A 72,089-nucleotide genomic window follows, 5' to 3' on the forward strand; every position below is an offset into this window, starting at 1 on the left:
TTGGGCAAAACAAAATAGTAAATTAGAAAGGTAATAATGACAATAATGAGTAGGCTGTGGGCTGGTTGGTTCTTTCCACATTGTTTTCCTTCAGTAGTAAAATGAAGGCACTATATTCATAAAGTAAAAGCTAGGAATGTGCAGGCAGTTATGCTCCTTGCACATTCTCTAAAGGTTTCCTGTTATGTAAACTTAATTTGTTGCTTTGGTAAGTGTATGAATTTTAGATATTAGTGCCTTCGGTGGTTAAAGTGAAGGCATTGTGTTTGATTTTAAAATGGATAAAGTTGGCTGAAAATAATAATAATTATAATTTTATTTTATTATCACATTATAAATTAAGTTTTTTTCCCATATATATTGAGATAGATAAATAAATATTGGGTGTGTTGTATTATATGAACACCAATAGATTTATGATATTTGGAGAAGTCGGCGTGTAACTTAGAAAATATGAGGGATGACATATTAATTGGCATCAAGATTTGGAAACTTGATTGTAGATTTGTGTGAGTTTTGGGTCTAGGCTGGACATGGGTGTTGTTAGTTTCAAAAATCTTACTGTGGGTATTTATTTGATTAGATTATACTTATTTGGAGGCCCAACAAAAAGGGAAGGCTCAAGACCCGAAGTAATTGCTTGATTATTTGAGGCAAGTGAATTTCTAAACCTCAGTTTAAGCTTGTAGATGCTTGTATTTCCATGTTATGTGTACTGGGGAGTAATGAAAATTGGACTGGGTTATTGACTGCATGATTGGCCTTAAAAATGGAGATGAGGGGTATGAAATAGTGATTTAATGACATGTATTGATGGAATTAATATATTGTGATTATGGGTTTATTTTAGACATGTGAAATGACTATGTTGATGTGAGATAGGAAAAAAATATTAGTGTTGTCATGTTATTATCGTGCATTATATGAACATGAATTGATTGCATTGGTTCTGACATATTGTGTTGAGACTGAAAATGATATGAAACAAAAGGGGTCAGGCCACACGCTCCGTGGTAGGTATTATAAAATAAAAAGGTCAGGCCACACGCTCCGTGGCAAGATATATATATTGAGGGGATGGGCCACACGTTCCGTGGCAGGTTACATGGACAGAAATGTCCCCCATGGGTTCCGTACTGTGATTCAGCGGATGTGTACCAATAGGACAGACATGCATCATTTCATTGCATTACAATGCATCTTTCTGATATTTGTGAATTTGTGTTTACACCTATATTGCTCTGTATATGCTGACTTGACTTGATATGATTCATTGATGAGACTATTGATGAGTATTCGTGGACTATATTACTGTTGTTATCGTATAATGTAGAGCTGGGCTGGTTTTTTACAGGTTATAGTTACGGAGGTTCGGTTGGGAGGACAGGAGTACTAGTATCTATTAAGCTTTGCTTAGTTTTAGTTATCCACTTGCTGAGTACCGTGTTGTTTGGTACTCACCCCTTGCTTCTACACTTGTGTAGGTTGTGAGCATAGGCTTGCTTGATCTCCTACGGTTTACTACCACTTCTAAGGCTACTATCTCAAGTGTTGAGGTAGATGTTACATCCATCAAGCAGACACCTCTTACTCTTTTATTATGTTTTAGTCCTATTCTAGAGACAAAGACATTGTGACTGTATTTCTTTTCGTACTTCAGTAATACATTAGTGGCTTGTATACATGACAATCATTCTTGGGGATTTTAGTTTATCTTACGTGTTTTCGATTAAGTTAAATTTTGATTTATCTCATTTTCTTTCGCATTTACTTTCTGTTGGGTATTAGGCTGACTTATCTCGGTGGGTTGAGATGAGTGTCATCATACCCGGATTCGAATCGTGACAAAGAGTCTGGCTGGGCTATACCCTTGCCTTTGTCTACTGACTGCTAACCAGTTGGTCTCATGCTGAAAAGAACATTGCATTAGTTAGTTTTAAGTTGTAATCTACTTAATTTATCAGCTAAATCGTTGTCTTTTCCTTTAATGTATTCAAACACAAGATTATTATATATTGATATTATATCCATAAAGTTAAGCCATCTTCTCTTACTAATAGCTTTACTGTTTATTGTCTGATGAAATTTAACGATGGCCTCACAGTCTGTTCTTACTAATACTTCTTCTTTATTTAAGATATATAATTTAAAGCTATTTAGACCATATATTATCGCTAATACTTCGGCGTCTATACTACTCATATTTTCCTTTTCTTTATATTGACCACTTTGGTATGCAAATATTCTTTCTTCATTTTTATTACTATATTTATTAGGTCTGGCTTTTAGAATGGTTCTCCATCCTAACTTATTTCCATTTGTTTCGACTATTAGATAATCTGATTCTAAAGAAATTTTTAAATCTGTGATATTTTTAACTTTTTCTTTAATTTGTTGTACTAATTTAATATTTTCTATATTAAAATATTTTTGACCCTTACTCTCTGTTTTTGCATATAAGGGTCCTACTATTTTTCCAAAGTCTTGGATAAAGTTTCTAGAATAATTTACAAGGCTAAGATTTTTTGTAATTTTTTTGTATTATATAATTTGTCTGGCATATCTAACATCTTTATAGCTATGTGCGATTGTAATTTTATTTTTCCGTCTCTTAAAGTTACTCCTAAGAAGTTTTATAAGTCTTACATAATTCTATTTTCTTTTTACTAATTATTATTCTATATTGTACAAATAGTCTAAAAACTATTTGTAGATGTCCCAAGTGTTCCTGGATATCTTTACTAAATACTAAAATATCATCTACATAAACTAATACAAAATTTTTATAGTCTCCGAATATATCATCCATTTTTCTTTGAAATATGGGTGGTGCTATTTTTAAACCAAAAGGCATGGCTAGCTATTCGAAATGTCCTTTAGGACAAGTAAACGTTAGCCATTCTATGCTTTCCGATGCATTTTAACCTGCCAACAACCTGATTTACAGTCAAATTTATTAAATATCTTTTTACCTTGTATCCTTGTCACGACCCGAATCCAGGTGTGATGGCACTCATCTCAACCCACCGAGATAAGTCAGCCTAAAACTCAAGGAAAATAAATGTAGAAGTAATTGAGATAAAGCAAGGTTTAACTTAGTCAAAAATAAATAAATAATCTCAAAATCCCCAAGACTGGTTGTCACGTATACAAGCCACTAATTTATTATCGAAGTACGAAAAAAAATACAGTCATAATGTCTTTGTCTCTAGAATAGGACTAAAACATATTAAAAGAGTAAGAAGTGTCCGCTAGATGGATATAACAGCTACCTCAACACTCGAAATGATAGCCTCGGATGTGGTGGAAACACTAGGAGATCAAGCAAGTCGGGGCTCACAACCTACATAAGTGTAGAAACAAGGGGTGAGTACCAAACAACACGGTACTCAGCAAGTAGACAACTAAAACTAAGCAAAGCTCAATAGACACAAGTACTCCTGTCCTCCCAACCGACCCTCCTTAATTACAACCTGCATAAAACCAGCCCAACCCTACACTCATACAATAATAATAGTAATACAATTCACGGTACTCAGCAAGTAGACAACTAAAACTAAGCAAAGCTCAATAGACACAAGTACTCCTGTCCTCCCAACCGACCCTCCTTAATTACAACCTGCATAAAACCAGCCCAACCCTACACTCATACAATAATAATAGTAATACAATCCACGAATACTCATCAATAGTCTCATCAATGAATCATATCAAGTCAAGTTCAGCATATACAGAGTAATAAAGGGGTAAACACGAATTCACAAATATCAACAAAATGCGATGCAATACAATGAGATGATGCATGTCTGTCCTATCGGTACACATCCGCTGAATTACAGTCCGGAATCCATGGGGGATATTTCTGTCCATATAACCTACCACGGAATGTGTGGCCCATCCCCTTAACATATATCTTGCCACGGAGCGTGTGGTCCGACCCCTTTATTTCATAATATCTACCACAGAGCGTGTGGCCCGACCCCTTTGTTTCATAATACCTGCCACAGAACGTATGGCCCGACCCCTTTTGTTTCATATCATTTTCAGTCTCATATAATATGTCAGAACCAATGCAATCAATTCATGTTCATATAATTCACGATAATAACATGACAACAATAATAATTTTTCCTATTTCACATCAACATAGTCATTTTACATGTCCAAAATAAACTCATAATCACAGCATATCAATTCCACCAATACATGTCATTAGATCATCATTTTATACCCTTTATCTCTATTTTTAAGGCCAACTATACAGTCAATAACCAGTCCAATTCTCATTACTCCCCTGTACACATAACATGGAAATACAAGCATCTACAAGCTTAAACTGAGGTTTAGAAATTCACTTGTCTTAATTAATCAAGCAATTACTCCGGTACTTAAGCCTTCCCTTTTCGTTGGGCCTCCAAATAAGTATAATCTAATTAAATAAATAACCACAATAAGATTTCAAAACTAACAACACCCATATTATTATATGTCTCGCCTAGACCCAAAACCTACCCAAATCTATAATCAAGTTCCTAATGTTGATGTCAAATAACATGTCAACTCTCATATTTCCAAATTTTAAGTCTAGGGTTAGGTTCTAATGTCCCCAATATCATGAATTTAATGAAATTCATAAAATATAATATATATAATATTTAATTATCTATCTCAATATATCAAAATTCGGAAACTAACTCATTCTATGTCATTGAAGTCAAATCTGAAATTTTCTTTCCGATTATGTTCACTCATGATAAAATAAACTCACATGTCAAATTTCAGCTAAAATGGATCGTTATTCGACCCCCAAATTAAGATTTTTTTATGAAGAACCCTAGGGTCATATTTTCTTATTTCAGCATTGTTTCTCCATCAATATACCCTAAAAATATGTTCATAATCACATGAAAATTTAATGGAAAGGATGAGAATAATTACCTTGACGCTTTGGAATGAAAATCCCTATTTTTCTCTTCTCCTTTATTTTTCTTTTCCCCTTTCTTTTCTTTCTTCCTCCGTATTATTTTTTTTCTCCAGTGTTCATCGCATCATCGCTGTTCTTTCTTGCTTGTTACATCTGATGGCATTAGGCCATCAGATTATATGTATATAATTTGTTTTTTTCTCTTTTCTTTTATTATTTTTTTTCCTTTTTCAAACTAATTATGTATTAAAATTTACAAACCCTACTAACCTATTTTAATAAATATAAGAAAAGTGGTATAGGGTATTAAATAAATTAACACTTTAACCCATTAATTAAATTAATTCTCTAAAATTATCCCTCAACTAATTAACCAAAGTTACCGAAAGGTCCAAAATTTTCAGCTTAAATTTACGAAAAGGGTCTTTTATGAAAGGAAGAGGACTCGTTCTCAAAATTACCTAACGGGTCATTACAATACTATTTATCAATTCACTTTTATCTGGTAATTTATATGCATCTGTTCTAGTATTGTCATTTAGTCTTTTTATAGTTTATTACCATTCTAGCTTTACCTCTTACTTTCTCACTATAGTTTCTTACCATGAATGCGGCTGATCTATTTAGAGGTGGACATTCCTATTACTTCTAATTTTAATAATTCTTTAATTTGTTTACTAAATTCTTCTGTATCTTCATTGTTAGCTTCTATGGTTGTTGTCTTTATAGTGTATTCAGGGTTGATTATGTCTAACTTACACATGATTTTATTGCATCCTCAATGGATTAATGGTTTTTTTCCAATTATTTCCATTTCATCTAATATTGCTATTATATTATCTAGGTCTTTGAGATTTTTTATCATTCCTATCTTATGTATTCCTTTTTAAAAATTATAAAATTTAGTTTCTATATTTATTAGTGTATAATCTTTTTCTATGTCTTCTAGATATGATTCTTCTAAGTAATCATCTTTTTCTTCATATATGTTATTTAAAGAGCAATTACCTTTGTCCCCACAGTCGTCACAACAAGGCGTTGGATTTTTAACCGATCTGGGGTTTTAATGTCTTTAATTTGGGATCTTCCTTTTTTATGAAATTGTATAGTTTGTACTGGAGTATAGATTGTATTTCTAAACAACATTATTCCATCCCTAGAAAATAGACAACTTCCATTATTTTGTATCAGAAATTGTAATCCTATTACTAGATCTGTTTTGATGTCTAAGTCTCGTGCTAGTATTTTGTACATATTATAAGTTGGTCTGTAGAACTCATCATATGTATTGATAAAGATTATTTGTGCTTTTTCAATAAACTGATCATAAATGTTATAAGTTCCATTCATTTGTATTGTTGATACAGGTTTTTTAAAACTTCTAATAGGTCTTGTGGCACTATTTTCTTGTTTATGAGACAACTAGTGCATCATGTGTCTATTATGGCTAGAGTTTCTATTTCTATATCTTTAATTCTAATTCTAGCTAGTACTTTTATGGTTCCAAATTTTTTGTCTTCATTACATATAAGACTAGTATTGTTTTCTTCAATATTCATAAGTTCTGTTTCGTCCCTTAAGTGGTTGTGTCAGCTATTTCTATTTTTTCTTTATCTTTTTCTACAGAAATTAGTCTTTATTCTAATTCGTTTACTTGTGTTTCTAATGTTATTAATCTTAGATTCGTGACTGTGTCTTTTACTTGACTCTGTTCTTGTTGTTTATTGATTTTTATTTTTAATTTATCTTCTATGGAGCTAATACAGGCTTCCATATAACATTTTTGACATTTAGCTCAATTTGTATTACTAGTGTCACGACCCAAGCCTAGGGCCTAGACGTGACATGGCGAATGAGGAACCCAAAAGTACCCCAAACAAGCCTCTTAGCATTCTTTTAGCCTTTCATAAGTAATGATGATAAATAAACAAGGGAAATCATAATAGTAAATCTTAAACTTACATATATCCAACAATACCTCTAACTATTAGATTTAACGGGGCTAAGACAAGTCCCTAACTCACCCTCAATCATAATAGAAGAAATGTCATAGTAAAATATCTTAACATATCATAAGCTAGAAAGATAAAGGATATTGTTTCCGGAACATGGGAACTCACCAAAAGTAGTCTTCAACGAAATCTCAACTAGCCACGTGGAGGAGAACGAGGAGGAGCACTGGTCCCTACATGGTGATATCATGTAGGCAAAAGAGTATGTGTTAGTACTTTGAATGTACTAAGTATGTAAGGATGCATGAACATTGAGGAAACATTATAACATTTATGTAATATGGAACATAATGTAATGCATGCATAATAAATCATATAGATATCCTTTAAAATATTCATTTTATGGGAAAATAACCATAATCGACATTTAAGACCATGCGAGCTATTACATGGAATCCAACATAACCCCCTACGTTGGTCGGGGAGACTACTTGCCAGGTAGAACTCCGTCAACTTCATTCATTTCTTTAACTTTAACTTTAAGGCCTATTTATGGATCCATTAGCCTAAGCCTACAAGGGCTCCTATGTTGGCACATAGTTAATGAGACAAGGGGTTGCTACTAGGATTCCCTTACCGAATCATACCTCAATGACCCATTCGGTGTTAAGTCAATCCCACGGAATAGTTTAATACTTCAAAATATTTATAGCATATAACTTGAGAATTCAAACATCATATTCGGTAGAATAGCTTATTAAAACATTTGATAATTCAAATACGCAAGAATTGTCCTTATTGCATAAATAATCCATCATTCATATCATTTCATCATTCTTTCATTTCATAAGACTCCCTTTTGATCATAGATATTGCTTTCATAAACTTTCATTTGAAGTCAAAGCTTTCAAGTCAAACTTTATTAAAAACATAGTAAAACTAGGTGGGTTCAAATCACTTCAACTTGCAAATGTGTATATAAATAAATATACATAAATACTTTGAAATCCATTAATTAAAAATCATACTTTAAACAACCCACCATGAATTTCAAGAACCTTTAAATAGATAAATAGAGGAATTACTTGCAAACCATCAATTCATACATATAAAATTATGTCGCATCAAAATAGACCAATAATCATTAGTTTAACCATTATTCATACTATTAAGTAAAAATAAGAATTACCATAAGAAAATATTATTTGAAATCAAGAGACTTAATTGAAAGAGTTTTTGGACTACATGGGTGGAAGAACCCATGGATAAATACCACATAACGTAGAGTAGAGCTTAAAGAAAATAAATATAATTTATCATATAATAAAAATAATTTAGACATGAGAGTGGAAGGAATACTCTCATTGAAGCCTTACATACCTGAAATCCGAAGCTTTAGTCAGAACCGAAAGACTTAATGAACACTCTTGAGTGCTAGCTTTTCTCCTCGCCAAAACGTTTTGTGTACTACCCGGAGTATATGAATCACCGAAAAAGTATTTCTTCACTACTAAGAACTAAAACTATATTTGAGAATGTGTAAAGAAGTGTATAGAGAGAAGACTTGCTTGAGAAAGTTTGATGAATAAAATAAGGAAATAAAGCGGGTATTTATAGGTGGGAAAGAGGGACCTAATAATAAATAAAATAATTATAAAAAAATATAAAAATTTAATGGAAAATTATGATGTCATAGATGATGTTAATTGGAGGACAATTTATGTCATGAGTGATGTCAAATGTATCTAGATCTTTCCATGGTAGGTGAAATGAATTATCTTTGACAGAATACTCCTTTTCGGAGCTGCTTTTGAATAAGATAAATTCCTTATTAAGATTTGGTGTCTTCATAAGAATTGTAGATATAGAAGTCTAGTTTCATTTCGTTCAAGAATCAACCAATTTGAAGCATCCTACAGTGAGATATGAATTGTCTTCTACAAATACTCCATTTCGTCACAGCACACTATCTTACAATAATTAATTTATTTGACCTACTTACCTCCGAAACTTAAATTATGGTCTTTAAAAAAGTTGTAGGTAATGATCTTGTGGTTATGCATAAATTTGAATCACCCAAGTTGGACAATACTATAAGAAGTTATGCCCAAAATACAGAGGTTGTATCAGTTTTAGGCGAAAATTGAAACATCGTATACAACGTTTTTAGGGGATGTTACAACTAGGGTACCATTTGCATATGCTACATTGATTACTATCTATTCTTTGTTCTCATTCAAAATTATGATTACATTCTTGAATAATATTCATCATTGTACTTATTTGTAAATTTTATAGGTTTAATTCATTTTTTTGTAATCTTATTTCATTAATTAGATTATCTTCTTATAAATCAGATAATTCTGATTGGGTCTTTTCTTCTACATCAATACTTATAATAGAGTATATGCTTTCAGTGTCTGACATGTATTCATCTACATTTAGTAAGGTTTCTTGAAGTTTTTGAGAATTTCGAGTTCTACTGTTATTTCGTTTGGGACATATATTTGCTAAATGTTCTATACTTCCACAAGTATAACATTCTGATTTATTTTTATAATTTCTATCATTTCTATATTTTCTAACATGTCTGTATTTATTTAAGCAAGGCTTTTTGGCTGAAGATTTAAGTAAGTAGTACTTCTTACACCTGTATGGTTTTTGATTGTAAGAAGATCGTCTTTTATATTTTTTTTTCTTGCGTAGTTCTTTATCAAAACTTTGAGTTGTATATATTATTATTTTACAGAAATTTATTTCATTTTGTTTTAGTTGTTTCTGTATCTGTATGTTGGTACATTTTTTTGTAGGATTTCCATTACATGTTGTATTTTTTGTCCTATAGACCATAAGGTTGTGGGATTTTGAACCACACCCTCTCTTTTGTACCATCTTCTTCTATTTCTCTGCCTAAAGATCCTATTAATTTATGGAATAGCTTTTTTCCTAATTCTTCGTCGAAAGTATTTCCACTAATAGTACAATAGTAAAAATAGTCTTTGAGAAAGTTCTTTATATACATCCAATTTGAAATACTTAATTTTTCTAATTTTATTACAAAACTTCTTTATAGTGCTACTAAACCACTATTTGGATCTTCCCCAGTTAATAGAACATGTTTTTTATTTGTAAAATTATATGAGTTTGGTCCTAAGTCTATTAAGCCTTGAAATTCTTGAGGATATGTCTATTTATAGGCTTCCCATACTGCTTTAGATGATTCTCCTAAGAAGGTTTCTAAGTATTTATACATTGTTTCTGCGTCTGTTTCATGATAATTTTTTATAAAGTCTGCTACTACTATTCCTTTCCATAAGTCAATAACTGTATTCCACATTTGTGGATCATGTGCTGCTATAGTTAGTGTTTTTTCTTTATTTTCTCCTTCTTGTAATCTAATGGGTTCTTCTATTGGCATTCTTCTACCTGTTGGTTTAATATTTTTATTTATTTATGTATCAGGTTTAGACTATGCTTTACGTGGTAGATTTTTTGTACTATAACTAATAGTTTGGGCTGGAGTAATCCTTTGGAAAAGGCTAGCACTATTTGAACCGGTGGCGTCCATTAATTCTGTATGACTAATTATTGATAAGATGTCTTTATTTTCAGAGGTTGTGTATAGGGATTCAGATTCTCTTGTTCTGTATGTTAAATTATCATCTCTACTTTTACATATTCTAAAATGTTCTATTATTTCAATTATATCCATTTTGCCTTTTTTACATCCTCAACATTTAAAAACTATAAATTATTTTCTTTGTACAACCTCTTTGCTTCTTCTATAGCTTTATCTACTTCATAACCTTCCTGTATAAGTTCTATATTCATGAATTCTTCTTGTTCTGTTTCTATAGTGCTTTCTGTTTCATTATCATCTAATTATTTTTGACTTGTATAACTATAATATGTGAATCTGATAGAAGTGTCTCCTCTAGAACTCGTATATATTAGATTAGTCTGCTGCAAATACCTTTAGTTTGCTAAGTTTGTAAAAATTCAATTCTAAAGCTGCATATTCTTCTGGGTTAATTTTTATAGGTTTTATTAATTTTATTCCACTATTAATCCCATGTGCATTAACATTATTCTAGGATTTTTGATTGTCTTTATGAATGTAGGATTTACCAAGTTTAGGGTTGAAAAGTTTTCTCCTATTGCTGAGATCTGTTCTTCTCTGTAATGTCTGTATAATTGATTATCTCCAGAGAAATATTTTACGTAATTGATTATCTCCAGAGAAATATTTTACGTTGTATAATGTTTTTGGATTTAATAATTTCAATTAATTCTGTTAAAAAATTTGTAAGTCTCTGTCTACATCTATTATTTTATTTAATTCATGCTTTTGTTCTTTAGTAGCGGGTCTTCTTGCTAATATTCTAGAGATAAAATTATTTCCAATTCTGTTGTCTGAGAAACTTACTCTTGGCCGGTCTTCTTTGATGGTCCTTCTTGATCTATTTGAAAGACAGTCCATTTTTGCGGTTTTCTAATTACTTTTTGTTTACCGTGTTGTGGGGTTAGCTCAACTTTCTTTAATTGAGTAATTAATTTTTCTATCTCTGTATTTTTGGATGGTTGGACTTCATGTTATTTTTTTTATTAATTTATCTACCTTTATGTTTAATTCTATTAATAATGAGATTATTGTGTTATTTTGTTTTAGTATTACCTTATCTGACTGGCTTGACAGGATATATGCAGAGAAACCTACTAACTCTGGTTGATACTTGGTTATATTTTCTGAGGCTTTTTATAATTTATGTTGTACCCCGCACTTTTGTACCTTGGAAGGTTCCTAAGGTACGTAAGCTTCTTAAGCTTTTTAAGTTTGTTGAAAGGTTCGTAAGCTTCTTAGAAGTTACCGTGTGAGCCGGATAATCTATAACGCTACCAAACAACTCTAAGGAAGGGAGAATGTGACACCCCATAGTAGGGAAGATTGGGAATAGGGCTATAAGAATCCAGAAGAAGTTGGAGGCCAAGTAATGAGTCGTAGGACTCGACTTACTTACGTAAGCTATTAACTTAAAAAATTTATGTACTTAAACTACTTGAATACATACCAAGATTACGTGGCAAGGATTACATAGGTTCGTAAAGCAAGACGAGATTACGAACCAACGAGGAGAAGAAGAGAGCGACACGTGGCAGCAAGAGGGAGTGCCATGTGGCAACAACTGTAGTAAGGGGGTGGGCCCCCACCTGCCACGTGGCTGCCTATGAGGGGTGGTACGATGTGTTGGTAACACGTGTCAACCCTTAAATTAGCCTATATATGTATGTTTATGACTTTTTATTTCCATCCTTATCTCATAAGTCATCTTTATCAAAAGAAAATTCTAGAAAGAAGAAGAGAAGAAGAGAAGAGAGAACTTGAAGCTAGAGAAAGAGAGCTACGGTTTTGGGAGGAAAAAAAAGTGGTAAGTTCTTCGATTTTGTTCTGTGAATTAGTTATTTATGTTATACCATGATGGTATGAAGGTGTTATTAATGTAAATTTATGGTTTGGATCAGCCCCAAATGAACAACAAATAGCCACAAAGTTTTAATCGCGCTAAAGGAACTTCCGAGGTGAGTTTTGACGAGTTTGGTGAGTTTCGGGCAAGGTAAGGTTTTTTCTTTCAAATTGGAGTTTATGATGATGTTATGAGGTATATTACATGTCTTAAATAAGGCTGGAAGTGGAAAAATTGCATAAGGATGCTTGACGTTGGAAACGAACTAAATTGAAGTCGTTATAGTTAAGTCGAAGTCGAGTAGTGTGTTGTGATTGTGGTGCTGCGGTTGTAGCTAGTTGGATGGAGTGTTACAGGGATAGAAATTATTCTAAAAAGGGTGTGGGTACTGCTGGTTGCAGCCACACGACCCTCTGTTCCATATTGTTAAAGGTTTTACGAAATAAAGGTTAAAAACTCTATTTTGGTATCGTAGTTTTGAGCTAGTTGTTTGGAGTTGTATTGAGTAATGTTGAAGTGATTTGATTGAATATATAGCTGCTGGTTGTTGTTGGTAATATGTCTGCTAATATTAGAAGTTGGATAGGGCAAGTTACAGGGGAGATGTTGCCCAATTTCCTGTAACTTCGAAACTAGTAATAAACTAGTCGAGGGAAATGGATAAGGAAACGATTCCTATGGATACTTGGTTGTAGAGTTGGAAGTTGGAAAGTGGAAGGTTATTAATCTTAGTATTGCTTCCACGTTAAATAGTTTCAAAAGACGATGAGGCGAACGTGGCGAAGGGTAATCCATAAGAGGTATGTGAAGCTTACCCTTTCTTCTTTTGGCATGTCTTAGCCTTAAGTGATTGATATACAAAATATGGGGATAATTCCATTCATATAACCCCAAGTATAACTCATAAGTCTTATTCACTTCTCGATGATAGAATTCCTATACTAGTTGAGTTATTGCCTCTCAAGGCTTCTATATGATGGAGAGTAGTAAGTATGTGAAGCTACCTTCTTTCTCTTGGCATGTTTTTGGCATAAGTATGTAAAGCTATCCTTCTTTTCTTTTGGCATGTCTTAGACGTAAGTTATGAACGATATGTATATGAAACTTGGGGTAATTCTATTCATGATCTCGGAACATGATGCATGACTCATAATTCTAGTTTACTTCTGAATGTTAAGGCTCTTAAGGTAGTTGAGTTATCACCCTCGAGTCTCCTATATGATGAATACTAATTGAATGCATAAGCTCTTATTCCTAAGGGTCCCTACGATGATGAACGTCTCCAATTCCATAAGCCGTTTAGCTTTTTCTCGATACATGTCTACAATTCCTGAGACTCCAGCCGATATGATTCCTACGACATTTAGAAGGTACTCAGGACGATTATTACTCCGGTCTTCAAGTGATAGTTCACTTGACTTTTTCATTGAGTCTTGGATGATGTTCTAAGTTGCATATGGTTTCTCACTACTCTACTCGTGCATGTTGTAACCCTTCTTTCTCCGCGTCTCACGATGGCCCAGAAATTATATTAGGCGCAGCTTTACTACTCCTTCACTGAGTCCCGGGCCGGGTATGTATATGTATATATGAAGTATACGATGATGAAATGTCGTATACGATGAAGTTGAAGCATACGATGACGCCGTATGTGATGAAGTTATTCACAGAGTCCCGAGCCAGATATATATATATATATGATGATATGATGAAAATATTGATCAAGCCGTACGTTCCTCGGCATTGTGTTAAATTATGGATCGGGCCGAACGTTCCTCGGTATATTTTATTATATGATAATGGCATCGAGTCCCATAATGGGCTGAATGCGGTATGATATGTATACTACTCTTTCACCAAGTCCCTCACTAAAGGGCCGGATACGATAGATAGGCATGCATATGAAAACATAGTGATGTACTTATAATGTATGAGATGATGCCATATACGATGGTATGATACCATATGCGATGATATGGTAACACCGAGTCCCATATCGGGCCGGGAGTGATATGTGAGAATGATATACATGCCCTCTTTTCATAAGATGCAGGTATAGTAAATTGTTAACTGTTATACTTGTTTCATGCATCCCTATCTCAATTGTTGTTTCAGTTATAATATGTTATGCTTTATATACTCAGTACATATATCGTATCGATCCTCTTTTCTTCGGGGGGAGGGGGGCTGCGTTTCATGCCCGCAGGTAAAGATGTTTATTTCGGAGATCCGTCAGCTTAGGATTTCCGCTTAGCTATGTTGGAAGTGCTCCACTATTTCGAAGCCTAATTTTTTGGTATTGGTCCTCCTATGTGTATATTTGTTTGTTCAGGGGTACGGCGAGGGCCCTGTCCCGCCATATGTTACTGTTACTATTCTTACAGGTCTGTGGACATATGTATGTGGGTTGTATATGTATGCGTGTATAGTTGCCCTTATATGCTATGATAGCTTCGTCGGCTTATATGTAATCTTGCTTGTTGATACATTATAACTCAAATCCGGGACAGGTTTACTTATAGTTTGCAGGGGTATATGTGAATGTCCAATTCGAGCACCCGTCACGGCCTACGGGGTTGGATCGTGATAATTTATGTCTTCTTCGCTCATGAAAGCGAAATCTTTTCCGGTCTTCTAGTTATTTCCTTTAAGTCGCTTATCTCAGTAGTTATTATCTCAAGACCCGTATGAGAATGATAACTCAGGAATGAGTTTGATTCTATAGCCTTACATAATTTGGATACTTGGATACTTAGACCAGAAGATAAAATACCAAATGAGGAGGAAAAGATTACGAAGACAAGAAGATAAGGTCATCAAAGAAGCTAATAAGATAAGAAAATGTGAAAGTAAAATTGCCACTAGCTTTTATGTAAAAAGTAATGTATAGTCGTGTGCCAGGTGGGTATGCCCACCATTGTCTTGTAAGAGTCCTGTCAACTTTATCACTACCCTCCAAAAGAGGAAAAAATTCTTGAAAAGCACGCATCTGTCAATAGGTCAAAAGATATTAATAATGCATGTGATGATGGGACCCACAAAGCACCCGATGCGCATTATTAAGAATCTTATCTTAAGATTGTATAATTCAATGTTTATTTTGTTTAGTTTCTTAACTTCCAAAATCCATTCAATTGCCAACTCTCAGTAATAAACCCATTTTTTTATCGTAATTTGATAAAAGTTCATCGTTGTTAAGGTGGTGGTGGGTGGATTTTCTAGATCTTCATGATTTTTTTCCATGGTTATATGTTATTGATGTAATTTAGTTTGCGATTTTCTTAGGCAAGTGAAGGAGTAACGATTGGGAAAAAACATGGTCAATAATGGAAATTGCTTTTTAATTAATCTATTTTACAGGTTGAATGAAAGTATGCTATTAATTTTAGTGATCCAACAATAGAGGAGAAAGAGGAGATGAAAAGGAAGTCTCTAGCCATAGATGGTTTGGGTGTCTACAGTGAGCTAAAAATCAGAGAAGAAGGAAATATTTCGAATAAATGAATCTAACATTTAAAAGATGAAAGTGCCTATAAGGGTTTGAATGATTTTCAAACTTAGTTTTGGATCTGACCGAATCAGAGGTATTCAGATGTATTAAGTGGCTAGATGTTAATGAAAACAGATGCACTTAACAAATTGAGATCTGAATCGTTTAGATTCAGACTTTCAATAAGTAAAACAACTGAAATATGACTTTGACGTATTCCTTAATTAAAGAATCACAAAAAATAAACCCACATTTTATTCAATTTTCTGATGAAATAATGAGCGGAAAAACAATACAATAAATAATTGCCTCGACGCAATTCACTTGAATCTCCGCTAAAAATAAGAAAAAAAAAGAAAAACTTGACGTAGACCCCCAAACCCATCGCTCGATTCAGTTTAGGTTGTCCCCCTCTTCCTTAATTAAAGAATCACAAAAAATAAACCCACATTTTATTCAATTTTCTGATGAAATAATGAGCAGAAAAACAATACAATAAATAATTGCCTCGACGCAATTCACTTGAATCTCCGCTAAAAATAAGAAAAAAAAAAGGAAAACTTGACGTAGACCCCCAAACCCACCGCTCGATTCAGTTTAGGTTGTCCCCCTCTCTAGTACTGCCCACTGAACAAACAACAAGAGAGAGAAGAAAAGAAAGGCGGAAGCAAAGAGGCGATCCTCTAGTTTCAATTTTTGTTAAGAGAAATCAAGTCCTCTCCCTTGACATTTCTTCTGATTTGTTTGTTTAGTTTTGAGCTTACCTTCGCCTCGGAAGAGAAGGGAAATGACGGAGGTTAAAAAGGAGCTCACGCCGGAGGAAGAGAAGCTCACTATCAGAGATATATCTATTGCTGCCGAAGCCCAAACCAAACAAGGCGATACGTTTTATTTAATCACTCAACGGTAAACACCTTTTTTACTTTTTTTTTTGAAAAATCTATAGCTGCTGCTGCTGCTCTAATTTGACTACTTTGGCGTGTTATTTCTAGGGTTTTCTTTTTCTACTTCTGTTTAATCAAGCAACCCCTTCTCATGCACCATATCGGCCGTATAAGAGAGCATTTTTGAATGCCATTAGGATATCAGAGGTGTCATTCCCCTGACTAATGTTGGGTCGAACTATTTCATCTTAGGCTTTGATCCCAGCCAAAAGAAAATAAAAAGTTCCTGCCTGTTAACATTTGTGTCTTAGAACAATAAGCCCTGTTCTTTTATCCAGACGACTATGCAAACACAAAAATTAACAAGGGATTACAGTCCATGCAGCCTCCCCTTTTCATTTCTACAAAGATGCTTTTCCTTGCATTGACCCCATTTCCTGCCCATCACAAAAGGAGCAACTGTACCGTTATGCAATGGATACTTTGAAAAGCAAAAGACTAGATTTGGGGAAACCATTTTTCAATTCCAATTAGGGTATCAAATAAAACACTATACCATTCCTCCCCCTAAATTTAGGGTTCTTGGGTTCTCCCTATTTTGTTAGAGGCTTCTACCCCTGGAAATCCCCACCCCTTCCCAAAAGAGTAGAGAAAGAATAAATTTAAAAAGGGGAAAGAGTAATCTCTACTGCACCCAAAGGTGTTGTCTAGTAGTCAAGTATTCAGTTAAGTGGGTGAAAACCATGGGATTTGGGTTCAAATACAGCAGAGACAAAAAAAGTAAATCTTCCTATTTACCTAAGCCTTGATGGGCAGAGTCAACAGGTATTGGTGGAATAGTAGAGATTTGCATAATGTGGCACAGACACAACCCTTACAAAGAGAAGGCGTAGGTTGCTATTTGTCTGTAAAAACTAAGTATTACTTCCTCTGTTATCAGTTTCAAAAAAAAGTATTACTCCCTCTGTTTCATTTTTAAGTTGCACTATTTTCCTTTTAGTTTGTTCCAATAAGAATGACACATTTCTATATTTGGAGATAAGCGCCTGATTTTATAGTCATTCAAATATCATGGGTAAGACCACGAGTTGTAAAAATATTCCTCATAAACTTTGTGCCTAGTCAAACACCACATAAAATGAAATGGAAGGAGTAAACCATAAGCCATGTTTCTTTTACTGGTGGGCATTGCAATTGCAAAAACTGACCCTTCTGAAGTATATTGCTATTTCATCTTCTAATTTCTTCTGTAGTATTTTCTGAAAAATGCAACTTTCTGTTCCTTAAGGGACATTGGATAGAAGTTATGCAACTTTCGCATTTAACTTCATTTTAACACTAAGGACAAAATTGCGAATATACTTTTGTTTACTGAAATGGGATCTGTTAAAGAAGAGTGCGGATTTTGAGGAGTTTCTTGCTTCTCAGGAAGCCATTATTGAGTTGTTATGTTCTTCTTGGCATTTTGTTAGTAAAAGGTAAGGTTATGTTATATATAAACAAGCAGTGTTTTTTTTTTTTTTGAGAAGGGAAACAACTAAGCAAGCATGGTAACAGCTGTACAGTAATTACAGAAGCAAAAATCTGCCCCTTCTAATCTAATATTCTAATCCTTTCGGGCTCCTAACATTGTAAGACTGATTTGGCATCATTTACTTTTTCCATTCTACACCATGAACAAACCTAAATAGTACATCTGGAATTTATTCTAATGATAGAACTAGCAGTCTTCAAAGTATCGTTTGTTCCTCTCAGTCCAACTAGTCCACCAAATAAATGCAGGTATCATATTCAACCGAAGTTTTCCCGTGCTTAGTCCCATTTTATTCCAGAAGCTTAGCCAATCAGTTGATGAACTAGGCATGGCCCACTGCATATGAAGTGAGAGGAGAACTCTGAGGTCTTAGTTTCTAATTCCAACGGAGGCAAAAAATAATAGGTGATTCTTCTCATCAGTCTAAGCCTTGGTGGGCAGAGATATCTGGTGGTACCTGTACATGTGGGAAGTAGCAACTACCCAATGGAATAATCGAAGTGTGCGCAGGTTGGCCCGAATACGCCATCATAAAAGCATATGTTTGGGAAAGACTGACGCAGTTAGATGGCAATTTGGCATTGTAAAAACAAACGACAAATGCTCTCTGATTGTTTCCCACATAGAAAGCATTATTGCATAGAGCCAGACCTTTTTTTCTTTTTGTAAATTACTAAATTCTCACAGACACACTACTTTGCTCACTATCAAGGTAAAACAAGCTAACTTGAGAGGGGTTCTCGATCGCAAGTTTCAAAAGTTTCTTTTCTTTAAATTGAACCAGAGGAAGTATCTTTTTGTCGGTTTTCTACTTTTGTATTCTCCTTGTATACTGATGTTTCTGCCCATTTGTGCAATAAAATCTTGTTACTTAATTGGAAAAAAAATGATGCCATCTTCGGATTCAGTAAGCTGTTGGAATGTGCATAAGTGATTGAAAAATATAGCAGTCCTGTAAACCTCCCAGTCATTGGATCTCCTCCTTCTGAAGTTGATATTCCAAGTCCCATTTTCTCTGTTTTGTGATAGAAAAGCTGAAGCATTTTCTGCCAGTTAAAATAGATCTGGACAAGAATTCCATCAATGGCTCATGTCCAATACAGTTATTGTTCCAGAAGGATATATTTGTTTCATTACCCACCTGGAAACTTATTCTAGACTTGAAACAAGGCATGTGAGCTCTAATATTTCTCCAAACTGAGGGTTCATATGCAGTTCTTACTTCTTTGGTGTACCAATGATCCTCAATTCCATATTTGTTCTTAATCACACCAACCCCAAAGGACACATACCTCTGAGTTTTTCTTCTAGCATTGTGGCCGTTGGTTATCCTTGAGAGGTTTCAGCCCTTCAGGAAAACAATTTCTATGAGTTTCAGACCTAAATGTATCTATTGTTTGATTATTTTGTTATAAATGTCAGATTATCACTTGAAATTCTGAGAGGATATGCACCATAAATGTGTATGTAAATGCTTTTCTGCAGAGCAAGACTTTTGGGTAAATGATTATAAATTTTTTAATGTGTTTCTACAGATGGTGGCAAGAATGGTTGGAATATGTGAACCAAAACCAGGCTAATACTGTAAATGATGGATCTGCTTCTGAGCATTGGACAGGTGGTTCTAGTGCTTTAAACAGGCCTTCCAGTATTGATAATTCTGACTTGATATATGAAGCAACCTCAGGGGATTCTAGTGCGGGGATTGAGCTGCTTGATACCCTCGTTGAAGGCACCGATTATATATTACTTCCTCAGGAAGTGTGGAATCAACTATATGAATGGTGAGTTTTTTTAGAAAATGTTCTTGCTTATACCTTTTAATTTACTTTTATATGCTGTGTGTTAGTTTGGAAGTGCATACATTTGTAGAAAACAGTTAATTTATTAGATCATAGAACTCGAAGGTTAGAGAAAATGAAAGATATAAAACAACTGATAAATAGTTCAAAGAAATCATGATATAGCTACTTATAGGACTTTGGATTTATGTAAATGTAGATCCTCTACTGCTGCAATTACGTTTGGAATAAAACAACTCCCTCCATCCCAATTTATGCACACACTTTCTTTTTTAGTTTTTCCCAAAAAGAATGTCACCTTTTGTAACTAGTTAACTTTAAAATTTCTCTTTTACCCTTAATGCAATGATTTATAGCCACACAAATGTATAAGCTTTGTTTTAGATCATAAATTTCAGAAGTAATTTTTTTTTCTTAAACTTTGTGCGAAGTAAAACGGTGCCAAATAAATTGGGGATAGAGGGAGTATAAGGTTATGATGGTTGTGTAAAGAGACTTGGAGGGCAAAAACATTTGTAGGAGCCGATGGACTTTGAAGAGTACCTTTTACTTGGCCCTTCATCAGTGTTGTCAAAGGCTTATTTAAGGCGCGCTTAAGCCTTGAAGCTCAGGGAGGACGCTTTGCCTCGCTTAAGCTGTGCTTCGGGTAGGGAAGGGCTTTAAGATGTGCGCCCCATTGTAATCAGCAAATTAAGTGTACTAGTTGTTAAGAAAAATATTATGATTGAATTTTTTATTTTTTCTTTGGAATTACATAAATATTTTTATTTTTTTCAATCATTGCACATTTTTTACTCAAGCCCTTATTTAAGTTGTGCTTTGTGCTTAAAGCCCTTATAGACCTGGAGTGCTTTTTAGAGCTTTTCACCTTTGACAACACTGCCTTTCACTTGTTGCTTGGTTAGTTTGGGTTGGGTTGGGGTGGCGTTGGAGTAAAATTGTTTTTGGGTGTAATTATAGATGATATCAAATGTCTTGGTTCAAGTGTCTCCTCCTTTATCAGAGAATTGGTTACCTACAACATTCTTAGCTTTAAGAGTAAGCTGGGATTGTAATATCCTAATCATACATATGTAAATTATTTAGTGCAACAGCTCATAAAATAAATGGTCCCCAAGGCTTTGGTCTATTGGTAAAAGCGCAATGCCATGATGTGTGGGTTAGGCATACATTCCGAGCTTGAATTGTTGCAGAAAAAATCGTAGTATTTAAGTGAAGGGTAGAGGGGCGATCTATTGTCCACTGAGTTTTGAAACTTGCGTTGGTCCTGCCCTCGAGGATTTCTCGATTATAAAAAAAAAAGCTTATAAAATAAATGACATGTAAACATGCAGTTTCCTTTTCTTGTATTTTATATGACATGTAAACCTGCAGTGTCCTTTTCTTTAATACAAGTATAGCAAGTATTATTCACAATTGAAATAGCCAAGCACTACACTAGTGCTGGAGGATACAAAAAAATGGAGGATCTTTTACAAAATCAGATCTGCAAAAAAATAATAATAATGTCTTTCATTTTATTCTACTCCTACTCATAAATGTTTTGAAGCTTACACAAAAAGCCAAAAGTCCTAAGCAGTTTTTCTTCAAAAGATGTATTGTTGTTGTCTGGTCTTCGCGTATTCTTCTTCTTCATTCGAAAGGATCAACACTATACAGGTTAGGATAGTTCTCCATGTCCTTTTAATTTTCTTTGCACGTCTATAGCCCCACCCGATAGCTAAAGAGCTCCTTTGGTGTATGTAACATCACCTGGTGAGTCTCGAACACGTTTAAAAAAAAGTTCCCAGCTTTGGATAGCGAAGTTGTGTAGACTTTTCACTTTTGATGCCAGACCCGTGTCGGATTCTCCAAATAAAACTACTTCTAGAGAACCCGACAAGCACCTGCTGACATTTTGAAGAGTCCAAGCAACATAGTTTGCTAGCAATGGTACAATGGATGACTACTATTCTTTTTAATTCCATACATATATGTAGTTTGTGTCTTTGTGAAACTAATAGTGTTCATGCAAGAAAAACTTAGCTCGACTTTCGAGAAAATCCCAAGAGCCAATGACAGCTGCATGGTTTGAAACTCGATGGATAATGGGCCTACCCCTCAAACATTCTTCATTACAATAATAGGATTTTGTCTATGACAGGGTTTGAAGATGTGACATGCGCCAAAAAGATGGTAAAATTTCACTCCCAATTGAGAGTGTCTTGTGAAACTCACCAATTGTCCATTATGTGTCGCTGGACTATACCTTTTCTCACTGCCTTTTTCTTCTTCATTCATTTTAGATTTCTAACAAGGGTATAATAGAATGGATGGTGCTTGTTTCAGGAAATGACAAGTTTCGAGAATACACTAATTTTTTAAATTTGGTCCCTTCTTGAATTATAAGCTCCTATACTAATTTTCTCACTATCCACAGCTATAATTAGATAAGGGCACTTGTAAAATAAAATTAGAAAAATGATATAGAAAAGAAAAATTGAAACTTGATTTGACCATCTCTTATTTTCGCTTCCATTATTGATGTTGACTACTGTCCCCTTCCAAATTGTTGATTCTAAAGGCATGTAAAAATGTTTGGACACCAACAGTTTTGATAAAGCTCACAGGCACATCTCCCAATGAAACTTTTTGAGAGCCCTCTTTGGGCATCCAGTCCGTCTCTCTGGTTGTCTTCCACCAACTGTGATTATTGCTTCAATCTCTAGAGACCCCTTACTTACAACATCATGACGGATAACAAAATATACTTTAACTTTGGGTTCAAATCTTTCGACGTCACCAGATGGAGCTCGGGCAGTTTTGACTGGGTAGAAAGAAGTAGAATAGGATGAGGAGGATTACTCGGAGTAAGAAAGTCATGGATTGGTTATGCTATATTCTCAAGGAGGCATCGAGTGACCAAAACAACTTGGTCAGACAGTGGAGAATAAAAGAGCAAATGGCAGAGTTCTATGGTACAAGGAAATTTAATGAACATAGAAGATACATGAGTATCGTGTCGCTAAAAAGGGAAACCAAAGAAGTCATTATAGTACCTGAACTAGCCATAAATGTAGGTTGGAGAGACAACTTTCAAAATAGAGAGGTTCATTAATGGCACCACTATGAACACAACGAAACCCCTACCAAAAATGATCAAGGATATAACATTTATTAAGGTTGTTGAGGACTGTAAATGGGGCCTAGAGTTTAAGTTGGAGCCCTATGATGAGAAAGGTCTACCAGGCAGATGTTTAACAAGCTCTTTTTAGGATTGCTGAGCCTCCTACTCTTGCAGACATCAGGAGATGGGCTATATCTATGTGGAAGAAAGCTTTTGGAATCAACATCTATGAAATGACTGGACATACTTTCCCATTTGAATTCCCAAATAACTTCATGGCGGAGCAGATTTTACAAAGGGAATGGGTTTGTAAGAATACCCCGGCAATGCTAGAGTGGTGGAGCCCTTTATTCAATTGTTGTCCAAGTCAACAAAAATCTCCATCGACAAGGATCGGAGCAATTGGACTGCCACTTCATTGTGGTCTAAAGAAATATTTCGAGAGATCGACGATAAGTGTGGAGGTTGGAAGAGTACAGTGGAAAAACAATATTGAGAAAGCATCTCAAGTGTGCTCGAATTGAAGTTATGGGGAAGGCTCGAAGTATGCCCAATGAAGTCTTGATCTCCAAAGATGGGTATATCTTCAAAATTTCAATTTGGATTGAAATGCATGCCTCTTTTAAGAAGATTCCGGCCACCGCGCCGACGACGAAATTTCAGGCTGAGATGGTTGTGAAGTCGAGACCAAGAGAAATCTTAAAACATGCTATTGTCCAAAGTGTCATGCATGCCTCTTTTAAGAAGATTCCGGGCCACCGCGCCGACGACGAAATTTCAGGCTGAGATGGTTGTGAAGTCGAGACCAAGAGAAATCTTAAAACATGCTATTGTCCAAAGTGTCATGGAAGGAAGACGGGGGGGGGGGGTTATCCAGAAGTCCAAAGCTTCATTTGAAATTATATTAGAAAGTAATGCATTGACAGTTGCAGAATGGCCAACACATGTGAACTGTCAGAATACATGGGAGGCACATGAAAAGAGAGAGCGGATAGCCTCTCATTAAAAGAACTGGGCCAGCCCAACTCTTTTTCAAAATTAAATCAAAAGAGAACCATGCCCATATCTGAGTGCTCTATAGATGGGATTTTACGAGAAATAGAAAATTTAAGGAATTCAGATGAGAAATCCCCCGAGACAGAAGCGAAAGAGATTTCATGTGTAAAGGAATTTGCCATGGAAGTTTTACCATAAAGAGAAGATAATTTCGACAACAAAGCAAAGGAGTCAGTGGCGATTATTTTAGGGGTGAAGGACAGAGGGGGATAGATACAATTGAAGATCAATAGTACATGACCGATAAATTGATCACTGGTAGGGAGACATGGGAGATAGAAGAAGCAATTACCATTGCAACAGAGAAAGAAAATGCAACAATCGAGCAAGAGAGTTAATTCTGTTTGGGTTCGCCATAACATCATCAAGCTTGGCAAAATGTTCGATGCAGATTTCAAAGAGCATGAGGAGGAAGCTTCGGAGCTACTCATGCAAATAGATGCTTGTAGACAAGTTAGAAGAGTGGAATCATCCACTCATATCAAAAAGGCAAAGTACAAAGGTGGCAATGAACGAAAGAATCTAATTACTTTTGATATCAAATTTAAAGACAGTATTGGGATGAATAAGGGGAAAAGGAATGCACAAGTTGAACTATGAAGCTCAAGCTTGTGTCATGGAATGTAAGGGGATTAAAAGGTGTGGGGAAAAAGGGTGGTGAGGAACTGCATAGACCAATGGAAGGCTGATATCGTATGCCTAAGAACAAAATTACATAGGGATTTACAAGATATCGTTAAACAAATATGGGGAGGAAGATGGATCAAATTTGCATGTCTTGAGGCAAGTGGACCTAGAGGGGGAATCATTATGTTATGGTTGGTGCTTATACTCCATAGAGAATAGTCTAAAAACCCCCAACCTATACCCGAAATCCCAACCACACACTTCAACTACACTGGTGTCCTATCACCCCCCGGAACATTTTTTTTTATCTATTTTATACACCCCTAAATGCTGACTTGTCCACATAAACCAAATATAGTGAATATAGTGTATACACGCGCGGGTTCCACTTAAAATTAGACCCACCCACCCGAATTTTTTTCTTTTCCCTCAATATCTTTTCTATTCCCTCCTAAAAAATCCAACCCAACTCTTTTCTCTTTTCTCATCTCCCTCACCCCATTGATTTCGACCAATAAGTTTGCGAATTCAGCAAAATTTCGTATTTGCATCTCACTTCACCGTTGAGCATTAGGTATGATTCATCCATACAAAATTTATTTAAGTTTTCATTTACCATTTTTAACGAATTTAGAGAAAAGTTAAAATTCAAATTAAAGACCCTAAATAAGAAATTGGAGTTGATTACAAACCCTAACTTCAAGATCTGACGTAGAAATTAACAGTAACGATTAAACCCTAGCTATTTTTGGAAGAAAATCGTGAAAAATTGAAGAAGAAAATCGTGAAAATGGTGGGGAAGAAGCAATGATATTTAATGTTGGGGAAGATGACTCTTGGGAATATTTTTTTCCAAAAATTAGGTGGATATACACGTGTATATAATTTTGGGCAACTTGAAACATTTTTGCCTCCTGTAACGCGCTTAGAGGAGGTGTTCTCATCTCCCATGACAGGTCAACACTCAGGGGTGTATAAAATATATATAAAAAATTTTCAGGGGGGTGATAGGACACCCGTATATTGGAGTGTGTAGTTGGGATTTTGAGTATAGATTGGGGGGTTTTTAGGCTATTTTCTCTGTACTCTAACATGCAATTTTGAGACTTGACTTCAAAATTTTACCTGCCACATCTCAGGAGGCCTATGCACCAAATTGTAAGGTGGAAAGGAGGGAGGTGTGGAATGAATTAGGAGGGGTCAGAGGATTAATGGAGGGGCCTTGGGCAATTTGTGGAGATTTTAATGTGTGCAGGTTATGGTGGACCATTTGGAGAGAAAGGAATGCTAGAAGCTTTGAGGATAGAAGTAGATCCCCACAAATGATCAAAACATATTGTATTCTGTTATTATGTTTTTTGGCTTACAAAGAGTTCCCCTATAGATGCAGAAGCAATCTTGGAAGTATTAGAATCATGCTAGGCTTGCTGTTTTTGTTCTTACATTTTCATACTTTTTTTGCAAATGGGTTTTCAGTACTACCTAAGTACTGGTTTATAATACAAATTGTTACGTTCTCCAAAAAAATAAGGTATGTGTCCTCTGTAAGTCACAATTTCTTTTCATTTTACCAAACACCTGCATCTTCTCTCGTATTTGATATTTTTTAATCCCTCTCTCTTCATTCTTTTGGTTTAGATAAGTGATTTCTTTTGGTAGATTTATATAAAGCATTAAAGGTTCATAGGAGCCATATTGAGGAAGTATTTAGGAAATTTAATAGCCAAACACCTATATCTTCTCTCGTATTTGATATTTTTTAATCCCTCTCTCTTCATTCTTTTGGTTTAGATAAGTGATTTCTTTTGGTAGATTTATATAAAGCATTAAAGGTTCCTAGGAGCCATATTGAGGAAGTACTTAGGAAATTTAATAGCCATTTTTGGTTGAAGCCACTGTTGAGGAAACAGAATAACCATTTCTTGGTTTAGGTACAGAGGAGGTCCTATATTGCCAAGGAAGGTGATCAACTCTGGCCTCTCTCAGACTGAGTTGGCTGTAGAAGTTTATCCTCTGCGCCTTCAGTTACATCTGATGCCAAAAGATGAACGTTCTACCATAAGAATAAGTAAAAAGGCAAGATTCTTAGACCTTTTACTTAACACAACCCAATTTTTGATAAAGCATAAAAACACAACCCCTGTACACTTATTTCTCTTTAATTGTTTTTTCACTGTCTCATTGAAGGAGGGGATGAAAAAGTCCCCTCTTTCAATGGGACGGTGAAAAAATAAAGAGAAATAACTTTACAGGAAAGTTATCCTTATTTGATCATGAAGCCCATAACCTTATGATGTTGTTTAAGATGTCATTTCTTTGTTGTTTTGTTTGAGCAGGAAACAATTAGACAACTTCATAAGAAAGCTTGTGAGATTTTCTCTCTCAGTCCAGAACTAGTAAGAGAATCTGTTTGTATACATTTTCAAGTCTTCTGTGGGTTCTTGAAAGATATTTATCTTTCTTCACTTCTGTAATTTGAACCCTTTCTGTTCTTTTCAGGTATGCATTTGGGATTACTTTAGCCATCAAAAGCATGCTTTGATGAATGACATGGATAAGACGCTCGATGATGCAAATATACAAATGGATCAGGATGTATGTTTCTGTATCGCAGTACTTTGCTATAGTTATTGTTCTTGTCTTGTAAATTTTGCATTGCATTTTATTTTTATTTGTTATTTATTTATTTATTTTCATTATGCTATATATATTGTTTTTCTCTCGTACTTGGAACTGTGACTTTTGAGCCAAGGGTCTTTCGGAAACAACCTCTCTACCTCCATGAGGTAGTGGTAAGGTCTGCGTACATCCTACCTTCCCCAGACCCCACTTGTGGGATTTCACTGGGTATGTTGTTGTTGTAATATCTCTGCCACAGACAAATAAGTCAAAGATCTAGAAATCTGGTGTAACTTCAGTTGGTTTTATCTAGGGGTGGAAAATGACCATTTGGGCTTATTCTAGAAGTAAATATTCACACCTTTTTTATTTCCCACCCGATGTTCGGTTCCTGCATTAAGACCTCAACTTTCGAATTTACATCTGGTAAGACTCATTCTCCCTACCATGATTTTTCCATCTCAAAAATTCAAACCCAAACCCGATCGCTTACCCAAAACTAAAAACAACATGAAAAATACTTATATGTAGAGAATGAGATAATGTTCCATGGGTGAAAACAATATGTCAAGGACCGGGATGTTTTTCACTGTTAGATTATTTATAGAACATTAATAATTTATGTCAATCTTTAGATGATTTATGTTATATATATATATATATATATAGCTTAATTAGCTATTACATCAGGGATACTAGTGTTCCCAAGATTTACTAGACTATTACAAGTTGAAGAGGACACTTGTTTAGTAGTATTGTGTCCTTCCTTGTCTTCTGATAGGTTCTGTACCGCCCAGGAGAGGTGGAGTCCAGAGGGTAACATAGTCTTCAGTAGTACTATTTATCCTTGCATACTTTGCCAAAACGTGTGCCACTTTAGTGCCTTCCCAGAAGTTATGTCGGATTGTCGGATTCCCTAGTTCCTTCAGCTAAAACCTGCATGATGAGATAAGAGTGTTATAAAGTGGATTTGTGTTGTCTGAGAGGATTGTTATTATCTCCATGGAGTCCGTCTCAATATCCAGCGGGGGTAGTTTTGGGTGGAACGCAAGTTCTGCACCCTTCAGAAAGTTGCATTGATTCCTCACTGCTTCTGATAATAGCCTATCTTCCGGTTACCAAGATGATTTTATGTTATGAGTTGCATCAATGCAACTTTGTATCTTACTCGTCCTTTAAATTTGTACCAATCTCTTACTGTTTGTTTTCCTCTACAAAAAGTAAGTAAAATAATATTTCACCACCAATAATAATTATAGTAACCTATATTTATAGCTGTATATGAAAATGAAAAAAAATTAAACAATTATTCATATGCAAAATCTTAATCTAGAGTTGAACCTTAGAACTTAGAAGCTAAATATAAGCATTTCCCTGGGTCAATATTGGGCATCATGATATGTTTATTTCGGCTATTGATTTGGAAGGATCAACTTGGGCTAGCCCAAATCAACCCATCATCAAAATCACTCTAGCCCAAACCCATCAAAACTTGGGCGGCTCATATGGGTTTGGGCTAATTTTTCCACCCCTAGCTTTATCCATCAGTAAAGCTATATTTACATTTGTTTGTTCAGTTTTGCTTGAATGTCAAATATTTCTCTAGCATTTGGCTCCATCTGGGAAAAAGTTAGAAAAAAACTGCTCTTTGGTATCCTTTATATTACTTCTTCTTGGAGATGGAATGGAGCTCCACGCAAACTTTACATATATGGATGCAGTGCTTGAATCTATGCATGGTATTCTCTTTTATGATATATTCAAAGATATTTCATGGCAGTCATTTAAGTTTCATATTTCTTGAGAGAAATAGAAACAGAGCTAATGAATGAATAGATGCGCATGTCCTCTCCATTATACGACTTTGTGAGACAAGTTAGAAGGTAGTTGGGGATTGGTCTGCGGTTGGGTCTATTTTGAACCAGAGTAATTGTCTTTCACTTTCTTTTGGTTTCCTAATTTCTGGCCTCTAAAGTAATCGACCTTGGAATGAAGTGGGTGCAAACGTTGGACATCAAGGTTCACATTCCAGAAGAGAAAAAACACTAGGTGATTTATTCCCATCTACCTAAGCCTTGGTGGACAGAGTTACTCGGCACCTGTGTTGGTGGGAGGTATCATGTACACGGTGGAATGATCGAGGTATGCTCAAGCTGACCCGGTCACCACCATTATCTCCACCCGAAAAAAGTAATGGACCCAAAAAATATGGGCCTATTCATTATTTTTTATTTTTTAAGTAATGTTCTGCCATGCATTTCCAATATGACTGCAAAGACTTTTATAGTTCCATATACGTCTGAATCTAACTGTTACAGTTTATAGCAGAAAGCCCTGAATTGATTTTTTTTTTTTGGAAATGGTGAAGGTTAAGAGCGTAATGATTAGTTTAGTGCCATTTCTAGCTCACAAAATTCTAATTACATGCATTTTCTTTTTCTTCTATGAGTTCATGGTGTCACTGAATGAATGGGTCATTCTTGCATAAACATGAATGATGAGATTAGGGTATCAAATGGGCGGGTTGGGCTGAATTTGGGCTTGTCAAAATGGTTAGTTAATGACCTGCCCAAAAGTTAACTCAGGATGAAATGGGTTGTGCTGAAATGGGCTAAAATTCTGGTCATTACCCAACCCAATCCTTACTAAGTTTTAAATTCCTTGTTTGTTTTCTTATAATTTGTTTGAGTACCTAATAAAACTTTTTCCTTATATTATGCTTATATATAACATATCAAATAAAAAAGAGAGTATATTTTAGAATATTTAAATAAAGTTTTCTCATGGGTCAATCTGGGTTGCATATTAATGCAGTTTTAAATGGGCTGAATTAAGCTGGTCATTAACCCGCCCAAACCTAAACATGTTGGACGGATCATGATTTTATGGGTTGATTTTGCCACCCCTCAATGAGATCATGGAGTTGATAAGATCATTGAGGTCATTGTACTGGTTGACAATGAATTAGAATCTTACATGGGTCGCCAACAACCTGTTTAAAAAATGATAAGAAAAATACTGCCACCTAAGTGATGATTGCTTCTGTTTCTTGTGAAGATATTCTTCACTTTGCTGTTTCCAAACTTTCCCCAGCATTCTGAGACTTCTCCCCCCTATTTTGCAATGTTTACGTTGAAACAGATTTTGGTTGAGGTTGCTAATGGTAATTCAGCTGGTGGTGTAAATTCTTTTCACGAAAATGGAACAGCAGATAATGGAACTGTGGCTCTTGTGAAACCATCTCAGCCGAACTTCTCAAATGCCGAAGGGTTGTCTCTGAGCAAAGGTTCAACTAAAAATGGCACTGCAGAGTTGTCACAGTCACAACAACTTGCTTCTTCAGGAACAGACAAGACCTATGGGAGCAGTGGTGTTAGTACGAGGGGATCTGCTTGTGGTCTTACAGGGTTGTTGAACCTTGGGAATACTTGCTTCATGAATAGTGCCATACAATGTCTTGTTCATACTCCAGAATTTGCTCGGTACTTCCGAGAAGATTACTATCAGGAGATAAATCGGCAGAATCCTCTGGGGATGGTTGTAAGTTTCAAGAAAATCCTATTTGAAAGTAGTTTCTCAAATTTGATCTTGGACAGGTGAAAGGTTTACTAAGAACAGTACCATTTGCTTAGTCACAAAAATTGCTTTATGCTAAAATATATTAGCAAGTGCATACATATTGTCCCTAGAAGTAGCTGGGATACTGAAAAAATTGTCAACTAAATCGGTGGGGTGGAATGGGAACCTTTCTGATTAATAATTTAGTCGGAAAATTTATTGACTTTTGACTTTTAATCTATATGTTCAGGGTGAGCTGGCTTTAGCATTTGGTGATTTACTACGAAAATTGTGGGCACCAGGGCGAACTCCAGTTGCCCCTCGCCCTTTTAAGGCAAAGCTTGCTCGCTTTGCCCCACAATTTAGTGGATACAACCAGCATGACTCTCAGGTGGAGTATATTATCAGAAATTATCACCACTTTGACCTTCTATGAATAGGACTTCCTTTACACTCAAAATTCTTCTCCTCAGGAACTCCTTGCGTTTTTGTTGGATGGACTTCACGAAGACTTAAATCGTGTCAAACACAAGCCTTACATAAAATCAAAAGATGCTGATGGACGACCTGATGAAGAAGTTGCTGATGAGTATTGGGCAAATCACATTGCCCGAAATGATTCCATAATTGTGGATGTATGCCAAGTGAGTAACATATTGTGAGAAAATGTTAATACCTGAGTAATGATGGGTGATACACTTTGCTTCCGGGCTAGACATTTCAATTGACTAGTTGGATGAGACAGAAATTTGACTATTTAGAAGATTGCTTCTTACCGTGAACCTAATTTGCTTGGACTCTTTATTTTTTATGCCGCACCCGTATCGACACAACGTGGGTGTGGAATTCGTACATGATTTGGTCAACCGATTTTGGGTACTTTGACCAAAATCGCTAGAGAAATTCGGTTCAAATACCTATGATTTCTGCAATCAAAACAAAAGTTAAGGTGAAATTGAAGAAAATGAAATAGCTTGTATATAGAAATTTCGATGTTAGTCTTTTCTTTTTATCTTGTAGGATTCTCCTCTTGATCAATGTTTTCTCCAACAGAATACCATGGAAGTTTTTCACAGAATGTCTCATAATTTAGACATATATCTCTATTTTTAGATATTTGAATTATTTTTGGCCGATTTTGGATCATGTAGGATCTGCCCTCTAGATCCACATCCGTATCGGACACCGCACCTGAGTCCAAGCAACTTAGTTGTGAACAACTATTGGGTGTTGACTCTATCAAGTTATTGCTAAGTGAATTATTTGATCTTAAATTTGCTACATATTTCTGCTTCTGTGAAGTTCACTTTCCTTTTAAATGCTAAAATGCAGACCTAAGCTTTACATTTTTTTTCTACTGTACTGTACTTCTCTTATAGTCCAGGTTTTCTTTCTTCAAAAATATCAAGGGCTATTTCATGCCGCAAGCAATCAGTTTCAATTTGGTTTAGTCTTCTAGATCAAAATTTACCCCACCCCCCACCTCCTCTTCAGAGTCTGACATGTAAAAACTGTTAATTGCTTCAGTAATCAGTAATACTAGTATTTACTTATGTAAACTAAAAAGGGAAGAAAGAAAATAAACTATAGAAACTATGAATAGTGTTATTTTCCTTACCCTTCTATGACTATGGAATTTACACGTCCTTTCCATTTTACAGGGCCAATACAAGTCAACTTTAGTGTGTCCTGTGTGTAATAAAGTCTCAGTAACATTTGACCCATTCATGTATCTCTCCTTGCCGCTTCAATCTGCCACAACCCGTAGTATGACAGTAACAATTTTCACTTGTGACGGAAGTGCACTGCCAGCTGCCTGTACCGTTACAGTACCAAAGCAGGGACGTTGCAGGGACTTGATTCAGGCACTTGGTAATTCTTGTTCCTTAAAGCACAATGAGAAACTTTTGCTTGCTGAGGTTAGTCCTCTGATAACTCAAGTTACCATTTAAGCATGATATACTTGATGTCTTATTGGGATTCACTTGTTTCTTGTGCTGCTCGTAGATACGTGGCCATTTGATTCATCGTTTTCTGGAAGATCCTCTAATATCTCTGTCTTCTATAAAAGATGATGATCACCTTGCTGCCTACAAGATTCCAAAATTAACAAAGAACTCGAAGTTTCTTCAACTGATCCATCGTCGGGAAGAACGGTATGCATAGTTTGTAACTTGTTTGCATCACTATGCACTTCCTATTTTCTTCAGTCTCTTTCCAATTCTCCAAGGCACTTGTTGATTTTTGGTATTCAAAATGCTATTTTAGTAAGAGCATAAATGCAATCTTCACTCTTCTAACTAATGCTAACTCTTTCTTTGTAGTGAAATTGGTATCTCTCAAAGTAATGTTGGGTGGAAGCCTTATGGAACACCTCTTGTTTCACCAATCTGTTGTGATGATGTCATCACAAGGGGCGATATACAGTTGATAGTTCACAGAATGCTCTCGCCTATGCTAAGAACAGAAAATCCAGGATTTAACTGTGTTTCTCGCTCTAAGACAGCAGCAGCAGCAGCAGCCAATGCATCCCGTCTTGCCGCTTCTAGTGAAGCCTGTATAGACTCTAGTCTAGCAAATGATGATCCAAGACAGAAGGATGTGCCTCGCTCAAAATTGGTGAACTTAGAGAAACTACCTCTGCAGTTGGTTGATGAGAATAATGCATGCATTGACCTAACTGTAGGGGAAGATAAATCTGTCAAATTGTCTTCATCGTCAATGTCAATACTTGTATTTGCTGATTGGTCTCAGAAGCTTTTGGAAAATTATGATACTCGTTACATAGAGAATTTGCCGGAAGTCACAAAGTATGGACCAGCTACAAAAAAAGCTCGTACTGAACCTCTTTCATTGTACAGTTGCTTAGAAGCATTCTTACGTGAAGAGCCATTGGTCCCTGAAGATATGTGGTTAGTTTCTTCCTATTCTCATTGCTCATGTTGCCAGAATGTTCACAAAAAGGGACAACTATTTGCTCATTATATGCCTGATGTTTACTCATACCATCTCTCATGCTAGCTTTGTTACTTTTTCCTTTTCAAGCGATTGATTATATCAAATATTTATGCTTAAATGTTAAAGGTATTGTCCTACATGCAAAGAGCGAAGACAAGCAAGTAAGAAGTTGGACCTTTGGAGGCTTCCTGAAGTGCTTGTTATCCACCTGAAGAGGTTTTCCTACAGCCGGTCCATGAAGCACAAGCTGGAAACTTTTGTAAATTTTCCTATTCATGATTTTGACTTGACAAAATATGTGGCCAACAAGAACAACTCTCGACGTCAGCTCTATGAACTGTATGCACTAACAAATCACTATGGTGGGATGGGAAGTGGGCACTACACAGCACATATCAAGGTGTGTAATTGTGATATGCAAGTAGTTGTCTCTAACCCTGCCTTTAGTTCATTGAAGTCTCCGGTAGCGCTATCTTATTGCATTACATAGATGTTAGTCTACAATTAGAATGGTATGGAGCAATCAGTAATTAAATCTTCCAAGTGGTCAGGTCATCATGGATACAATCCCATTGAAGGTTGAAATTGGTTAAAATTTCCTTATTAGAGGCTATCTTTCAATTTGTTAAAAAGAAACTCTTTCATTGTTCAATTGTCACAAATCCCTCCAACCCCATTAACAAGCCTCCTGGTACTGCATCTCAAGTGTGATTTGCTCGTGTTGCAATATCTATTAGACCAATATCATCTCTCAAAAATGAAAATCGTCCAATATATCCTCAGAGTTGTACATTCTAATATGCTAGTCTTTCTGTCATGCAGCTTCTTGATGAAAATAGATGGTACAACTTTGATGATAGCCACATATCACCGATTAATGAAGAAGATGTGAAGTCTGCTGCTGCTTATGTGCTTTTCTATCGGAGGGTAAAAACAGATCATCATCATTCTGCAAGTAATGGAACAGTGTCTTCAGCAGGTCAACACAGCATTTCTTCGCAGAAGTAGTCTCTTACCAATGTAATCAGCTCTCTTGTACAAATCAATGTATTAATTTAGAAATACTAGGAAGGAGTGCAAGTTTAGGCAGTTTAGGGTCTCAGTCGTTTCCCAATGGCTTCACAAAGTAAAATATGTGTGCAAGTGATGATCAGCCAAGAATACTCTTGTACCACTCCTAAGAGGGAAGGAAGAACAAACATTAAAGTAACAAAGTGAGGCAGAAAAATGAAGGGAGAGCTGAAATCAGTTCTACCAATTGTTCTTCCCTAACCTTTACCCTTTTCCCCTTTTGTTTAGTTCTGGGTTATTCTCAAGTATGGTCACTTTTATTGCATCAAAATAATTAAATTATAGTGATAGTCACTCAACATTACCTGAGTACTAACTTTGACCGAATATTATAGTACAAAAGAGATGTTTTCAATGATATCTAGGCAAAGTTGAGTGATTCCATTTGTCACCATAAGTAGTGATCGTGATACTTGCATTAAGTTGGACGAGTTTTGTATACACAGAATAATTTAATGGTCCTGGTGTAATAAAGTAAAAATTGAGTGAAATTACTCTTTTTAATTGATATAACTGAAATCATTTTTTTTCCTTTCTGACTTTATATTATAAGTTCACTTGGACGTGCTTTTATACAATCTTTTATCATTGTTTTTAATCACATGAAAGTGTCTATACTGTGTTAAAATTTCAGTACTAATAACAACATTTCCTTTGTAATTCCATAAGGGGGTTTAGGAAGGATTGTGTGTATGCAGTCTTATTTTTCCTTGTGAAGATAGATAAATTGTTTTTGATAGAGTTTTGTTCAAGTAAAACATATGAAGCAGTGTGAAAAGGAAAATAAAATATTTGAAATCAAATTTGATTGTGCAGGGGTAAAATCACACTTTTGAAAAATGAAATTTGGATTTCCTGAGGGGTCTTTGGGTGGTCAAGTCTCTTTCATTTTGTAGTTTTGATATGATGGTGGCAAAATGAAAAAAACGAAGTAGGAAAGTTAGTTGGGGAATGTAGTAAATTTGAGGCCTAGCTAAAGTGAGTAGACAAATTTATGGTAAGGTTGTTGGACCGTCCCTTTTCTGGGAAAGATATGCTTTCTCCATAAAAAGAGACAAGTAAATAAAATTAAAAGAAAAATGCAACTGCAACTATGAATTCTGCTATTATTGGATGATATTTGGTTCAACAATTACCCTTTACATTTTTGTGTAACCTTCCCAATTTAAAGGTCACAAGAGAATTCTTGTAAGTTTCTGTTTTCTTCCTATTACAAACTAATTACAGAAAGAGTGTCTGACTACTATATTGTTATTGGTAGGCCAAATACAATACAGTAAAAGCAGAAATGCAGAATCTCATGTCAATAATCACATCATTTTCTTTTCTTTCTTAAAAAATAAAGTCTCGGTTCCATGTTATTACCAATAAAGGGATAATTGCACGTTTGATTCCTCAATTGTTAGTAATTTATAAGTTTGATCCTTGTAATCCCCAATAAAGTATTAATATGTCAATTTGTAACCCCTCCCTCCACTTATATTACCAAGTGATAAGCCATTTAATTTTGGATATAATAATATATTAAATTCGTAAGGTTGGTATCCAATAATTACCAGAATTAAAAATAAAATAAAAATATGTTGACAATAGAGTAGAATAAATTTCTGAATATTATACTCCAGTACCCACTCCATATAAACAAATCAAAAGGTCAACTACTTGATCATATATCTCTTTCCTTTCACTAAAATCATTAGTGAAGAAAGAGAGATGAAGAGGTGTTGGAAGGTCTTTGCGTTGTGGTTGTGGTTGTGGTTGGTGCAAGTAAATAGTGAAGATTCATGCACCTCCAATCTTAACCTAAAAAACAAACCTCTGTTTGATACTTCTTCTTTTCATTGTGTTTCAGTATGGGATGCACAAGGCTATATCCTCAGAGTAAGTAGTATAATATACTCACCTATCAGAATTAATTGTGGTTTTTGCCCTAATTAGCCTTTATTTATACATACATACTGGTGCAGTATCTGCAGACGGATAGAAAAGTGTGGAGTTTCCTTTTATCAGCACCGAATTCCAATTCATTCATAGGGATGGGTTTTTCAAGAGATGGGAAAATGGTGGGTTCCAGTGCAATCGTTGGATGGGTGAGCAACGATGGATCTTCAACCATGAAGAGGTATTTTCTGGGTGGACAATCACCGGCCGAGGTTGTGCCGGATCAAGGGAATCTTGATCTGATGAATATGACATCCTCCATTATTGCTGAAAACTCAAGGATTTATATGGCTTTCCAATTGAACACGGAAATCACACCCACAAATCGACTAATTTACTCCCTCGGCCCTATCGGACGCCTACCTTCTCCTATCAATTATCAATTGTCACAACATCGGGCACATATCTCCACATTCTTGGATTATAACTCAGGTACTTTTTACCTGAAAAACTCATTACAATTAAGTTTTAATTTTGAAAAATCCTTACCGTAATTGGGTAGTTAATGTGTACTATTACAAAAAGTCTGAGTGGGGTCCACGGCACGCCTTTAGTGTTTCGAGAGAAAGCAGTTTACTACTAGTATTAGTTTATCTCCACCAGTAACTAACTACTTTATCAACTACTACCAACTAATAATACGACCAAAATTTGTTGGTAAATACAATATTTTCATTATAATTAATGAACACTTGGAATGGAACTCTGGACCAATGTTTTAAAGGGCGGGACGTTCTTCTTACTACTAGCCGAGGCGTAAGCTTTATGTATTTTTTATTTTTTAATTTATTATATACGAAAATTATTTACAATACAAAAATTATAAAGAATATATTAATAATTTAAGAAAATTCAAAATATGATTAAAGAAATTCATAAAAAAATATAATTTTATTAGTATTAATAATTCAATGATATAAAAGCTTAATTTTCAAATAATAAAAGAATCACAATTTCCAAAAAGGGTGAATACACCCCTTGAGCTTTGATTTAAAAATCAAATTTCCCCTCAGCTATGAACAATAATCATTCTCCCCTTCATTCTAATTAATTTTTTAAAAATATCTATTTTACTCTTTGTATTATCAATTTTTGTCTTTTTTTTTACTTCTTTAAAATCATGATTTTTTATTTTTTGATATAGGTAACAAATTTTCTATTAAAAAATAAATATTATTTCTCTATTCAAAAAAATTAAAGTAAAAAATTCTAATTGAATATATAAATTAGTGACGTTCTATAATGAAATAAATGAGCAAAGTAAAAAGTTAATATTTTAATAATAATCAAAACTCTAATACGTATTTATACAAATAAAAATAACAGTTAATAATAATAGCTTTTAAATATATTTCAAAGAAGGTAATACAAAAATATTAATAAAAATAAAGGTATATTCTATAAAAAAAAATTAAAATAGTATCTATTTGTATTGTAAGTAATTTTTTATTTTTTTAATTTAAAAAATATTTCATTATTGATAACCAAAAATTGTTTATCAATACAGACATTTGAGAATAACAAGGAATTGAAACATGCATTTATATACATAGACATATTAAATGCATGTAATATTAAAATAATAATCATAAATAATAACATAAAATTTGGTGACAAGCTGATAAAAAATTATTCTACTTATAATGTTAATGTGCTTAAATACTTAGAATACGAAAAATAAATATTATACATAATATAAGAGATATTACATAGATGGAAGATTGAAAATCAAGGGTAAAATAGATATTGCATAGAATAAAGGGGAGAGAACGATTTTTGTTCATAGTTGAGAAGGGATTTTGATTTTTCAATCAAAGTTCAGGGTGGTCAATGTTTTTCACCCTTTCTTTCTAAAAATGTTGTTATCATATTATGCAATTTATCTTCCTAAATAATTTTTTTATTAGCATTGTAATTAAAACATCACTTCTTCACGAATAAAAATAAAATTACTTTTAAATTGTGAAATAATGAAGTATGATAATTTTGATACATAAGACAAAAACATGATGATCAATGACAAGTGAAGATGTAAAATTCGGTTATGCATTTCTAAAAGAAATGTTAAGTGATATTCAACCTCACAGTGTTCTCAAATAATAAATATGTGATACTACAACTTGTTACCATGAGTTACTCTTAATTTTCTTACTTCTATAAATAAATAAAAATTATTAAGCATCATTCATTTAATTAAGAAATTTGATACATATATTGTATAAGAATTTTTAAGCGAGTTTCGAGCATTCGGCGTGTTTTAGGAATACAATCGGATGCTTAAAACATAGCCTCACAAAATAAATCAAAGCTCCACACATGAGCCTCAAAGATATTTTATCAGCCCCTACCTCATAGAAAATCCCAAAATTGCCTTTTAAAACATTGCTCTGGAGTAATAGAGATTTACACTTAGGTTCAAATTTTAATAGAAACGTACAAAATTAAGTAATTCGTCTAAAATATATCTATGGTTATGCTGGTAATCGAGTTACAAATGTGTGGTGGAATAGTTCATGTGTCCAAGCTGACCTGCCATTCATCTATGTTGGCACATGCAAAATCACATTAGTCACATTCATTCATTAGTTTCATGGTCAGAATGAGTTGTACTCCTGTTTATGTCAATATATTTTACTAGTCAACCTTTTAATTTTAGTTCAAGTGGGAGAAGGCATTAATTACTTTTTAATACAATACAAGACAATGGATCTGATTTACAACCAACCCTTGAATACTATTAAAGTAAAATTTAAGCTGCCATGAATTAACGTGCCTAGCAATTATTCAAATTAGGTGTGAAAACTTTTCCCAATTCTTGATGAATTGCATGTAATATATTTTTAAGAGTAATATAATTTTGTATGTAATGCTTTTAAACAGGTGAAAGTAAATCAAAGACCCCTCATGCAAATCTTAGGAGAACTCATGGACTCCTGAACATGTTCAGCTGGGGTATTTTGATACCAATTGGGGTAATGGTTGCTAGATACATGAGGCAATATGATCCAATATGGTTTTATTCTCACACTACTATTCAATCACTTGGCTTTCTCCTTGGATTTGCCGGTATTGTATGTGGTTTTGTTCTTGAAGATGGTCTTAGCGCTCATGTTGATAGACACAAAGCCCTTGGCATCTTCATTCTTGTTCTTGCTTGCTTGCAGGTTTCTTCGTCTATCACCGACTTTAATTTAATTAACCTCTAATTTTACTACCTAGCTATTTGTCTTATGAGTTATAACTTGGTATTTATTTCATATGGTTAGGTCATTGCATTTTTGGTTCGACCAGGGAAGGAATCAAAAGTAAGAAAATACTGGAATTGGTACCATTACACACTGGGAAGGGTTTTGATACTTTTGGCAGCAGGAAATATATTCTATGGAATCCATTTAGGAGATGCAGGGACTTCTTGGAATGTTGGTTTTGCTGTTACTCTCGTTGCATTCTTCAGCATTGCTAGCATTCTAGAACTAAGGATGTGGATGACAAAATAGATTATTTATTTTGCTTTCTATTCTTGTCTTCATATTTCTTCAACAAATTAAACATATATTTATATGTATGTATTCTTTTACGTTTCAACCAAACAAGTGTTTCTAATTGCTGGTAACAGATTTTTTCAACAAAAAGAAGAGATTTTATTTATTAAGATTGTGAGTACAATTTTATCTATATGCTTTGATTCTTTTATCTTATTTTTTTTTTGTGATTCGAGGAATGTTACTGGTGTATCACTCAATCATAGGAGGATATAGACCTCCTTGTGATATATTTGACGGCCAAAAACATCAGGCAACAGTTAGTTTTGAAAAAGAATAAAAAGATTGATTAGTTACATATAATTGTTCACCTTGATTTATACAAATAAAGCTATATTGAATAACAACAAGTCTTTGAATACTACCCCAAATAAATTATATTGAATAACAACAAGTCTTTAAATACTAATATCCTAAAAAAAGATAAAATATAATTATAAACTTAATTTATAAGCATCAATGAGTTAAGATTTAAATAAAGGCATGATAAAATTTTAAAAGACTTAGGATGTTTGTTTCCGTAAAGGGATGATACCGCAATATTATTAATCATGTTCCTTCATCATAGAAATATTTTTTGATTTGAGATCGATGTTAAAGTTTAATATTAATAATATTATTTATTTTAAAAACAAGTGAAAGATCAAAATTTTAAAATATAAATAAATAAACACACACACTCACACACATACATATATAAAACGTCTTTTGAAGGCTTTGAAATGTTGTACTTTCATGTACATGAGCCCGTTTGGATGAGATTAAAAAAAGTAACTTTTATGTATGAAGTGCTTTTAGAACTTTGAAGTGTTGAAAATTATTTTTATAAATAAGCAGTTGAGTGTTTGGATAAAAGTGCTTATGCCGAAGAAATGAGGAAATTTTTGTGAATTTTAGGGTTAAAAGAATAAAAAGGGTAGTTTGGGAATTTAGTTAAAGTATAAGAGATATAGAAGTAATTTCCATGGTAAAAGAAAATGGCTTTAAGCACTTAGAAAAAAAAAGTTAGGAATCCTAACTTTTCCTTTTTGGCTGACTTTAAGAACTTTATGGCTTAAAGTTAACATTAGACAAACAACACAATAAGCTAAAAAGGGCTTATAAGTTGGTTTGACCAACTTATAAGCACATCCAAACGGACTCCATATCTTAGGTTAAAATTGAAGACGAGACTTGTCGGAGTATAGACTTGTCAAAACTCAAAGAAGAGACTTGCAGTATCTATAAAATTGGAGCTTCCATCTTTGCGATTTTGTGACTATAAAATTTGCAATACAAGGGCATCTAACTGATCATACAATCGCCCGAAAGCTATAACTTGGTTTGAAATAGTAAATGAAAGTAAAAATGCAGGGTCTCTATTATTACTCTGAACGCTTAGTAGCTCATCAAAGCTCCCGAGAAAATATCACCTCATACCAAAAATCTACTAGGTCATCCAGTCCTAGGATCTACATAAAAAAGATGCAGTAAGAATAGTATGAGTACAAAATACACGTACTCAATAGACATCATATGTCAACCTAGCAAGATTTAACAACTATGAGCCCGTTTGGATTGGCTTTAAGTTGGTCAAAACCAACTTAAAGCCCATTTTCAGCTTTTGGACGTGTTTGCCTAATGCTAACTTTAAGTCAGAAAGTTCTTAGTTAGGATTCCTAACTTTTTTTTTGTAAGTGCTTAAAGTCATTTTCTTTGACCATGGAAATTACTTTTATATCCCTTATATTTTAATTAAATTTCCAAACTACCCTTTTTATTCTTTTAACCCTAAAATTCACATAATTTTCTTCATTTAAGCACTTTTATCCAAACACTCAACTGCTTATTTATAAAAATAACTTTCAGCACTTTAAAGTTCTAAAAGCACTTCATACATAAAAGTTACTTTTTTTAAGCCCATCCAAACGGGCTCTATATCATAGAAAATGATCTGCTTAACTGTCCAGTAATTCAGAAAATACAAGTATAAACAGCTGATCATAATCATTCAATAAATAACTGCGAACTACAATAATTACATGTATTCAAGAAGTACAAAGTAAAGTAATGATATTAATGCAATGGCTAATGATTCACCAATATATACCTTCTTCATAGTGGCATGCTATGAGACAAGATCCATAGGGGACTCGTGAGGTCCATATACTTTTTCAAAATTATTTTCTTAGGGCTTTTAAACTGATATTTTTCCTCGATATTATCAATAATCAATCATCCTTAACTAATTTCATCGGGTATACATTTCTTATTCTTTCATTTGTATTCTACCAAATCTGTAATCTGTGAAAATGAATATTCATATATGATCATAAAAATAAAAAAAAATTCAAATGCAACAACAATATGAGTATTTCTTTCACAAAATATATTCCGTAAGCTACAAGCCTTTTCAAATAGTGGATTTACTTTTAAAATTGTGTCCTTAGGCCACATTTTCCTTAGTTAAGCAGATTGCTTTCAACACAACGCCCTTAGGCCAATAACCTTCTCAAATAAGTAAATTGATTTCAGAACAGTGCCCTTACGCTAGTAACTTTCTCAAATAAGAAGATTACTTTTAAAACAATGCCTTTGGCTAATAACTTTCTCAAATAAGAAGTGTCACACTCTATTTTCTTGCAAAAAATGGGCCGTGACATCTCTTTTAGAATGTCAAAAGATAAGAGTCACCATCTAACAAATTGATGCGTTAGAACATCATTCTAGACTAAATTACACATAAATTTAATTTATTAGTCTACTCAATTAAAAATTGGATAAGGATTCAAGTGACATAAAAAAAAAGGTGTTAAGCACCTTTCGAGATCCACGAACTGAATTCATTTATTATGTGAGAAAATCAACTGATAAGCAAAAGGCTACTAATATATTAAGATAAAAATGACTGTGATAAAAAAATATTTTTTTATATAGACAAGTGAATTAATTAAGCATAAATTAACTATTAATCAAATAAATAATCTTGGTGATTAAAAAAATTAAAACATGCTTACTTGTTTATTAGTTAAAACGAGTGAGCAAAACTTGGCGTGCAAACTTGATTATGGATACAAGTCTAAACAAATAGGTGATGAATGATGATAACTTATTAAGATCATTTAAGTGAGAAGAAAGAACTTGAAATAAAAAAAGTAAAGATAAATCAATTACTTTCAATAAAAACAATAAAAAGATTGATTAGTTACATATAATTGTTCACGTTGGTTTATACAAATAAAGCTATATTGAATAACAAGATGTCTTTGAATACTACCCCAAATAAATTATATTGAATAACAACAAATTTTCGTAGTTCTGAAAATTAATTGCAATCAAAATAAATAAAAGAAAAAGTTATTTTATTGATGAATCTTTGTAAGTACAATTCTGTTGTTCTCTTGATTCTTCTCTCATAATGTGTTACCCTAATTCGAGGGCCGGCAGTACCGTATTTCTCGAATGTAGGATGATGTAGACTCCCTTGAGATGTGTTTGATCTCCGGAAACATCGAACAACACTTCATCATTTTAATTCGATCTCCGGGAAGAACTCCATTGACCACTCTTTCGAAGAACTATGTAGTTGGTGTTGTAGCTTTTCTAAAATGCTTGTAGAATGTCCTCAGAAAATTATGTAACCCTCCTATTTATAGTTGTAGGAGGGAGGCAGTCCAAATGTGAATGAGCTCTTTTGCCTTCTTCTAATTGGTTCTCGTAAGTCTTCAAGTTTATCACAAATACTATGTGATAAGGTTGGTTTTGATTGACCGTTGGATTTTGACTAGGATCGCCACATCATTTGAACATGTGGCATCTTCTTGTTGGTTTTTAACTTGACTGGAATGCCAAGTCATTTTGACACATGGCATGAGCTTGGGTCTCAAGATGAAATGGACTTTGGACTTGAAGTTAATAAAATGGACTTATGCATTTATGAAACCCAAATTAATTATTCAACCCAAATGAACATGGATTTAATCCAAATTTTGTATGAATTAAATTCAATAAAATTTATGTGTCTACAGATGCTCCCTACTTCAAGGCTTGTCAAGTGTAAATTTATTGAAATGAGACGAGGCTTGAAGTACCCGAAGACAAAGAGACGACACATTTCTTTCTCCCTTCATTTTTTTGTTTGTTTATTCTTTTTTTTGTATATGCGTTCACACTTATTGTGAAGTGTAGCTTGTTCATCATTTCAATTCCAAAAAAGCTTTGATCACTTCCTTTGCAAAAAGTCCATTTTAAAATATAGAGCAGCTATGATTTGTTGTGTATTCAACGTACGTAGGACAATGGGACTTAATTCTTTACACTTACACAAGTGGACATTTAGGCAAAACTTTCATTGCTCCTTCTTGATAAGTATTGGCAATTGAAAACACAATGAACATCTTGTAATTGATTTCCAAGATTTCAGAAAGTACCTGAAGTATTTTTTTCACCAAATTTGTTTACTATGTAAATTCACACCAACCATGTTTTACTTGGACACAACTTCCGAAATCACGATATTCTTGTTCCATTGGAAAGAGGGTTCAAAGAGCTATATTGTATGTAAAAATCAAGGCCGAAGGCTTTTTGAATTGGTACAGATATTGCTTTGAAGGCAGCTCACAGTTCTGTCTTGCTCGTCTCTTCAGCTTCGCGCGTGACAGGGAAAAATTCATATCTTAAGGTAGGAGTATCCAAAAAGTGAACCGTTTGAGGCGTTGGAAATGAAACTTTCAAAGCTAAACATATGTGAAAAATAAATCCTAAATAAAATTGTATTTTGTACAATTTTTTTTTAAGTTGACGTATGAGTAACAAGTGTTTTAAGCTAGGAGATCACGCCTCACAAATCCTTTTCTTTCTTGTTTTTTTTTTCCAGGCTTGCAAGGGAGCTCAATGGGTCTCAATATCAGACAAAGATGATTTACAATATGTGGATGTGCTGTAGTTTTGAGCCATGGTCAACAATCAACACCTTCATGTGAAGGAAAGAGTTGTCATAGTTGATCCCGTCACAAATTTACTCCTTTTCCAAGAATCACACATACTTATTATTCATATTTTCTTGAAGCTCATCATAGACAATTACTAAGGTGATTGGATCCTCTATTTTATTTCAAGGAAGACAACTTCTTTCGTAGAACCTTCAATCAATACTTGCAAAATTAGATAGGGCACTCAAGACAAATTGACAACATGACAGCTTCTGATCATTTTCATGATATAGGATTTTGTAAATGATGATGTATAGTTATCTTCATGTTACTCTTTTTTGTATTCATTGATGCATCAAACTCTTTCAATATTTGAGCAATAAAGTTCTTTTTTTTTAACTTCATCGTAAATTTTATTTTTCTTTCGACTATGGATGCCTTTATATTTCGATATATGAACACATAAACTTGTGATTTGTTTTGAGCCGTACACAGTTTAAACTCATGCGGGCCAGGAGCAACATGCTGTTTAGGCTCGTGCATTAAGGAGCATTTCAACTTGCAGTTTAGGCTCGTGCATCGAGGAGCATTTTGGGGAAGAATTCCATCAATGCAACTGTCCTTCTAACCTTTTGTGATGAAGCATTAATGTACTTCGATTTGGTGTTGGATTTTATGCCTTTGCATATTTGAGGTTGATTAACACTTGATCTTGTGTCGACTTTCGAAAGTAGCAATTTAGAAGTCCTTTGATGCTTTTGTCTTTTGTGTGCGACCAAAGTACAAGTATCATCATTCTTGTCATTAGAGAAGTAATGTACCTTGAGTGTGTTTGTTGTTTTCACCAAGGCAGAAACTTCAACTAGATCAAAATTTCCAAAATGTAGCATGATGACTCCAAGTTTTGGTGATGACACAGGGTGCATAGGTCGTAGAGCTTCTAAAATTGAACATATTTTATGATCAATTTTGGCACTGACATGGTTTGCATTAGCTTCCTCACCATCATCAATGATAATCTTTCCCTCTCGCACTAATGTCATGATCTTTTTCTTCAGAGTGAAGCATTTTGTGGTGTGATGACCGATGATACGGTAAAATTTACAATACTTAGGATTGTCGACTTTGTTAGATTCTTCTGGTCTCTTTAGCTTAGGTAGTAAAATGAATTTATTGGTTAGAAGCTCATCAAGAATCATAGGAATGTCAGAGTCAGGAAAGGGATACACCTTTGCTTGTAACTCTTTCAAGGTTGGTTGATTTTTTACTTCTAGCGCTTGTTGATTTGCAACTGTCTCTCTCAACTTTCGTCTTGTGGATGCCTTTGTAGAAGTCACAGTTATCGTCACAGATTCCTTTTTTGGTATTCGGTGACTCATTGAGTTTTGCAGCTTCTTTTTTCGAATCAAAGACAAATGATGCCTTTTCATAGCTTGCAATGATCAACTCCATGTCATGAGCGCATATAGCTAATTCTTCAAAAGTTTGATTGATGTAATCCATGGCTTATCCTTACTTTGTTTTGTGTTTGTCAACTCCATCATGCTCACTGTGCAACGGATGCTATAAAAATGATTAAGGAATATACTTTGAAGTTGCTCCCAATAGTCAATTGATTGAGGCTCCAAGTCTATGTACCACAAACTTCTTGAAAAGAAGATCACCATGTGTACCAATGCTACTACAAGTCTCAACAAAATGTGTAATGTGTTGCTTGGATTCCCCTTCCCATCAAATTGCTACAACTTTGGTGGTTGAAATCCAATTGGCATCGGTAAGCTTTCAATTCACTTAGAATACGACTTTGAGTATCTTAAAGAACTTTGTGATAGACCACCATATTGAGTTTGATGGTGTTTGCAATCATATCTTGTAGTTGTTGAATCGTTAGAGTAGCTATTGAAGTAGATTGCTCTACACATTGAGATTCAACTAGCTTGGTGGGAGATTCAATATCAACTTTTTCTTGCAGTGCTAGGTTGTGATTTGACTCTCCAAGGCAATAGAGATCTAATTTGCTCATAAGTTTGGTGATTTGAAGATCTTTATCTTCAATAGATTTCTTTAATGCCTCAATAGTTTGCTTCATCACAACATATTATTCGTCGACGTTGACTAAATCAATCATCATGACGTTGACCTTTGTTAAGGTAAATGAATCTGTCGAATCTACAAAATTCTCATAGTTAAAGCCAGTTTGAGAGATTCTATCTTATGGAAATAAATGGATTTCCCCCTCCCCCCAGAAGCTGTAATATGAGATTTACCTTTCTCCAAAGAAATGTAGAACTTTGATTTATTTATGTCGCTAGCTTTGAGATTTGGTGTGCAAAATTTGTTCGCAAAAAATTTCGTAGTTCTGAAAATTAATTGCAATCAAAATAAATAAAAGAAAAAGTTATTTTATTGATGAATCTTTGTGAGTACAATTCTGTTGTTCTCTTGTTTCTTCTCTCATAATATGTTACCCTAATTGAGGGCCGGCAGTACCGTATTTCTCGAATGTAGGATGATGTAGACTCCCTTGAGATGTGTTTGATCTCCGGAAACATCGAACAACACTTCATCATTTCAATTCGATCTCCGGGAAGAACTCCATTGACCGCTCTTTCGAAGAACTATGTAGTTGGTGTTGTAGCTTTTCTAAAATGCTTGTAGAATGTCCTCAGAAAATTATGTAACCCTCCTATTTATAGTTGTAGGAGGGAGGCAGTCCAAATGTGGATGAACTCTTTTGCCTTCTTCTAATTGGTTCTCGTAAGTCTTCAAGTTTATCACAAATACTATGTGATAAGGTTGGTTTTTGATTGACTGTTGGATTTTGACTAGGATCGCCACATCATTTGAACATGTGGCATCCCCTTGTTGGTTTTTAACTTGACTGGAATGTCAAGTCATTTTGACACATGGCATGAGCTTGGGTCTCAAGATGAAATGGACTTTGGACTTGAAGTTAATAAAATGGACTTATGCATTTGTGAAACACAAATTAATTATTCAACCCAAATGAACATGGATTTAATCCAAATTTTGTATGAATTAAATTCAATAAAATTTATGTGTCTACACTGATACCCTAAAAAAACAAAATATAATTATAAACTTAATTTATAAGCATTAATGTGCTTACGATTTAAATAAAGGCATGATAAATTTTAAAAGACTTAAGATGTTTGTTTCTATAAAGAGATGATACTACAATATTATTAATCATGTTCCTTCATTATACAAATATTTTTTGATTTAAGATCGATGTTAAAGTTTAATATTAATAATACTATTTATTTTAAAGACAAGTGAAAGATCAATTTTTTAAAAATATAAATAAACACACACAAATATATATATATATATATATATATATATATATATATATATATATATATATATATATAAAACTTTCAGGTACACATCGACTTAGCTTAAAATTGAAAACTAGACATGTCGAAGTATAGACTTGTCAAAACTCAAAGACGAGACTTGCAGTATCTATAAAATTGGAGCTTCCATCTTTTAGGTACACATCGACTTAGCTTAAAATTGAAGACGAGACTTGTCGGAGTATAGACTTGTCAAAACTCAAAGAAGAGACTTGCAGTATCTATAAAATTGGAGCTTCCATCTTTGCGATTTTGTGACTGTAAAATTTACAATACAAGGGCATCTAACTGATCATACAATCGCCCGAAAGCTATAACTTGGTTTGAAATAGTAAATAAAAGTAAAAATGCAGGGTCTCTATTATTACTCTGAACGCTAAGTAGCTCATCAAAGCTCCCGAGAAAATATCACCTCATACCAAAATTCTACTAGGTCATCCAGTCCTAGGATCTACATAAAAAAGATGCAGTAAGAATAGTATGAGTACAAAATACACGTACTCAATAGACATCATATGTCAACCTAGCAAGATTTAACAACTATATCATAGAAAATGATCTGCTTAACTGTCCAGTAATTCAGAAAAGACAAGTATAAACAGCTGATCAGAATCATTCAATAAATAACTGCGAACTACAATAATTACATGTATTCAAGAAGTACAAAGTAAAGTAATGATATTAATGCAATGGCTAATGATCCACCAATATATACCTTCTTCATAGTGGCATGCTATGAGACAAGATCCATAGGGGACTCGTGAGGTCCATATACTTTTTCAAAATTATTTTCTTAGGGCTTTTAAACTGATATTTTTCCTCGATATTATCAATAATCAATCATCCTTAACTAATTTCATCGGGTATACATTTCTTATTCTTTCATTTGTATTCTACCAAATCTGTAATCTGTGAAAATGAATATTCATATATGATCATAAAAATAAAAAAAAATTCAAATGCAACAACAATATGAGTATTTCTTTCACAAAATATATTCCGTAAGCTACAAGCCTTTTCAAATAGTGGATTTACTTTTAAAATTGTGTCCTTAGGCCACATTTTCCTTAGTTAAGCAGATTGCTTTCAACACAACGACCTTAGGCCAATAACCTTCTCAAATAAGTAAATTGATTTCAGAACAGTGCCCTTACGCTAGTAACTTTCTCAAATAAGAAGATTACTTTTAAAACAATGCCTTTGGCTAATAACTTTCTCAAATAAGAAGTGTCAGACTCTATTTTTCTTGCAAAAAATGGGCAATCCGCGTGACAACTCTTTAACGATGTCAAAAGATAAGAGTCACCATCTAACAAATTGGTGCATTAGAACATCATTCTAGACTAAATTACACATAAATTTAATTTATTAGTCTACGTAATCAGAAATCAGATAAGGATTCAAGTGACGTCAAAAAAAAGGTGTTAAACACCTTTCGAGATCCACAATTGTGGATCCTAGCTAAATTCATTTATTATGTGAGAAAATCAACTGATAAGCAAAAGGCTACTAATATATTAAGCTAAAAATGACTATGTGATACAATTTTTTTTTATATTTTAAGACAAGTGAATAAATTAAGCATAATTTAATTATTAATTAAATAACTAATCTAGGTAATTAAAAAAATTAAAACTTGCTAACTTGTTTATTAGTTAAAACGAGTGAACAAAACTAGGCGTGCGAACTTGATTATTAATACAAGTCTAAATAAATAGGTGATGAATGATGCTAACTTATTAATATCATTTAAGTGAGAAGAAAGAAATTGAACTAATAAAAAAGAGATCTTTGAATACTACCCCAAATAAATTATATTGAATAACAACAAGTCTTTAAATACAAATACCCTAAAATAAGATAAAATATAAATATACATATAAACTTAATTTTTAAGCATTAATGTGCTTATGATTTAAATAAAGGCATGATAAAATTTTAAAAGACTTAAGATGTTTGTTTCTGTAAAGGATGAACCACAATATTATTAATCATTTTCCTTCGTCATAGAAATATTTTTTGATTTAAGATCGCTGTTAAAGTTTAATATTAATAATACTATTTATTTTAAAGACAAGTGAAAGATCATTTTTTTTATAAATATAAATAAATAAACACACACACGTGCGCGCTTAAAATTCAAGAAGAGACTTGTCGGAGTATAGACTTGTCAAAACTCAAAGACAAGACTTGCAATATCTATAAAATTGGAGCTTCCACCTTTGCAATTTTGTGACTACAAATTTTACTGAGCTGATTTGTGAGAGAAGAGATGAAAGACATATTCAATCACATTTGGCATGTCAGATGTCGCGCTCCATTTTTCTCAAAAAATGAATTCAATAATGTGATAACTCTTTTTGAGGAATTAAAAAGAGAAGAGTCGCCACCTAATAAATTAAAGGTACGTTAGGACACCATTCTATAATAAAGGGCATCCCAGTGCACTAAAGCTCCCACTATGCGCAGGGTCCGGGGAAGGGCCCGACCACAAGAGTCTATTATACGCATCCTTACCTTGCATTTCTGCTAAAGGCTGTTTCCAAGGCTTGAACCCGTGACCTCCTGGTCACATGACAATAACTTTACCAATTACTCCATTCTATAATAATTTACAAATAAAAATTAAAAGGGGTCGGATGCAACCGTAGAACGAGTAAGGATTCTAGCAACCTCGAAAGGAAGGACCTTTCGAGGTTCACAAATGCGAATACCAGCCGGATCGTATGAATTATGTGGGGGATTGTGTTTGGCAGTCAGAGATCAATATTTTATTAAATTAAGAAGTGACTAGGTGATAAAACATATAGAACTTTATTTAAGACGAATGAACAAATTAGCATGAATCAATAGAATGACCCTCATGGTCATTTTTGTGTGTTTTGTGTGCTTTTACCATTTTTGTCACAACCCAAAATTTGGGTGTGATGACACTTATCCTTTTCCACCGGACAAGTCAGCCTAACACACTAAATGCAGAAGTAAAATAGAAAATAGTTTAAAATAAGTAAATTAACAACAAAAGCGGATGATCTTAACCAATACAAAATTTCTCCTATAGACTGATTGTCACATTACAAGCCTTATAATACAAGATACTGAAATAAATATAAGTCTCAATCTTTGTCTCTCAAAAGAACAATGTAAAATATAAAGAGGAATAGGAAAGATGGCCGACATTAATAGCTACCTCTTGAATCACCTTAGAAAGCCTCGGGTGGGATATAAGAGAACTGGGTTACTGTCCGAGCTCAAAATCTACACAAGTGTAGATAGCAAGTATGAGTACCCCTGATACGGTACCCAATAAGCGAACGACTAAGAAAAAGCAAAGCTAATAAGAGACACGTACTCCTGTCATACCATCCAACCCCCAGACTACAACCTGCATAAAAATCAGCCTAGTCTAACAGTCCTAACAAGATAGTACAAATATACATATAATTCTCAAAAATAGTGCAACTCAAGTATCAATAGGATCTCATCAGTCAATAATACAGATCAGGGGGATATCAGGGGTAAAACAATCCACAATGGCAAAAGATGTATGATGCAATGTAATGCAATGCAATGTTAAATATAGTGATGCATGTCTTTCCTAAATGATACACATCTGCTGAGTAGCAAGCCTAAACCCACAGAGGTCATTCATGGTCCATGTATCCGCCGGAACCATTTTCCTTCGGTATGGATCATCTCTCGCCGGAACCATTTCCCTTTGGCATTGCCAAAAATATTTCCCTTTAGCATAAACCATTTTCCTTCGGCATAATCCTCGAATCAAATTCCATCTCAAAGTATTAGAACCAATGCAAATAGGCAATGTCCATATAAAATACAATGATGGAATGATAATATTAATCAAGTCAAAACTCATATCACAACAACGTATTAAAGTATCAGTTCATATCGAACACAACATGCTAAATCATCTCATTTGCCATCTATTACCACATTATTCATTATCAAGTACGATTGAACAACAAATAATCCCCAAAATCACTTCTCATTACTTTCAAACATGTAAAACACAAATACATGATCCTACAAGCTTAAGCAAAGGTTTAAAAATTCACTTGCCTTGATTTCAATATAGAACTACTATGAAATCTGAGCTTTACCCTTACAGTGATGTTCCGAATCAAGATAATCTATTCAAGTATGCAATCCCTAAGACAAAACGAGTCTAACGATACCCAAATCAATATTTTTGAAAACTGAGCTAAATCTGACCCGAACAACCCGATTTCGAAAATGAACAGAAAATTCAATTTAAAAATTAGAGTTGAAATCAACCCTTAAACACCAATTTTAAAAACAAAACAAATGTTCTTGGTGAAAACCCCCAAAAATCAAGGTTTAAAATCACGAGTTAGAGGCTAAAATCCAAATATAATCAACGGGTAATGAAAATTATACGTTAAAATAACTTACCCACAAGGTTTCCCATGAGAATCTCCTTGAAATTTCCTTTCCCGAGCTCTCTAAGTCCGCCAATGGAGGAATTGAGTCTTTTCCCATCTTTTTGGAATTAACTATTGCTAGGTCAAAAATGACCCTCCGCGATCGCGGCCAGAGGCCCATGAACGCGTAAGCTTCCCACTTTGCCTATCACGAACATGGTGGAGGGCCCATGAATGTGAAGGCTTCACACTCAGACTTCCGCGATCGTGGTTGACATCTTGCAAATGCAAAGTTCAAGGCACAAGACCCTTCGTGAATGCGGACAAACTCTGCGAATGCTATGCACACGCACCAGACACCAGAATAACAAATTCACACCGAAGCTGAAACACAGATTGGGCCCTCAAAATTCATTCAGAATCCTGATTACACAAACTATATATCCTACTATACTAAGTTCATCGTTCAAGACTCAATGGAACTTTCAAAATTCGAATTCGAGGTCTCCTTGACCCAAAAATCAAAAAGTTACAACTAAACTAACTCAGGCCTCCAAAATACCAAAACAAGCTTGAGACCTCAAAAAATTCAACCAAAGTCGTTACTAGACCTAAAATCATCCCCCGAATCTAACAGAATCATCGGAATTCCATTCCGAATATCGAAACTTTAAAAGTTGATCAAAGTCAAATTTTGGCCTAAAATTTCTCAAATTTTCAACTCAAGACCTCAAATCTCCATTACAACTGGAATTCTGATTCCGTAACCTCTCCTTGAGCAAATTCCATTTTCATAGCTGCTGAAATCGATAAACTTTCATTTCGATACTTGTAGCTTCAATTGGTCCCAAATACCACTTTTGAACAACTTAAGGCTTATGAAAACTCAAAATTTTCAAAACTCAACTTTTTCATAAAATCTTCACAAAACCAATATTTGATACTAATCAGAAATGACTCAGGGCAACTATAGAGTGGGGTAAAATGGTTATTTTGCAAAAAAATCCAAAAAAGATCTTCAAGATCATTACATCATCCACCACTAAAAACCATGTTCGTCCTTGAACATAAAGTAGGAGAAAGAAGGATACTCGATGCTACCAAGAGTACGAGGCATAAACTCCAAGATGGGTATTTGTCTTATCCAAGTGAACTAATCCTTAGACCATATCATCCGAAACCACTACCAAATTAAACTTTCAAATCAAACTTTGGCGGATCTACAAGTCAGGTGTAATTCCAAGTCACGAACTAATCTATGAACTAGTCTAAATCGAACTCCTCAAAATCACAACATAACCATCAGGAAAAATTCTTCATTACATAACGATGAGAAAACTTCTGAACCAATACCCCCTTAAATTAGGGGTGGGCCTGAATTAGCAACTGACCTCTCATAACACACAAACCTTTAAAGATTCTAGTAGAATTCTTTTCTCACAACCAACTCTTTCGACAATCTTAAATTATACAAATCAGATTCATAGACATCGGTTATTCATCACTGGGAAATTGAATCTATATGACCCAAAGAATGAAATGGTCAAGCAACCATCTAGCGAGAGATACCCCCAAGCATACATAACCTCAAACAACACTATCAAACCTGCGAGATCAGTAGCTATGATTGTAAACAACCACTTAGAGCAATAGAACTAGGCCTAATGACCCCTCACATTCAATTATACATAGTCGAAACATGAACTCAATAATCAGGTGTACCATAAGAATGCCATTCACTACAAATATATATGGTAGGTCTTCTATAAGTTCTCACAAGAAAGACGACACTTGTAGAATTTCCAAAAACCTTCAACTGCTCTTAGGAAAAAACAAATCCGCTGTATCAAAACTAATCAAACATGTGCAAGCATCTTAACCTACCAAGAGGGCATGGATCGGTACATACGATCCACCACTAAGAATCTATCCATGGAAGTAAAAGCACGCATGTGCATATACATAACATCATACTCCAAATCATATCTAAAACAAAGTAGGTGTACACATAAGAGTGTACATAACCAAAGTCTAATAACACAAGATATTCCTTCTATAGTGTCCATAGCACGTATTCCCATTCATCTGATTTCATAATAACCCAGCCTGATCTCATAACAGTCGTAGACATACTCAATTTATCAACTTCCACATATTCCTTATAGTACTCCATTGAAGCCAACAGTCTTAATACTATCAGAACATCATGATCACACTGGCCAGTTACTTTACTCTCAGACCGTCACTAGTATCCAGGTCCTTTTAGAGGCACATTGTTGTCTCCAAATTTTAGACTACATACCTCTCTTTTCCCATTTAAGCATCCTATGACAGGTACATGTACAGATCCCACCCAATATTTATAATCCAAATTTCAAATATCATAATACTCTTTCATTGAGATTAAACTATTGAATCACGACTAATATCAATCCTATGCAATCATATACTTACCCAATTTCAACTACTATTTAACCCAACATGTACCTCATGCCAAAACTTAGAGGAATTCTTGTCCCCCAATAATTCATTATACTATGAGCACATAACTTCCAATTACTGTCAAGTATCAATGTAATGCATCACAACAATCTAGGTAGGACCATCAATAGAACTAGCACTATCATGACCCAAGTCTCTTAGCATTAGTTAGCCTTTCATAGGTAATGACAATAAATAATAAGTGAAAATAAAAAGGGAATGGTACTAAGGGAGAACATCATAGAATAAGAGTCATTATCAACCTCAAATCATAATCCATTTGTGTCCAAACATACCTCTACATATAGACTTGGGAGGGGATAAGACATGTCTTTGCTCACTTCAATCAAAATGAAAATACGTACCATGAAAGGTATCCAAAAGTCTTTACATAACATAATCTAGGAAAGTAAAGGAATATTATTCCCAAAACATGGTAACTCACCAAAATGATAGCCTTCAACGAACTCAACTAGCCACATGGAGGTGAATAAGGAGCAACGCCGGTCCCTACATGGTGATATCATATAGGCAAAAGAGTATGCCTTAGTAATTTGAATGTACTAAGTATGTAGGCATGCAATTCAATAAAAATGTTCAAGCATTATAAGGTAAAGTACATGGGTAGATGCATGCATGGGCAATCAATTTGAATAACACTTGAAATGTTCATTTTGTGGGAAGATGACTACAACCAACATCTAAGACCATGCGAGCTATTACATGAAATCCAACATAACCCCCTACATTGTCATGGGGAGAGTACTTGCCGAGTAGAACTCCATAAAACTTCTTTCATTTCTTTACCATTTAGGGCTATTTATGGATCCACTAGCCTAAGTCTACAAGGGCTTCTATGTTGGCACATAGTTAATAAGATAAGGGGTTACTACTAGAATATTTTGGTGCTAAGTCAATCCCACAGAATAGTTTAATATAATATAAGAACATAATCATTTACATAGTTTTAGATCATCAAAACATCATTCGATAGAATAGCTTATTAAAACTCTTCTTTGATTCACATAAGTTAGAATTGACCTTTCATAAGTAGAATCCATCATTTCATAATCATTTCATCATTTTTTTCATTTTGTAAGACTCCTTTGATCATTGAAATTACTTTCATAAACATTTATTTGGAGTCAAAAGCTTTCAATTCAAACTTCATTGAAAATATAGTAAAACTAGGTGGGTTATATTCAATCCAACTTTCAAATCATTAAAATCAATGCTAGCATGCATGAGAGTAATAGAATGCATCAATTAAAACATACTTGAAAACAACCCACCAATTCACTTTAAAACCCTTTTCATGCCTTCATATAAGGGCCTTTGGTAAATCAACCATTCCATGAATCAAGAGTCAATATAAGTTTAGAAAGGTAAATAAACTTCAAATACACAATAATCTAAGTATTTGGAATCACGATGTGAAAACCCATAAAATCCACAATTTAAATTGAACTATTACGTTTAGAAAATACTTGGATTCCATGGGTGGAAGAACCCATGAATAAAGACCCACATACCTTGCGGAATAAATCCCTAATGCAACTTTTGAAATTAGAGACTTGGAGACCTTGGGAATGAAACCCTAGCTTTCCTTGGTGAAGAAGAAGACCTTGAGAGGAGGAAGGGCTTAGGGTCACTTAGATAGGTTAGATTCAGTCCCCAAAATGACCTCACTTAAATGTTAAAATATAGAAAAAGACCAAAATTCCCTCTTAAAAACTGGCCAGAACTGACCCTACGACTGGTCCTTATGACTAGTAGGACCCTCTACGACTCATAGAGAGGACACATCCTACAGGGTATGAGAAATGCCCTGAGAAATGGCCCCCAAGACTTCCTTTATGACTCGTCTCTATGAGTCATAGACACTTCTATGATTCGTAAAAGTATCTCATCCTGTAGTGTCTAAGAAAACCTTGAGGACTGAGTCTCTGAAGTTTCTTAACGAGTCATTTCAATGAATTGTCTAAACTTTTATGAGTCGTAACTTGACTCGTAGACTCACTTCTTCCCTTAGCCAAAATTTCCAACCTCATCATTAAACCTATGAGCCACTGTTATGACTCGTAGGAGCTTCTATGGCTCATAGGTTGAGTCATTGACACTGATACCAGTCCATTTTTCCATGTCTTTCCATCATTTTGACTTTTTGACTTATGGGGTCTTACAATTATTCTAGCTTAAAATCCTCAATAACTATGTTGAACTATATCCCATCATGTAATGTATCCATACGCCACCTACCAAAGGTTTTTTGCAACTAACCCCCACATAAAATAAACAGAATCTTTGATACCTCTCTATTTGTCACCCAAACCAAAGATAAACCTTTATAAAAGTCGTCATTATATCCCTCATCAGTCTGTACCGAACCAGTCCATGTTGTATAGTCATATATGAACTCAATAGCAAAAACACATTCAATCTTCAACTTTGAACCAAAGGATTTACACCTGAGGTCTTATTCCTTCACATTTCTTAGCTTGTATCCATCGCACAATATTACCAGGACATTCAAAACTCTTAACTTATACTCATGACCCAATACCAAATGGTTGAACTCTTTGATGAATTAGACTCGTGTTCTTTTCCTTAACTTATTTATCATGATAATTTCTTGGCCAAACATCCACAACAGATTACCTTTTACCTTAAATCAAACTTGTCAAATGAAGACTTCATCGAACTCTTTTACAATCGAAAGTAATAAACTCCATAACTCGAACCATGCACAAGTTCTCCCAAATGCTCAATAATCGGCACAATCGATTATTCCTTACCTTGCCAATTCGTACCTTGACAAAAACCAGCCAACCCGAATGTAGACTTACGATACAAAACTTGAATTTCAATTCAAATCATGTAACCAATCCCCTTATTAATCAACATTAGCCTATACCTTGAAGATCTCATGCAATCACACACCTTAGTTTATCTTCAAACACTTTTACGTTGATCTTACCTTGTCCGTCATTGGGAACCCAAATCCTGCCACTCGTCAGACTCGAAACCACTATAGAACTTAGCACAATACTAGAGTCGAATGTCCGTAGACTTTACCTCCAAAGCATACTCAATGCGACTGATGAACACCGGGTATTATCTCCATAACACGAGCAAGATGGACAATGACATGTGTTTCTGAATCTAATTCATCAACCTCCAGAAGATAAATCATTGTCCTTTACAACCAAAATGAATATATTTCTCTCGAATCTTCCCAAAGGTCAAACTGCACCCCATTAGACTTTATAAGTTGAAATCTTTTTGATTATACTCGAGCATTTTCCAATACATCATACACTCTCCATACACTATGCTACCTGTCAAGTAGTACCAAACCTCAACCTTAGCTGCAAGTCATCTTTGCCATACTGTGTCTTGTTAACCGGAAGCCTTTATCACGTAGATGCATTTTAATCATAGAATGCCCCAAACTCTTATTACTATGCTTAGTAACCATTGCCATCATCTCGAAGTCACCCTATCATCAACATAATACTTTAAACCAGTTATACTAACCAATCCAAAGTACCAACCCAATTTTAATCATACTTCCTCACTAAAAATCCTTAATTGCCTTCACATAGGTATACTCATTGGGACTCTCTTTACCTATAGCTTATTAGTTTAATATCAGTCTATTCCTTTTGGCTCGTCATGAAGTCATCAGTCCCCAATGTAAACGTGTCAACCTAAGTGTTGTACCTTTCCAAAGAGACAAGATAGGATCGATTCACTCGATCCACCACTATAACTTTCCTTATAATTAATGCCATACTTAAGCATTCATAGTAACAACCACTTGATTTCTCAACAGAGAATGCAACATCAAATCTAATTACACGAACAAGTGAAATGGCTAATAACTTCTTAGATGTCTCGCTTCCATATATCACTAGTACTATATCATGAACACCCTCTAGATCCACGACTAGAACACACCATATCAATTGAGAAGACTGTACTCAAATGACCCGCACATTTATGCACATTAAATACCTGCAACATTACCAAAGCATTTCAATCTATGGTCGAAAATAATATGCACCATTCCATAAGTCAAATCGATAGCAGAAGCAACACAACCCATAACCCTAACTAAGAGAACATAAGTACCGTCGTAGCAGTCATTTCATGACCCTTTCAGATATACGTTCACTCTATAAAACCATAGTAGAAATTTTAACCTCAGTTGGCATAACGTTATCATCATAATACATTATGCAACACATTTCTTTATGATGAACTTCACAGACTATAGTCTCCCAAAGTCACAATGTTCTCAACATAGTCATTCTCTTAATTATACCATTCTTAATTGTCAATCTTCAGATATCGTATAAGCCATACACATGCTATTTTTCGTTGTTGTATTACAAACTAGACAGGGTGATATGTTTATGAATCCTCTCAACCATTGCTCATCTTTTAATACCATAAATTCAAAACACATCACTAGAACACAACCGCACTCACTCATTTCAAATAATAGATTATTCCAAGTCTAACTACACATTCTTTCCATAATTCTATCACCTCCGCCTTAAAACTTGATCTAACACCAAAATCATGCGATGACACCTTTATTGCAGAAATGCAGGGCCAAGCACAAGTCATCATAATAAGAGAAAGGATGAAGTGAAACGATGGAAATTAGGTAGGACCAGAGACGTATGAGAGAGAATCAATAAGTAAAGATCCTTTCCTCAAAGTCACCATAGATTCTCAAAGATAAGTACAGAAGTCTCCGTACCGATCTTCGAGACACTACTTAGAATTGGCTTATACATATGTGACCTATGAACCTGGGGCTCTATTACCTTTCCCACCGGACAAGTCAGCCTAATCCATTAAATGCGAAAGTAAAGCAAGAAAATAAGTAAATTAACAACAATAGAGGAAGATCTTAACCAATACAAAATTTACCTCACAGATTTATTGTCACATGAATAAGCCTTCTAATATATGATACTGAAATAAATACAAGTCTCAATCTTTGTCACTCGAATAGAATAATGTAAAAAAATAAGAAAGATGGCCGACATCAATAGTTACATCTCGAATCACCTTAGAAAGCCTCGGATGGGAGATAAGAGAATCGGGTCACTGTTTGGGCTCAGACCCTACACGTTTAGATAGCAAGGGTGAGTACCTCCAATACGGTACCCAACAAGCAAATGATTAAGATGAAGCTAATTTAATAATATACACGTACTCCTGTCATACCATCCAACCCCTAGACTACAACCTGCATGCAAATCAACCAAGTCTAACAGTTCTAACAACATAGTACAGATATACATATAAGTCTCCACAATAGTGCAACTCAAGTATCAATAGGATCTCACTAGTCAATAATACAGATCAGGGGGATATTAGGGGTAAAATAGTCCACAATAGCAAAAGATGTATGATGCAATATAATGCAATGCAATTTTATATATAGTGATGCATGTTTGTCCCAAATGATACACATCCACTGACTAGTAGGCCGGAACCCATGGGAGCCACATATGGACCATGTATTCGCCGAAACTATTTTACTTTGGCATAAATCATCTCTCCCTAGAACCATTTACCTATGGCATTTCCATAATCATTTCACTTTGGCATAAATCATCTCTCGTTGGAATCATTTCCCTTTAGAATAATCCTTTAATCAAATTCCATCTTAAAGTATCAGAACTAATGAAAATAGGCAATGTATATGTAAAATACAATGATGGAATGATAATACTAATCAAGTCAACTTATATCACAAAAACATATTCAAATATTCACAATAAGCCAAGTATCAATGCATATCGAACACAACATGCTATATCATCTCATTTGCCATCTATTACCCTATTATTCATTATCAAGTCCAATTGAATATCAAATAATCCCCAAAATTACTTCCCATTACTTCCAAACATGTAAGACACAAATACATGATCCTACAAGCTTAAGCAAAGGTTTAGAAATTCACTTGCCTCGATTTCAATCTCGAACTATTTCAGAATCTGAGCTTTACCCTTATGCCGACATTGTGAATCAAGATAATATATTCAAGTATGAAATCCCAATGAGAACATGAGCCTAAAGATGCCCAAATCAACATTTTTGAAAATTGGGTCAAATCTGACCCAAACAATCCAAAATACCTAATTTCAAAAATAAATAGAAAATTCAGAAATTTTTACAAGAAAATGATCTTTAAAGTATTTAGAAACTATTGCTAAAAACCAATTTAAATTTGGAGTTAAAATCAACCCTCAAACACCAATTTAAAGAAACCAAATGTTCTTGGTGAAACCCCCAAAAATCAAGGTTTAATATCATGAGTTAGTGGCCAAATTCTGAAGATAATCAACGGGTAATGAAAAATATACGTTAAAATAACTTATCCACAAGGTTTACCATGAGAATATCCTTGAAATTTCCTTTCCCGAGTTCTCTAAGTCCAATAATGGAGGAATTAGGTCTTTTCCCATCTTTTGGGAATTAACTGCTGCTAGGTCAAAAATGACCCTCCGCAATTGCGGATGCTTCCCATTTTGACAATCATGAACGCAGTGAAGGGCTTGCGAACACGTAGGCTTCACACACAGCCTTCTGTGATAGTGGTTGAGCTCCCGTTAATGCAAAGGTCAAGCTACAAGACCCTTTGTAAACGTAGACAAGCTCCACGAACATGATGCACACGCACCAGACACAAGAACAACAAATTCACACCTTTGCTAAAACATGGATTGTACCCTTGGGATTCATTCTGAATCCTGATTACACAAGCTATATATTCTACTAAACTAAACTCAACATTCCGGACTCAATGGAACTATTAGAATTCAAATTTGAAGTCTCCTTGACCCAAAACTCAAAAAGTCGCAACTAAACTAACTTAGGCCTTTAAAATATCAAAATGAAATCAGGACTCAAAAATTTAACCAAAGCCACTCCTAAACCTAATATCATCCTCCAAATCCAACGGAGTTATCAGAATTCCATTCCAAACATAGGAACTCCAAAATTCGACCAAAGTCAACCCTTGGCCTAAAATTTCTTAAATTTTCAACTTAAGACCTCAAATCTTTGTTACAACTCCAATTCTGATTCCGTAACCTCTCTTAGACAAAATTCCACATTCCATAGCTGTTGGAATTGATAAAATTCTTTTTCGAGACTCATAGCTCCGGTTGGTCCCAAATACCACCTTTGAACAACTTAAGACTTATGAAAACTCAAAATTTTTAAAACCCAACTTTTTCATAGAATATTCCCCTAACCAACACTCGATACTAATAAAAAAAGACTCTAGAAAACTATAGAGAGGGGTAAAATGGTTATTTTGTAAATATTTCGATAAATTACCTTTAGGGTGATTATAATTTTCCCCCATTTCATAGCTTTCTTGTAGCATTTATATGGTGTTGGGATGTGTGGTACATTTATCGAGAAAGTCGAATGAGTTTTGAGTGGGTTTGGCCATTTTTGAGGCTTAATATTTAAAGAGTTGACTTCCGTCAACATCTAGAGATTCTGATGTTGGATAAATATTTTGTTAGTTCCATCAGCTCTGGAAGGGTCATTTTAGTTTGGTGTGATGATTGGTTTGGGTTTCTGGAATTTTATTTTGAGTTTGTGCAATTAGGCATTTTAGCTATGGAGTTTTGGCTAAAGTTTGACTTCGATCAACATTCTTGGTAAACATGCTCAGATTAAAATTTCATCAGTGTAGTTAGCTTTGGAACGCCGAGTTTAGTCTAAAACTACCTTTGGTTTGGTTGCTGAGGCTTTTAGAATTAGGTGTTTTACTTGTAAATTCTTTGTAAGTGTTCATTTGGGTCAATATTTTGACAAATCAACCTCTGTTGGTTCTTTTGATAATTTTGTTGAGTTTAAAATATTGTTTTTGATAGTGTAGCATAGTTTGTTTGCATCGATTGGGTTCTGAACAAATTTTCATCCCCCGTTGTGGTGATTTTCAGTTGGTGAGCTGTTGATGCAACTTAATTTTGTTCTCTATGTTTGCTGGCCCTTGGAAACATTTATGGAGGTTTGGCTGTGGTGTTCTCCATATTTGTAGTGTGGGCTCTGCATTTGTAGAGGTTTAGGGGCCTGGGCACAGTGATCGCAGGATAGCCTCCGCGTTCATGTAGTCCAAATCACCTGGCACTTCAAATTTTAACAAACTCATTTCATCATGCAGTCTCATCTTTTAGACTTGGTGTTTTGGCGATTCAGAGAGTAATTCTTGTCCAACTTGATTGATGCTTATTGGGTTGCATGGGGGACTCACATGGGCATGTTCTAGGGGTGATAATTCTTCCGTTTACCTTTGTAATTCCTGTTAATTTCTCTCTTAAATTCTGATTTTTGATCCTTTGGAGCCTATATAATGGTGGGACTGATTTGGCTTGATTATTGCTCCGATTGTGCCCATTTTGGGGGTACAAGTTTCTTGAGCTTATCGGGACCTTGTGACAGAGTCATTTTTGCAATTTTTTGTGTGGGTCCGAAGTCTAATTTTAGTCCATTTCCTATTCCAAATTTGTTAAATCAATATGATTTGATGTTCTCTTTGCTAATTTTATAGCATAGCACCATTTTAGGGCTGCTTGGAAAGGAAAAACTTCAGAATAGAGGTTCAGTTGCGGTTTTGTCTTTGAGGTAGGTTATGGTTTCTTGTTCTAAAGTTGACCCATTTAGTTATATATATATTTGAGTAGTATAATCATTAGAAAGGTTTTAGGTGGTGATTTTAGGATTTCATGCTCCTTAGAATTTGAATTGGCCATTTTCGGGTGTTTTAGCTAGTAAGCCTTAGCCTAGGTTGATCCTTGATCTTGTATTGCAAGTTTAGCTCCTAAGAAAGCTTGTAGGTGATATGAAAATTAGCTTTTTATGTGTTTATTTTGAAATGTTTATATGCTTTGTGTTGGTTATTGGTTTTTATAATTTTATTGATTGTACTGGTTGGCCTGAGGCCTTGAACTTGGACTGGCTGAAGATCCAGGTTAGTACTACTGCTCTGTAATGAGTGTTTACCTACTTTTTGTGAGATGTGATGTGTTGATATTAACTGGATTTTATGTGAATTGCATATGTGTAATACCCCAAAGAATCCTGGAATAGACCCTTAAAGGAATATAAAGAAAAAGCTAAATGTTTTGCATTAGATGACCTGATGGGTGACACCTACAACCCATAGAAGCTCCTATCGACCGTAGGAGGGGCTTGTAGGTCCTTCCAACACTTGGTAATTTTTTAAAAGTTGTAGGAAACTACTACGAATGGATTCTACGACCCATAGAAGTTTTTATAGATCGTAAGAAAAGTCCATAGGAGTAGCCCCTGAGGCCTAGTTGATAGTCTCCTTCCACGAGCCTACTCTACGACCTGTCAAAAGGGTCTATGACCCATAGATGGGACTCGTAACCCAATGTCACATTCCAGTAGCTTCTAAAATATGTACCCAAGTTACACAATTAGGGTCTACAAACCATAGCAAGGTCTATAAACCGTAGAAGGGTCTGTAGACCCCAACCCTTATGAGAGGTTAATCACAACATTGGACAAAGTTTGTCCTTGTTCCCTACATTTTCATTCAATCAGTATGAGTTAAAGTTTGAGTTTAACCTTCTTAAATTGTGTTTTTGATTTAAGTATGTTACTTCCTATTGAGTTCTCTATATATTTAATTCCATTGATATTTTTCCTGCACTTCGAGTTCATCCATTGTTGTTCATGTTCATAATTCATGTGAACCCTAATTGAGTACCTATAACTACTTCTTATTATTCATTGATTGATTTGAAGCATAATATATTTTCATATCTTAATTGAAAAAATAGTTTGAGCATATTATATTACTTGAGTTCATAAAGTCTTTCATTCACCGATTTTGAGCAAGATCCTTAAAGAGTCTAAATGAGTTTGAGTAATTATGCCTTTATTTATCTTGAGACTAAGTTTGGAAGCAAAAGCTATTATCTTAATGCATATAATGAGTTTGAAAAGTATAAGTATTTTAAATAGAATGTCTTGAGTTTGAGAAAATTTGAGTTAAACTAAGTAAAGTCCAATAAGACTAAATGAGTTATTATTTTAAGTAATTTTACTCACTTGAGTATATGAGAATTACTGCATATTATTTTGACAGTAGTATTGAGCACCGATTTGGGTAAGAGTTTAGATAAATCAAATTCCATAAACTACGTAGCCAACATAGGATAGGATCGTGTCATTGTTCGGTCGATTGCTCACTTCAGTACCTGGTTTGGACTTTATTTGGATCCACAAGTTGAGATTGCGTCCCTTACTCTGGCAAAGTATTGGCCGGCTCTGGCAATGAGAGAAGTTCTTTGTATCATCACGAGGCTCATAGTGATGGTTGTTTTATTAGAGAAACTCCTTAAAGAGTAAACCTGATTTTTATACTAAGTTGCTTTCACTGGTTTATATTTGTAAAGAATTGACTTAATTTTCATATTACATGCTTTGTTGAGTTGAGTATTCAGTGAGTTTTTCCTTTCAGCTATTTTACAAATCGTACATTCCATGTACTGACGCTATTTAATGCTACATCATTTTATAATGCAGATACATGTGTTAGAGATCCTCAATAGGCGCATCGTTAAAGATCATATTCATCCAGCTTGTTATTGAGACCTCCTTGAGTTCGGATGAGCTCCTTTAGTTTCTTAATTCATTCTTTTTTATTAGTCTTTGAGGTAGTTGTGGGTCTTCCCAGTACCTATTTTATGAGTTTTAGAGGCCTCATAATAGAGATAGAATTGAGTCGGTTAGTCTTTCAGAGCATGCTTTAGCAGTTTTTCATTTCTTATGCTTTAAACTATGAGTTATCATATTAACAAACTTATTTTTAGATCTTCTTGAGTTTACTTTTAATATACTTCAAATGCTCACCTATTTTGATATTCTTTTATTGAGTTGAGTCTTCCGCTGAGTAGTTAGCTAGGCCAAGGGTTCGCTTGAAAACCAACAATGGTTTCTGTGTGCCAGCCACGCCTAGGGTGTATACTCAAGGTGTGACAAACTTGATATTAGAGAATGGTTTTCAAGAGTCCTAGGATATGTATGAAGACAAGTATAGTAGAGTCCTCCTTATCGGTGTGATGCAAGCCACATATATAAATGGGAGGATAGAGGACTTTAGGAATTGTCTCACTTCTTTCATACTCCAATTTCATTCGATAAAGTTTAACTCTACAAAATCTCCTTCTAACTAGTGCATTACACATTTTTAGATCATGCCTTTAAAACACACTTTTAGTTAGAGGAATGTTGCCAACAAAGAGATCCCACTTGCTACTATGCCTTAATCATCTGGAATGCAGACAAAGAACAGGGCTCGAGAAGATGAGCCTGAAAATGATAATGAAAATCAAGTGGTTCCATCGACATGTACTGCTCAACCTATAATTACTTCTAAGGTAGAGTTCAGAAGAGTTATTACTATGCTCACTCAGTTGACGGCTGCTTAGTCAGATCATCAGAGTAGTACAGTCCCTATGTCTAGTTCTCAAGAGCCTTCAACTGCTATAAGGATTAAAGACTTCTTGAGGATGAACCCATCAATCTTCGCTGGTCCAAGGTTGAGGAGGATCCTCAAAACTTCAGAGATGAAATATGGAAAATCCTCAAGGCTATACATGCGACAGAGATTGAGAGAGTTGATCTGCTCTCCTATCATGTTAAGGATGTGGCCAATGTTTGGTACAACTAATGAGAGGAGAGTTATGGTGAGGATTTTGAGTTTTCTGTTTGGAATGAGTTCGAGAGTGCATTCTCTAGGACCCCAGAAGTTTGAAGAGTTGGAAAATAAAGTTTAAAGGGTATTTTTCTGAAAATCTTAGCTTTTGCACCAGGTGACCTCCACAGGATCAATTCGCGAGCTTTGAACACGAGTACTGGCCATATTGGCCATTATGGTGGAGACCTGGAACTCAGGTGATCAGGGGAGGGGTTCACAACAGAGACCACGATCTGTGGTAAGCACCACGAGCTGTGGTGCTTTCCGTGGTAGACACCCCTTGAGAGCCCTCAAATCCCAGCTTTAGTTAGTCACCATGACCACCACCACAAGCCATGGCAACGTTCACAGGCCATGGTGGGTCCCCCTGTATAGGTGAATTTTAGTTTTTAAGTTGGGGGTATTTTGGTCATTTTCTATGTTTTTATAAATGAATGTGGATGGTTTTTGAGAGTTTATTCTAACCTATTAACTAACCCAAGTCCTTCTAACCCTCTCATTTGCACCCAAACACTTTAAATCAAAATCTTCTCTCTAAAAGTGTGCTCTCCAAGTCACCTTCTTCCTGAAGCAAATTCTAAGGATTTCTTCAAGGTCAAGCTTCAATTCTCTGCAATTTAAGGCTTCTAAAGGTTAAGGTTTGTGGGAATTCATCCTTGGGTCCTTTCACCCAAGGAATCCCAAAGATTTTTTCTCAAATATCTTATGATTTCTCCTTCTAAAAGCCCTATGATTTGCATTGGGTCTTTTTAATTATAATGTATTTCAATGTTATTATCCTACTTATTCATAATTCACATTACATTGCACGATTTCAAGATGAATTTAAAAAACCTATGCTATATGCTAGTTTCAAGTATTTTATGAGTTATGATCATGATTTTTGAGTTATTTCAATGAAAGCTTTATGAATAATGCTCAAAGATGCTGTAGGCAAGAAGTTATGAATGATGTTTCAATGATTCTATAAGTAAAGAACTAATAGTGCAATTATCACAATTTTGCACAATCATATTAAATAAGTTAAAGGTTGTGATGAAATTTCCTCACACACTCACGATGAAGTTGATAAATGAGCTATTCTTATGTTATGTTTACAAAGATGGATTGATATCTATTTTAATCTTTCTTAAAGATGTTAATGACTATGTTTTCATGAAAGTTCCATTGGGATAAAGACTTTGCACTGAGAGGACTTTAATATGAGGTTTGATCTGGTAGCCATTGTAGATACCCAAGGGAATCCTAGTAGCAAACTTTAGTCCCTAACTACATGGCCCGCATAGATTTAAAGATGCCAATATGGCAAAGCTAGTAGATCCACATATAGAAAACTAAAAGAGAGTACCATGACAAAGTATGCCTTATAAGATATCCTCCCCCTTCTCGATGTGGGGATCATCGGTTTCCATGTATTAGCTCGCATGGACTTAAGTGTCGATTAATGTCCTAACCCACACTAGTTAAAGAAAAGTTATAAAGTTCTCATGATGACGATGTTTTGATGCATTGACCAATGAGTTTAATGTTTTCATGGATTTAATCATGTTTTAAGGTATTGTTCTTGCATCTCATGATTCATATTGATTACGTTCTATATTTATTATTTATGCAGGCTTCTCATATACTTAGTGCGTTCCATGTAGTAACAAATACTTTTTTCCTATGTTGTATCATAATGTATGATCTGATGTTCACGCTCATCCTACCGTTCATGGCTAGAGCTTATAACATTATATTGGTGGTGATTCCTCATGTTCCAAAGATGTGACACTTTACTTCCTTATGATTTTATGACATTCTTTCATCTCTTATATTGGGCGAACTAGGATCTTGTCTTATGCCCCCATCTAGTAGAGGCATGTTGGATGTTTAGAGTCTATGTTGTCTTTCATTCCAAATTTTGAGACTATGCTTCCGTGTCTATGCTTTAGATTATTTACTTATTTATTTTATGTATGGTCATGAATGATATGCTAAGAGGTTTGGTAGGGGTCTTTTGGAAATTGAATCGCTGTATCACACCTAAGGTATAGCTTGGGTCATGAAAAACTCAGTATCAGAGTAGAAGGTTCTAGTTTTCTAGGGAGTCTAACATGCTGTGTCAAGTAGAGTATTGTTCATCGGTATGAAGCACACCACATCTATGAATAGAAGGCTTGAGGTATTTTAGGAAAAACATCACTTCTTTGATGATGTTATCTTACAATAGAGTTGAATTTTATACAGATTCCTTCTAACTCGCATCCTACGCATTTCAGAATATGTCTTATCAAGAAGAGAACATCCAAAAGATTGATCAAGATGGTAGCCTTTCCACTTCGATAGGCCTATACTCAAGTGACGTTATCTCTAATGTAGAGTTTCATGATGCCATCTTGTTATTGGCTTGAGCTGTGACCGTGCAATTAAATTAACAATTAGTAACTCCTCTAAGAATGAATTTTAAGAAACTGAAATAGATAAGTAAAAGGAATGTTAGGATAGAAAATGACTTTAACCGTCAGAGGATGACAAAGGGGGAAACATCTGGCTCATATGCAAGGAAGAGTGATAGAAAGAAAAAATCCTAACCCTTATGCTATTGGTGTGGTAAGAATCATCTAGGGGAGTGCTTGGCTAACACAAGAAGTTGTTATAGTTGTTACAAGAATGGATATAAGTAGAGGAACTTTCCATTGGCTTTTAGGAAGGGGAGGGAGACTTGTCATCGGGTTGAGCCTAGTGAATCTTTCATTTGCCTGACCCAACAAAGTACTTCATCCGGTATATTGAAAATCTATGACTTTGATATTTATGCATTGTTAGATCCGGATGCTACTCCATGATTTTTCTACTCCTTATCTTGCTATGAAATTCATTGTTAGTCTCGAGATCTTTCTAGAGCCTTTTGATCTATACTCCCATTGATGATTCAATTGTTGCTAAAAGAGTCTATCAAAATTGCCAGTCTTAGTGTTTCATAAAATCACCTAAGCTAATCTTGTAGAGCTTGATATGACCGATTTTGATGTTATTCCCCAGTATGAATTAACTTCATGCATATTATGCTTCCATATATTGTAGGACCCGTGTGGTCAAGTTTAAGTTTCCAAATGAGCTAGTCCTAGGATGGAAAGGTAGTAATTCCGTGTTTAAGGGTCAATTCATCTCATGCCTTAAAGCTCGGAGAATGATTTCTAAGGGTTGCATCTATCATCTAGTTCGGGTTAGAGATACAAATTCTAAAGCTCCTACTCTTGAGTCATTTCCATTTGTTACGGAGTTTTTGAAAGATTTCCCTGATGACCTCCCAGGTATTCCTCCTGAAATGGAAGTAGACTCTAGTATCGATCTTCTTTGTGATACCCAACCTTCATCCTTATCTAATGACCATGATAGAATTGAAAGAGTTAAATAATTATTGAAGGATTACAATATGAGAGTGTTTTATCATTCGAGAAGAGTGAATGTGGTTACCGATGCTCATAGTAGATTGTCCATGAGTGGTGTGGCCCATGTTGAGGATGAAAAGAAAGAGTTAGTTCAAGATGTTCGTAGATTAGCCCGTTTGGGTGTTCTATTGGTTGACTCTGAGAATGGTAGTATTCTTTTTTAAAATAGTTCAGAATCATCATAGATAGCGGATGTAAAGGCAAGGAAAGACATGTATCCAACCTTAGTTGAGTTACGGACAATGGTGGTTGATAACAAGGTTGAGGTTCTCTCATAATGGGGAGATGGAGTAATTCTGTACCAAGGTCAGTTATGTGTTCCAAATATTGATTGCCTAAGAGAAATGATGTTGAGTAATGGCCCTGGCTATCGATATTCCATTTTAAAGTTATAGACATGGATGAAGAGTAAGATAGGATCTTGTTGTGTACGATTGTTGGGTAAAGAGTATATTGGTGTGCCTTTTAGCAGGAGATAATGCAAATATAGATGTAGAGATGCGAAGGTAGACATGAAAATTCTTAAGTGATGTTGACTTCAAAGGAGCCATAAAGTGGTTAGAATGATAGGATTGAATGTATGGTTGTCGTTATGTGAGTGATTGTAGTGGGCTATTGATGATTTCTTTTAGGAGGTTTCGGTTGAAATTTGGGACCGGTAAGTTAAGAGGCTGAGAAATAAGGAAGTTACATACGTTAAAGTGTTACGGAGGAATCAAGAGGTTGAGGGTGCTACACGGGAAGCCAAAGCCGATATGATGTCATGATACCCTCATCTCTTTCCTTCCGTTCCTAGTTGATGTATTTTGTTCCTTCATGATCCATTCAACCCAAACCATGTGTTTCATTCATTCTCATGTTTTCATATGCATTCATTTTCATGAAATGAGTTTTAAAATCATGTTTTAACTTGAGAATGAGTATTTCATGTTTTATGCATTTTACAGATGTTTTGCATTCATGTTGGACTGCTATGATCCTTTCCTATTCTATTTATGCTAGTTTGAGTCCTATTCGAGGATAAATATTTTAAAGGGGGAGATATTGTAAGACCCTTAAAGTTGAAAGAGTCAAAAAACGATGTCTAAAGAGTATTTTCCTAAAACTCTTAGCTTTTACACTAGGTGACCTCCACGGTCTCAGTTCACAAGCCGTAAACATGAGTGCTGGCGATATTGG

At 34.7% G+C, this 72,089-nt stretch overlaps 2 protein-coding genes across 3 annotated transcripts; both read left to right on the top strand.

Moving 5' to 3' along the window:
* Nucleotides 1–16,401: 16,401 nt before the first annotated feature.
* On the top strand, nt 16,402–35,342 carry LOC129882564 (ubiquitin carboxyl-terminal hydrolase 5). 2 transcript variants are annotated; one of them, XM_055956930.1, is made up of 14 exons: nt 16,648–16,734; nt 18,495–18,756; nt 19,782–20,030; nt 26,769–26,913; nt 27,174–27,233; nt 27,337–27,432; nt 30,598–30,996; nt 31,265–31,405; nt 31,488–31,658; nt 32,676–32,933; nt 33,022–33,170; nt 33,339–33,926; nt 34,099–34,372; nt 34,795–35,342. In XM_055956930.1, exons 2-14 carry the CDS (start codon nt 18,710–18,712, stop codon nt 34,978–34,980), a joined length of 2,763 nt encoding a protein of 920 aa, XP_055812905.1. In that variant the 5' UTR covers nt 16,648–16,734; nt 18,495–18,709; the 3' UTR covers nt 34,981–35,342. The 2 variants fall into 2 exon arrangements, with proteins under 2 accessions (XP_055812904.1, XP_055812905.1); XM_055956929.1 differs by lacking the exon at nt 18,495–18,756 and having other exon boundaries at nt 16,402–16,734.
* Nucleotides 35,343–36,664: 1,322 nt separating this feature from the next.
* Nucleotides 36,665–40,636, top strand: LOC129881637 (cytochrome b561 and DOMON domain-containing protein At3g07570-like). The gene is made up of 4 exons (XM_055955772.1): nt 36,665–36,924; nt 37,011–37,416; nt 39,865–40,148; nt 40,251–40,636. Exons 1-4 carry the CDS (start codon nt 36,757–36,759, stop codon nt 40,479–40,481), a joined length of 1,089 nt encoding a protein of 362 aa, XP_055811747.1. The 5' UTR covers nt 36,665–36,756; the 3' UTR covers nt 40,482–40,636.
* The last annotated feature ends 31,453 nt before the right edge of the window (nt 40,637–72,089 follow it).

The sequence above is a fragment of the Solanum dulcamara genome, chromosome 3 (genome assembly GCF_947179165.1).
Source record: "Solanum dulcamara chromosome 3, daSolDulc1.2, whole genome shotgun sequence".
NCBI lineage: Eukaryota > Viridiplantae > Streptophyta > Magnoliopsida > Solanales > Solanaceae > Solanum > Solanum dulcamara.

Coding starts and splice junctions, on each gene's coding strand:
- LOC129882564 (XM_055956929.1), top strand. CDS start 16,616: ATGACGGAGGTTAAAAAGGAGCTCACGCCGGAGGAAGAGAAGCTCACT. Junction 27,433..30,597: donor ATATACAAATGGATCAGGAT/GTATGTTTCTGT, acceptor ACGTTGAAACAG/ATTTTGGTTGAGGTTGCTAA. Junction 30,997..31,264: donor AGAATCCTCTGGGGATGGTT/GTAAGTTTCAAG, acceptor CTATATGTTCAG/GGTGAGCTGGCTTTAGCATT.
- LOC129881637 (XM_055955772.1), top strand. CDS start 36,757: ATGAAGAGGTGTTGGAAGGTCTTTGCGTTGTGGTTGTGGTTGTGGTTG. Junction 37,417..39,864: donor ATTCTTGGATTATAACTCAG/GTACTTTTTACC, acceptor GCTTTTAAACAG/GTGAAAGTAAATCAAAGACC. Junction 40,149..40,250: donor TTGTTCTTGCTTGCTTGCAG/GTTTCTTCGTCT, acceptor TCATATGGTTAG/GTCATTGCATTTTTGGTTCG.